The 72,089-nt window shown below is 36.1% G+C and overlaps 2 protein-coding genes and 2 pseudogenes across 2 annotated transcripts; all 4 read left to right on the plus strand.

Annotated features, from left to right (window-relative positions):
* Window positions 1-17,249: 17,249 nt before the first annotated feature.
* LOC18053905 (G-type lectin S-receptor-like serine/threonine-protein kinase At4g27290) lies at window positions 17,250-20,997 on the plus strand. Its single transcript, XM_006451970.2, has 7 exons — window positions 17,250-18,597; window positions 19,149-19,250; window positions 19,353-19,543; window positions 19,614-19,824; window positions 19,914-20,151; window positions 20,268-20,415; window positions 20,599-20,997. Exons 1-7 carry the CDS (start codon window positions 17,325-17,327, stop codon window positions 20,887-20,889), a joined length of 2,454 nt encoding a protein of 817 aa, XP_006452033.1. The 5' UTR covers window positions 17,250-17,324; the 3' UTR covers window positions 20,890-20,997.
* A 700-nt stretch (window positions 20,998-21,697) lies between these two features.
* On the plus strand, window positions 21,698-29,970 carry LOC112095708 (annotated as a pseudogene).
* A 25,090-nt stretch (window positions 29,971-55,060) lies between these two features.
* On the plus strand, window positions 55,061-58,645 carry LOC18053907 (G-type lectin S-receptor-like serine/threonine-protein kinase At4g27290). The gene is made up of 7 exons (XM_024178143.1): window positions 55,061-56,333; window positions 56,907-57,008; window positions 57,108-57,298; window positions 57,369-57,579; window positions 57,669-57,906; window positions 58,023-58,170; window positions 58,355-58,645. The coding sequence occupies exons 1-7, from the start codon at window positions 55,061-55,063 to the stop codon at window positions 58,643-58,645; spliced, it is 2,454 nt and encodes an 817-aa protein (XP_024033911.1).
* Window positions 58,646-61,589: 2,944 nt separating this feature from the next.
* Window positions 61,590-63,654, plus strand: LOC112095709 (annotated as a pseudogene).
* Window positions 63,655-72,089: the final 8,435 nt, after the last annotated feature.

The following is a 72,089-nucleotide window of genomic DNA, read 5'->3' on the forward strand; positions in this document are numbered from 1 at the left end:
TAATGTTCAAAATATTCCATTGATTTTAGAGAATACCGAAATAAAAGAACAACTAAATTCACGTTAATTTAGAATAATATTGTGAATTTAGAGGTTAAGACTCATTGGTTCCGCAGAATACCGAGAATTAACTGCTTAAATACTCACAAAGAGATTTGAAAATTGAAAATATTATTGAAATTAAATCTGTCTTCGAAGGCTATAAGAGGGAGCTATTTATAGTAGTAGTAATTATCCTAAATCACGAAGTAAAAGATAAACAAAATTTTAAATTAAAAAAGAAATTAAAAGTCCTAAACCTTAGTTAATTATGAAACTAATCCTAGCATAATATAGATTCCTAATCTACATCAGGAATCTACAGACGGATCTACTCTTAATGATTCGTCAACTGGAGAAGAAGGAGTTTCACCGATTGCACCAGGAGGAGCGTTGGTCTCAATAACCTCTACGGCAGCAGCTAGAGGAGGATTTCTAGTCTCGGTAACCTCTGTGGCAGCAGCAGGAGGGGGAATGCCCTCACCAGTTGCAGTTGGGATTCCTCATTCCTTATCTCTTTTAGCTTCCTACTCGCTCATGTACTCAATAACACCAGCGGCAATCTCATTGACTTTTAGGCCAAGGTGTTGCCTCTCGAGAATGGCTAGAATACACCGATAGAAGTGTCCAAGCCCCTCGTTGTAGTTGTCATCAATCTCCTTCTCTAGAGCTTCTACTTTATTCAAGTGGTTTGTTCGATGGAACTTTAGCTGAGATTAAAAAGAGGCCTTTTGAGTTGCAAGTTCTTCTTTAATATTGACCAGTTCCCTCCCGATTTCGGCTGCTTTGGCTTTACAAAAAGACATCTATTCCATAAGCTTTAGATTATCAATATTAAGCTCTCTTGATCTCTTTTCAACAATACCTGCTCTGTTGTTAGTAGCTTCGAGGTCATCCTTCGCTTTTTTATCCTAATGGCCAACTTTGGCTTTATAATAAGTGGCTAAAGACCCCAGATGGAATGCACCGAATTAGAGAGCACCTATCAGCTCCCCAAGTGTTCGACCATCGAAATCATCTAGGTTCTTATTTTTTACGAGCCTGCGAAACTCGCTAAGGTAGGGAGCCAGATACTCTGGTAGCTCTTTAAAAGGCTGGAATCTCTGACTAGCTAGAGAAGAAGAAATGACGAGACCCCTGTCACTTGCAGACTTGCTTGTTTCACCTACCTTAAATTGAGAAGGTAGGGAAGACTTCAGAGGGGAAACCCTTCTTGTAACATTAAGGCATTTCTCCTGAGAAGCATCTTTGCGTGACCCTCTATGGGCGCCATTAGATCGACATCTTCTATATCGTGAGCATTTGACACGAGCTGGGAGTCAACTAAACTACGGTTGGACAGCAGGGGCAACCTCAACCTTCTTCAACAGTTTGTTTTGGATGTTATAGGTTACACTCTAAGAAACTGTAACACAAATAAAATCTACATTAGAATTGTACAACTTTACGAAGCAGAAAGAAAGAAAGACTTAAACTAGCAAGCAATCTGGAGTTGAGAAACGGGAAGGAACGTGAATGTTCCCACCATCTGTAGATGCCACCTGACCCCAGTTACCCCTATTAAAAAAGAATTTTCTCTTTCAATTCCCACCCTAGATTGGGAGGCCAATTATGGGTTTCCTGGCCTTAGTACTCGACATTAGATAATACTAACCTGCATCTTTTAGGTTGTGTTGGGTGATTTCTATTGTTATAAATGTCAGTGTGCAAGTATACACAACAAGTAATATACTAATGAGTATTCAGATTGTCTCCACAGAGATTGATATTATCAATTTGCTACAGCAATTTTAACAGTGCGGTTTGTTCTAAATTAAAATAAGAAAATGAAACTATGAAACTAATTAAAATAAAAATACAATAAAGAAACTTCTCACGTCAAACACAATGATGTAATCAATGGGAAAATAGTAGTTGAGTAAACAAACTCACTTAATGGCATTGACTATTTTTTTCAATTACAGTACAACATCTACTACAGCATTAGATAGAATCCCTCATGTATCCTTAACTGTCACTGTTGTGCAAATTTTAATGTACTCGCAAGCGCACGAATCTATTGTAGTATAGATCAATGGTGTTGAGTGTCGATCCCACGAGGAGGTGGATTTTAATTATATATGGAATTAATTTTATAAATGGGTAGTTGGATTTATGGTGGAAATGATTTGGAATATGCTAATACTTAAATTAAAATGGCGAGAATAAATTCTAAAATTAGAATTGCAATAGAGAGAATAAATTGAAGAGAAAATCTATTAAATTGACGTACTTGGGTATCTGGATCCGTATCAACATGCATCATGGGCTAAATAATCCGTATTAATGCCAATTAAATCATGAGGGGGAAATCCACACCTCATGAACCACGCTCTAATCAATATGGTGCTAAGGGCTTATCGTGTCAAATAATAATAACCTTGTACTAGAGGGCCGGTGAAACCAAGGCGGTACTAGACAAGATTAGTATTATTTGTCGACGAGAAGTCAAAACATCCACAAAAACTAGAGGGGAAAAGAAAATAAATTTACCAAATAAAGCCCATGACACATGTTGAGATTTCACCTTCAACCCAAGCTTGAAAGAAAATTAGCCACTCATAATTGAACTAGGGGCAAAATAGAAATTTATTAAAATATGAAGAAAATACAAGATGGAGAGAGAATTACAGAAAATGGATCCCAAAAATGGATTCAGAGATATCAAATTAGGGGGGAGAGGCCCCCTTTTTATAGATACATGGAGTAAATCATGGCCATCGGATTAAAAACAGTTTGGACGCTCAGGATTGCGCCACGTCATCAGTCAACAGTCCACGGTTTGACCACGCAGATGAACAGTAACACGGTTTGACCTGACTTTGAACAGTAACGCGGTTTGACCCGGATGAACAATAACGCGGTTTGGTTGAAAATAATCCTGTGTGATGCATGCACCGTATGCGAGATTTTTCGTCCACTGATATGCTGCCACGTCACCATCAACAGTATATAAGAATTTTAGTCCAACAGGATCGTGACACCTCATCAGTCAATGCCACGTCATCGGTCCGTCTATGTGAACAGTGTCGTGAACAGTAACGTATACAGTACCGTACACGTGAATAGTACCGTACAAGTGAACAGTGTCATTTTTCCTTTTATGCTCCTCCTAAGGTTTTCGACCGTCCTGAGTTCAAAAGTGATGTCTGTTTTGCCATCTGATTTCTCGTTTATTTTATTGTGAAATGACTATGATGCCCCTAAAATACATAAAATACTTAATTAAAATAAAACACATGTAATTAAATCACAAGAAGGTTAAATACATAAAAGTAAGGGTTGTTAGTAAGACTTGAAATGTAAAATGATGGTTTTCTCCTTTATAAATATGCATTTTCTAACACTCAACAGTCACCTGTTGGATATCTTATACCTAATGCAACTTAACAGAGACCAATTATTACGATAACATTAGATATAGCATTAAGCATTCTAGATTCCATTTGCCCTACAAGGTGAATCCCTGTGTCTAGTTCTTTACTAATTTTAGATCAAGTATGACCCTATTCAAATCGAGATTAACTAAACTTGGGAAACTCAATCTAAAATCAAGTATTGTCTTAATTTGATCCACTAAGTCTGACATTTTTTAGGTTTTTTCTTAACTAGTTTCTATTAAATGGGTTGTCACCAGAATTAGGGAATTGAAAGAAGTACAATTACGACAAAATGCTATAGCAACTACAGAGTAACACACATATATTAGTCAAACCTCCATTAAGATTGTTTATCACTTAATCACAACAAAGTTTAGTTCATAATTTACGATAGAACAGCAAATAAAATTGTTTCGGCCATTAAATACATCCCCATAAAAAAAAAGAAAATAAGAAGAAAAACTAAGTTCTGCTTGGTCTTTGTGATTTTCCTTTTGTTTCCTCTTTGAGTCCTCTGTTATGGCCTTCAATCTCTCTTTTAATTTCTATTTTCTTATTGTTTTCTTTTCAGTATTCTCTTTTTAAGTGATAGCTCTCTCTTTTTCTTTTCATGTGTGCTCCTTTTATAACTTAGAATTAAGGCAATCGAAAGTGTGTGGCGCGTATCCTCTTTTTTTGGAAACTTTAGTTCACAATCTTTAAGTTATTGCACATGAAATCCAGTCTGTCATTGCTCTAGGATTGCTACAGCATCTTCACTGTTCCAAACTTGTTTCAATTCCTTTGTAGGCAAGATATTTTGTCGTCTCTGCAAATATATTTTAGCAGCTTTCCATCTCTAAAACTTGAGTTTTTCAGTCACCTACAATTATGCATATAATATAAGCACAAAGTAATCTAAAACAAGCTCAATTTATTAAAAATAAACTACAATGGATGTTCATGCCAAATGTAACTAAAATGCAATAAAAATACATCATTTACTCTCTAAGTAATATTGATTTAAGTTTAAAAGTGTCATAATAACTCTCATTTTATAAAGTTATTAGGTTGCTCTTTAGTCGGTAAAGGTGTTTGATTTCATCAACTATAGGTTCACTCTCCCCAAACTTGTTCCATAAAATGAATTGTCTAGAAAGCACTCTCCACCCATTGGGGTTTACCTGACCGGGAGCTATATGTAATCTCCTAAGTATGTGAATGAAGTAGGGTTGCAAAGGCAATCTCATCCCAAGTTTAAAACACTCAAGGAATAGAGTAAAATACCCTCTTGGGGGGCGGTTGGGAGTGTTCTAAGATCTATGTCATCAGGAATGTCGTAAACTTCTTTAAGCCTATTTAATTCATTTATAGTGGCGGTGGATTCTATATAATCAATAGGGCAGTGATCGACCAGAGCCCTGTGCCTTAATTTTCTTTTCTTTCCTGGTCGAATTTCTCCTAGTGGGGACCCCCATCTCCACTTTCACAAGAACTCCTCCCTTTACTATCGCTTGTGGTCTGCTCTATGTTAAAGGCCCCCTAAATGTCTGTGCTATTTAAGTCACTATCACTAGATGAGGTCGAAGCCTTAGGCGTCATCCTCCTAGGCTCATCCTTAGCACTAGATGGACCTACGCTCTCTAAAAAGATCTGAGGATCAAATATGGGTCCTTTAAGCATATTAGGTAAAAACTTTAGTTCGTCACCACTATCAATCTCGATAACCTTTTCCTTCCGCTTAGACATTGCAGAAATCGAAAACAAAATCCCTAGAACCAGCAAGAAAGAGCGACACAATCCTAATCAACAAACAATCAAGGATGAGTTCAGAAAATTGTACCTGGAGCAACTCAGAATTAGTAAAATGTCTATGGCAGTAATAACAATAGCAAAGAAAAGCCTTGCCTGAAATGCTTCTCGCTTTTGAGAGAAAATGAGTGATAAATTTAGAAGAATGAGAAAAAGATGAGATTTAAGGATTTAATTGTTGAAAGAGAGTGAATTGTTTCTAGTAACCAAAAATGCAAACCACTTGTTTTGAATTCAAATGATTGGTCTAAAACATGCCACGTCACTAGAATTAAAAACGACAACAGTCTTTGAATGGATAGATACCAGCAAGCTTGTGAAGTAAAGAGCAAATATTAGCAGCCTTTCGCCAAAATGTCGAGCAGTAAAAAAAGCAACTTGGTCGAGGAGATACCTATTGAGCTTCTAGTCCTGATTCGTTTCACTCTCAACTCTAGAAACTAGGCGGCTGGTGTTAGGGGTGAAAAGCGTGATGACCAAGAACCTATGAGCAAACAGGTGCTTTCATCGACCAAAAGCAACTCATCATGGGAGCTCATTCACGAGGAGCCATCTTTTGGTTGCCCAAGTACTTCACTTGGTTGGGGGTATCTGACGAGAGACTCTGATTAAGTTGGATTAAAGTCTTGGCTAACAGTAGTTATCAGGACATGGGTTTTCTCCTGAGAGTCCGAGCATGAGATCCACTCAAAGGCGGTTGCAACCCCCACTCACCCATGATGGTGTAACTAACCCAGTAACGATCGTGGAGAGGGCGCCAAATACTCCGAATGGGTATAAAAGACACAGAGTCGAAGGTTAAATGGTTGGATAAATTTTTTTTGACTTTATACATTATCATTTTCTGATCTATTTTGGATTCTCTTGTTTTTTCCAATCTTCTTAAATGTTAAGCTTATGATCGACCTCAATAAGGTAATGGCCGACCTCAATAAAATTGAAAATTGGGCAACTTAATGTTAAGCCTATGGCCAACCTCAACAAGGCAATGGCCAACCTTAAAAAAAATTAAAAATTGTAGAACTTAAATGTTAAGTTTATGACCGACCTCAACAAGGTAATGACCAACTTTAACAAAATTGAACATTGTAAAATGTAAATGTTAAGGCTATGGCCAAACTCCACGAGGCAATGGCCAACCTCAATAAATAGAAAATTATAGAACTTAGCTTATAGCTGACCTCAATAAGGCAATGGCCGACCTCAACAAAATTGAACATTGTAGAACGTAAATGTTAAGGCTATGGCCAAACTCCACGAGTCAATGGCAAACCTAAATAAATAAAAAATTATAGAACTTATCTTATAGCTGACCTAAATAAGGCAATGGCCGACCTCAACAAAATTGAACATTGTAGAACGTAAATGTTAAGGCTATGTCCAAACTCCACGAGGCAATGGCCAACCTCAATAAATAGAAAATTGTAGAACTTAGCTTATGGCCGACCTCATTAAGGCAATGACTGACCTCAACAAAATCGGACATTGTAGAACGTAAATGTTAAGGCTATGGCCAAACTCCACGAGGCAATGGAAAACCTCAATAAATAAAAAATTGTAGAACTTATCTTATAGCTGACCTAAATAAGGCAATGGCCGACCTAAACAAAATTGAACATTGTAGAACGTAAATGTTAAGGCTATGTCCAAACTCCACGAGGCAATGGCCAACCTCAATAAATAGAAAATTGTAGAACTTAGCTTATGGCCGACCTCATTAAGGCAATGACTGACCTCAACAAAATCGAACATTGTAGAATGTAAATGTTAAGGCTATGGCCAAACTCCACGAGGCAATGGCCAACCTCAGCAAATAGAAAATTGTAGAACTTAGCTTTTGGCTGACCTCAATAAGGCAATGGCCGACCTCAATAAAATTGAACATTGTAGAACGTAAATGTTAAGGCTATGTCCAAACTCTACGAGGCAATGGCCAACCTCAATAAATAGAAAATTGTAGAAATTAGCTTATGGCCGATCTCAATAAGGAAATGGTCGACCTAAATAAGGTAAAGACCAATTTCGATAAAATTGAAAAATGTAGATCTCAACAAAATAAAAGTTAAGGCTGTCTAACCATAAGGTAATAGATGTCCTCAATCTCAACAAGGTCGAATTACAATTAGACCTCAACAAGGTCAAAATGACAACCTCAATCTCAATAAGATTTGATAAATGTTTTAGGTAGGACCTCAACAAGGCTGCAATGTCGATCTCAATCTCAATAAGATTGGATAATTTTTTCAGGTAGGACCTCAACAAGGTCGCAATGTCAATCTCAATCTCAATAAGATTGGATGATTTTTTTCACGTTGGACCTCAATACGGTCTAAAAATGTCGATATCAATCTCAATAAGATTGGATAAATTTTTTGACGTTGGATCTCGATAAGGTCCAAAAATGTCGATCTCAATCTGAATAAGATTGGAAAAAAAAATTTTCACGTCAGACCTCAATAAGGTCTAAAAATGTCGATCTAAATCTCAATAAGATTGGATAAATTTTTTCACGTTGGACCTTAACAAGGCCGCCATGTCGATCTCAATCTCAATAAGATTGGATAACGTTTTCACGTTGACCTGAACAAGGTCGCAATGTCGATATCAATCTTAATAAGATTGGATAAATCTTTTCACATTGGACCTCAATACGGTCCAAAAATGCCGATCTCAATCTCAACATGATTGGATAACTCTTTCACGTTGGACCTCAACAAGGTCGCAATGTCGATATCAATCTTAATAAGATTGGATAAATCTTTTCACGTTGGACCTCAATACGGTCCGAAAATGTCGATCTCAATCTCAATAAGATTGGGTAACTTTTTCACGTTGGACCTCAACAAAGTCGCAATGTCGATATCAATCTCAATAAGATTGGATAATGTTTTTCATGTTAGACCTTAATAAGGTCCAAAAATGCGAATCTCAATCTCAATAAGACTGGATAAATTTTTTTTTCACATTGGACCTTAATAAGGTCCAAGTGTCGATCTCGATCTCAAATGACCGATCACTGTTAGCCTAAGGGGCTATATATAATGTAATTTTGATGATAACAAACATATGTATTAGGTGATTTAATAAATATTATATTTCACATTTTCACTTGTTTTTGAAGGGTAATATTTATGCAAGTGAATCAAGTGAAATCAAGCTCAAGACTATGGCGAAATCAAGAACAAAGTTTAGAGCTCAACGGACAAATTAGTGCGATAAATTCTTGTAAAGTCGGTATGATTTAATTGATGCATGATTTAGCATTTGAGAAGCTCAAGAGGTTAATTTAATTAATTACTTTTCATAAACTAAAAGGTTTTATTTTTATTAGGTAAAGTATTTTGTGGATTTGAGTAATTTGGACTTAAATGTAAAGTTTTGATATCTTTGATTTTAATAAGTATTATTATTGAATTTCGTAGTTGGACCCTTTTACAAACAATTGAAATGTTTTGGGCCATACTATAATTTATGAACATTTTGGACTAAAGTGAAAGGTTTTGAGAACTTTGAAAACTATGGGTATTATGTTGAAAAGGACCTTTTTGTGAAATAATAATATCTTTGGGGCCATATGATAATTTTAGAAAGTTTTGAAAAGACAACTATTTTTGGGAAATTCTGAAATTGGACCTATTTGTAAAGTTTTATGACGTTTTGGGCTGTAGTATAATTATAGAAAGTTTTGGGCCACAAGTGTAATTTTAGTGAACAATGTTACTGTAGTAAATTCAAAAATAACGGTAATATCACTGTTCATGAGCAGCTAGCCGGATAAATCAAGCGGCTAACCGCTTGGTTGCGGGAATTTACCTATAACGGTTAGTTTTAGGGCTTTAACTATAAAAACTCAACTCAAACTTCATTTTATGAATTAATGCAAGAAAATATAAGATCATACAACATATATTGAGCTTCCAAAACACAAATTATCATATATTGAATCATTGTTGAGCTATTATTTGCATATCCACTCTTAAAGAGAGTTTTTGTTGTAATTTTCATTTTTTATCAAATTGTGAGTGTGTAAGTGAGAAACACTTGGGGTGAAGAGATTGGGGAGATAATCTCTTGATTGTAAAGGTTCATTGACACCTTGGAAGTCAATTGTAAGAACTTGAAGCCTTGGGAGGCTTGGATAGTGAAATCCTCGAGCTTGGTTGGCTTGGAGGCATGGACGTAGGCGGGGATTGCTGAACCACGTAAACATTTGGGTGTTTGTTTTTCTCTTCCCTTACTCTTTTATTTTTATGGTTGTTTGAATTTATTGTTTTCTATTTCATTAAGGTGTTAGATTAATTTGTTGTGCGAATTGTATTTCATAATTTTTAAAAACCTAATTCACCCCCCTCTTGGGTTGCGTAACTTGCATTTCATTTGGTATCAGAGCATGGTTCTCTTGTTAGGACTTAACTATCTAGAGTAAAAGATCTATGGCAACCCAAAATGATTCAACCTTTAGGGAAGGACAATCCACAACTAGGCCACCATTCTTTGACGGAAATGACTACCCGTATTGGAAAACTAAGATGAGAATTTATTTACAAGCACTAGATTATGAAATTTGGGAAGTTGTATGTGATGGTCCATTTATGCCTTTGACTAAAAATGATGTCGGGGAAGACATTCCAAAACCTTAACGGGAATGGAATGAATTGGAAAAGAGAAAAGCTTCTCTAAATTCCAAAGCCATGAATGCCTTGTTTTATGCAGTCGATAAGAAAGAGTTTCATAGAGTGTCTAGTTGTGAAAGTGCTAATGAAATTAGGGCACAAACTTGAAGTTGTTTATGAAGGCACAAATCAAGTGAAAGAGTATAAAATTAGTAGGTACACTCGGCAATATGAATTGTTTTAAATGGAACAAAATGAGAGTGTGTATTCTATGTATACTAGATTTACGGACATAGCAAACACTCTAGGAGTCCTAGGAAAGACCTTTTCAAATAACAAGAAAGTTAAAAAAATCATTAGGTCGTTACCTAAGGAATGGAGACCAAAAAGAACTATCATTGAGGAAGCTAAAGATTTGAATATCTTACCTATTGATGATTTAATTGGTTATCTTATTTCTTATGAGGAAGATTTGGCAGCCGAAAGAGGAAATGAGGAAAAGAAGAAAAACATTACTCTCAAAGCCACAAAATATGAGAGTGATGGGGAAAGTGAGCTGGATGATGAGGAGTTGGCCATGCTAACAAGGAGGTTCAGAAAATTTTTCAAGAAAACTGGTGACCGAAGAAAATTTAGAAACTTCAAAAACCAAAAGGAGAAGAAAGAGGTAATCATATGCTATGAATGCAAAAAGTCCGGCCATATAAGATCAGAATGCCCACTTCTCAACAAACTCAAGAAGAAAACTATGGTTGCTACTTGGGATGATAGCGATGAAGATTCAAGTGATGAAGAAGAGTTGCAAGAAGTATCAAACCTAACACTTATGGCGATTGGAGATGATGACGATCTCAATGAGGGCTTGAAGAAAAAGAAAAATAAATGGTACTTGGATAGCGGATGTTCTAGGTATATGACCGAAAACTATGCATGGTTCTCAAGTTTCACCAAAATCGAAAATGGTGGAGATGTATCCTTTAGAGATAACTCAAAAGGAAAAATTCTTGGAATTGGTAATGTTGGTAAAGTTTCTTCAACTCTAATTGAAAATGTGTGTTTGGTTCAAAATTTGAAACACAATTTGATTAGCATTAGTCAACTATGTGACAAAGGTTATAAAGTTGCTTTTGATAAATCAAGATGTGTTATTGAGAATGCATGTGATGGGAAACTATGGGAAATAGATGTGGCAATGTTTACACGATTGATATAGAGTGTGCATCTACTCATGATAAATGTTTTTTGGCATTGCATGATGATGGTTGGTCATGGCATAGAAGACTAGGACATGCAAGCATGGATTTAATTTCAAAAATTTCGAAAAATGATTTAGTTAAAGGTCTTCCAAAAATTGGTTTTCAAAAGGATAGGATTTGTGAAGCTTGTCAATTTGGAAAACAAATCAAAACCTCTTTAAAAAATAAGAATCATATCTCTACTTCAAAACATCTTCAATTACTTCACATAGATTTGTTTGGACCTTCTAGATATGCTAGTTTAAGTGGCAAATTTTATGCATTTGTAATTGTAGATGATTATTCTAGATACACATGGGTATTATTCTTAGCTAATAAGGATGATGCCATTGATGCATTTAGAATATTTTGTAAAAAGGTTCAAAATGAAAAAGGGTTATTCTATTACTTGTATTAGAAGTGATCATGGTGGAGAGTTTGAAAATCATGTATTTGAAAATTTTTGTAATGATTTTGGCATTGAGCATCAATTTTCATCACCTAGGACTCCACAACAAAATGGAGTTGTTGAGAGAAAGAATAGATCTATTCAAGAAATGGCTAGGACCATGTTACATGAAAATGCATTACCAAAATATTTTTGGGCTGAAGCCGTCAACACCGCTTGTTATGTTTTAAATCGGGTGTTGATTAGAACTCATCTCAATAAAACTCCCTATGAGCTTTGGAAAGATAGAAAACCCAACATTGGTTATTTCAAAATTTTTGGATGCAAATATTTTATTTTAAACACAAAAGATAATCTTGGTAAATTTGATCCAAAATCTGATGTTGGCATCTTTCTCGGGTATTCAAACTCAAGCAAAGGCTATAGAGTTTATAACAAAAGAACTTTAGTTGTGGAAGAATCCATGCATGTTACGTTTGATGAATCTAACCCCTCCTCTGCGGAGAAAGAAGTTGTTAATGATGATGCAGATGGAGAGTTATAAGAAGAATCATCAAAAGAAAATTAAGAGAATGCACCACAAGAAAATCAAGAGGATAGAAAAGAAGAACAAACAAATATGGAGCAACAAGAAGGTATTTCTCAAAAACTCCCCAAGGAGTAGATGTATGTTTCCTCTCATCCTAAGGACTTAATTTTAGGTGATCCTTCAAAAGGTATTACAACTAGATCATCACTTAGAAACACATGTGAGCATGCTACATTTATTTCTCAAATTCAACCAAAATCTTTTACGGATGCGGAAAATGATGAGTCTTGGATTATGGCAATGTAAGAGGAGTTAAATCAATTTGAGAGAAATAAAGTGTGGGAATTGGTTCCAAAACCAAAACATCAATCCATTATAGGCACTAAATGGGTATTTAGAAATAAAATAGATGAATCCGGTGTGGTTGTAAGAAATAAAGGTAGATTAGTGGCTCAGGGATACAACCAAGAAGAAGGAATCGATTTTGATGAAACATTTGCACCTGTAGCTAGATTGGAATCCATTAGGATGTTGTTAGCATTTGCATGACATAAAGATTTTATTTTATTTCAAATGGATGTGAAGAGTGCTTTCCTAAATAGTTATATTATGGAGGAAGTTTATGTGAAACAACCCCTTGGTTTTGAAAATGAAAAATTTCCAAATCATGTTTATAAGTTATCAAAAGCATTGTATGGATTAAAACAAACACCTAGAGCATGGTATGATAGGCTTAAAAATTTCTTGTTGGATAACGGTTTTTCGATGGGAAAAGCGGATACTACCCTTTTTATTAAGAATAAAAATCAAGATATACTTGTTGTTCAAATTTATGTTGATGATATTATTTTTGGTTCTACTAATGAATCTTTGTGCAAAGAGTTTTCCTCTTGTATGAGTAAGGAATTTGAGATGAGCATGATGGGAGAATTGAAGTATTTCCTTGGACTTCAAATCAAACAAAACAATGAGGGGATCTTCATCAACCAAGCCAAGTATGTCAAATACTTGCTCAAGAGATTTGACATTGATGAATCAAATACCAAGAGTACTCCAATGAGCACAATAATCAAGCTTGATAAAGATGAAAAAGGTAAAGAGGTTGATATTAAAAAGTATCGAGGTATGATCAGTTTTTTACTTTACTTAACCGCAAGTAGACCCGATATAATGTTTAGTGTATGTTTGTGTGCAAGATTTCAATCATGTCCCAATGAATCTCATTTTCTTGCTGTTAAAAGAATTTTTTGTTATTTGAGTAGAACCATAGATATTGGTCTTTGGTATCCTAGAGGAACTCATATATATTTAACTTGTTATTCGGATGCCGATTTTGCCGGTTACAAGGTCGATAGAAAAAGTACTAGTGGAACTTACCATTTTCTTGGTCATTTACTTGTTTCACGGTTTAGTAAGAAACAAAATTCGGTGGCACTCTCAACTACTGAGGCGGAATATATTGCCACAGGTAGTTGTTGTGCACAAGCACTTTGGATGAAACAAACACTTAGGGACTATGGTATTAATCTTGAACAAATTTCTATCAAGTGTGATAATACTAGCGCCATAAATCTTTCAAAGAATCCCATTCAGCACTCTAGAAGCAAACATATAGAGATTAGACATCATTTCTTGAGAGATCATGTACAAAAGGGTGATATTGCATTAGAATTTATCTCTACGAAAAAACAACTTGCCGATATTTTTACAAAACCCCTTTGCGAAGAACAATTTTCAAAAATTCGGCATGAACTTGAGATGATGAAATTTTTGCATTGATATCTCTATTTATGTTATTGAATCTATTAAAATTGTTTGCTTGATGATTGTTGATGTTTATGAAGTGTTTGAGCATGTTAGATATATGAGGTGTTTGATTTATTAATTTTTGAATGTTTATGTGCTTCATGAATATATGCTTGTTGGATGGATTATTTGTTTGAATTAATCATCTTTTGAATGTTTAAAATCATTATTCATGCATTAAATTGGCTCTTGAGATGTTTTGGGATCACGAAATTGATCAAAATTAGCAGGAAATCAACTAGAGTGCAGATGGACAGCAACCAGGCAGCTAGCCGCCTGTTCCAAGCGGCTAGCCGCTTGGTCACAGGTTTGATGTATTTTTTTTTTTTTTTTGCTTCTTCTTCTTCCTTCGTTATTTTTCTGCACTTGTTTTTTCTCTCACCCAAACCGTGAAACCTCTCCATTTTCACTTCCAATTTCTTCCATTTTCATCCATTTTTATGCCCAAATCAACCATTCAAACTAATACCCATGCATTTCATCTTCATTAAACACTTCTCCATCATCATTTCTTCATTTGTTTTTCATCATTTCATTATCATCTCACTCACGCGTGAATAATGCTTCTTCATTTTCTTTCTCAAATCTCTTCATCTTTCACTCATTTTCTTGTTAAAATCAATCACTCAAATCATTATTCATCCTTTACTCCTTCAATTTTCACTCTCAAAACAACATTTCATCAACTCTCCACTTAAAACCCAAAATCAAATCGCATAAATTCTAATTTTTTCATAAACATAAATTCTCAACACAATTGTAGCTTGAAAAGGATTAATAAGACCTCTTTTCTGCGCAAACAAATTACATCATTCTATGGGGTGTGGCAAGTTTTTAACTTCTTTTGCAATAATTTATTGGTCGTGCTTTGAAAATTAATTGAGTTTTATTTCTGTTATTGGGAAAGTTACTCTAACTATGTGAAGTTCATCATGATTTCATTCATACATTCTTCTGAATCATTGTATTTTGGTCTTCGAGGTTCTTTATGTTATACTACCGGCATGTCTTTTATTAGATTTTTTTTCCCTAGGGTGAAGTCTTTTATAGCAACTCTTTTAACAAAAATAGTTGTATGTTGCTTTAATTAACCATATTTGTGATAAAAAAAAATTTATCTACACAAAAAAATAAATAAAATAAATAAGCTATTGTACTAAAATCGATCCCATACTACTAAAAATTTTGATATACTTGTTGATGCCGAAAAATGATCTCAACAGCTGAATTTGTTTCTTTTGGGGAATTATAGTGTGAATCCAAGCTTAAACGCAAGTTTGATCGCAACTTTCTATATCTACCAACCAGAAAACACGGTTAGGATACGCCGGTGGGGTTCCAGTGTAGACCCTCCGATGATTAAGTCAGAAATTATGTATAAAAGCAAAAAATGAAAATGAGGAATTATAAATGAGTTAAAGTCAAGTAATTTTCCGGTAGAGGGGTTGAACATCTTGTAGAAGCTTTGGTTGATTTTGCTAACCCCTTCACCTGATGCACTCTTTAGTTTAAATAGACTATTCGTTGTGTACGGTTACCTCTTAACTTCAGCCTGCTTTCTTCAACAGTTGCAAGCGGTTGTCAGTTGGAGGTGATTTAAATAGATCGTGGCACATAACTTCCCTATAAATTAGGCCACGTTCTTTTAACTAGCAATTTTCGATATCAAGCTAATTCTCAGGTCGGACAAGAGAATTTCAAGGTCAGATTACTTCACTTTCAAATCAGACAGATGAATTTCTCAGTCGCTCATATAGCGTTGAGGTTGTATTCTTAAACTAGGTCATTCACATAGATCTTAGATCGTACTTGTAAACCAGGTCGCCAACATAGGCTTCAGGTTGTACTTATGAGGTCAGCTCGACAACAATAAGTTCTGAGTAGATTAGGATCGACTATATTTTGAGACACTACCAGAAAAATCCAACCCAAACACCAATCCCCTAGTTTTCAATACCAGAAAGTCATTGCTGGTGTTGGAAACTAATAGAAAAATTTTCTCAAAACCCAACAATACTGTATATGTTAATTTGACTGCAGTCGTGTTGTATAGACAAATAATCACCTTCAAAAAGAAAAATATTCTGATCAATTCCATAATAATATCTTAGATATAAAAAGTCGCCCCATCATAGAATTTTTGAAAATTTCCAGTAGAAATTTGCTTAAACGTGCAACAATCCTATTCTGTGTAGAAGTCTGTCTGCATATAAAAAGCATCCTACAATCCAATTATTGAGTGACACATAAGATGCCACATCAGTTCAACAAATAAATTTTCTCATCTCTGTCACTCTCTCTATATAGATAAAGCAATCTTTGGAATCTCAATTAGTCAGATCCTGGTAGCAACATCGATTGTAGTTAAAAGCATGCTACATCACTGGTTGTTTGGTTTAGTTTAAATTTCTTGACAGTTTGAAAATGATGAAAAAGCATCACAATTGGGATAGAATAAGTTCACTGCATGATACAAGTCTTCATCACATCTTTGCTGCGGCACTGGAATGGCCGTTATCCCAGCTTCAGTTCCATTAGTGTAGGAAACTAATAATTGATCCTAGAAAGCTGCCAGATGTGAGCACATTTGCGAGGGAAGATTGTATTTTTCACCATATAGAAACAATAGCGCTATTCTTTTTCATTTTTTTTCTTCTTTTTGGTGGTTATATTTTGTTCGCCAAATAGGAAACAATAATATTACATAATTCCGGCTTTTTTAATTTTTAACAAATAAAATGATAAGAAGGGCTGTGGGAGTCATTTATGTAATACTTAAGAGTTTGATCGTCAATATTGTCAAACTTTAGTGGTTAAATGTATTTTTGTGCTTCCAAATATGAAGCAATTATGGGCCCTTGACTGAAAATCTTGACTAAACAGATTGATAAAGAAATAATCAAGGGCTGCTAAAATGAGTTTAAGTTGTTTCTAACTCTCTGGGAAGTCAGAAAGTGTCAAGTGTTTTCATTAACGGTTCAACTCCTCCATTTGTTAATTTAAGCTTTTTCGGTTGATTTTATCTATCGCGATACCTGTAAAATTTATCCACGACCATATCATGTATGATGTATCTACAATGGGGACTTGGAAAGCTGAACAGAAATTGAAGCTGTCCCTGTTTTCTTAATTTCCAAATCAATAATTTGTGAAGAGCCACCATTGAAAACGATATGGCACCTTGTTTTCACTTTGTTTGACAGTCTGCTCCGCAATATTTTTGTCGACAAATTCAAACTGAAAACACAGCTGGCGGCGCCTTCTTTGAATGTAAGCGTTGACTCTTCAATAAAATAATCAGCCACTGATAGCTTTTTCAAAATCGGCGTTCCATTTATTCATTTATTTATGTGCATATATGCGATAAAGCAGGTACGTAGTCATGAAACATAACTTTTGCCAGTGGTATACCAGTTTTTCGCATTCATAAAATTTATTTGCCCCTCCCACAAAATTGACTCATCCTTTTTTCCGTTCTTACGAATGGAAATCAATCTTCTTCACATCTATATCTTTAGTTCTTTGATCTTCTTGCTGCGCATGGAGTTGTCACTGGCAGCTGATACAATAACTCCCGAAACATTCATCCGTGATGGTGAGAAGTTGGTTTCATCATCTCAAAGGTTTGAGCTTGGCTTCTTCTCCCCTAGAAACTCAAAGAACAGGTACCTGGGAGTATGGTACAAGAAGATCCCTGACACTGTTGTCTGGGTTGCTAATAGAAATAGTCCAATTTTCAATCCAAACACGGCGTTGACCTTTAGCAATAACGGAAACCTTGTTCTTCTCAGCCAAAGAAATGGCATTATCTGGTCATCGAACATGTCTAGAAAAGCAGAAAATCCGATAGCGCAACTTTTAGACACTGGAAACCTCGTTATTAGGGATAACTCCAGTGGTCATACTACTGAAAGCTACTTGTGGCAGAGCTTCGACTACCCTACAGACACTCTGTTAGAAGGCATGAAGTTGGGCTGGGACTTGAAGAATGGTCTTGAACGATATTTATCATCATGGGAAAGTACTGACGATCCATCCCCTGGAAATTTTACTTTCAGACTTGTCATTCAAGTGATACCTAAACTATGCGCTTACAATGGATCTGTAGAATATACCTGTACTGGACCATGGAATGGAGTTGCCTTTGGAGCTGCTCCTACATATACAAGCTTTCTTTATGAACAGGTTTTGGTGCAAAGTAAAGATGAAATTTCTTTCTGGTATGAGTCTTACAACAGTCCGAACATTATGATTTTAAAAGTCAACCCCTCGGGTTTGATCCAGCGTCTAATATGGAACGAGAGGAGCACTGCATGGGATGTTCTGTTCTCAGCTCCAGATGGTTTGTGCTCTGATTATGGGTATTGTGGTGCTAATGCGATTTGCAGCGCCGACAAGACACCTAATTGTGAGTGCTTGAATGGATTCAAACTCAAATCACAAGACAACCAGACATGGCCTAGAAAATGCGAGAGCAGTCATTCATCAGATTGCAAAAGTGGAGGCCAGTTTATAAAGCTTGATGACATTAAAGCACCTGCCTTGCTAGAGGTTTCACTAAATGAGAGTATGAATCTGAAGCAATGCGAGGCTGAGTGCTTGAAGAACTGTACATGTAGAGCTTACACTGATTCCAAATTAACAGGACGAGACAGTGGCTGTTTAATGTGGTTTGGGGACCTGATTGATATGAGAAAGACAATTAGAAACTTCACCGGGCAGTCAGTCTACATACGAGTACCTGCTCCGGAACCAGGTACAATTATTTCCGTAGTAATTGTCTAATTGATAGTGCAAAAGGTCCACATCTTTGTTACAGCGAGGCTTGGGCTAGTTGTTTCAGGAGTTGAATTGAAGACTCAACTTTTAGTTATCTTACAGTTCAACATGTGTCTATCGGTTATCGAACTACTGCTAAGAGTCTAGTACCTGGCTTTACATAGGAAACTATTTATGAATAGCCATCGAATTTTGAGTCATGGTTGTCTCAGTTGATATATCAAGCTGGCCTACTTTTGCTATACAATTTGTTAATAAAAAAAATAAGTATCAAATAACCTGAGTGTTGGTAGTAGGGATTAAAGAAATAATTATATTACAAGGATTATGTGACAGCATGTATGGCCATGTGAAGTGAAATTGATGTCTATATTGGGCACTCTTCAACTGCTACGCTCGTCGATGTGGGAAAAGACTGCAATTTCACATTGATATATGGCTCTTTCCCACCTTTTTTTCAAAATCAAGGTAGATTTTTGCATTCTTTTGATTGACTTGCTTTGATAACGTATATACTTTTGGGTCCAGGAAAAAGGAAGCTACTATGGACAACTACAATAGTTGTTCTTCCCGTGGTACTTCTTGCTGTTTATGTTTTTGGTCGAAGGAGGAGAAAACTCAAGGACAAAGGTGACCTTCTTTTAGATCACTCTCATATGTTTTCTGTTCCCACGAGTGTACTAGTGCATAGGAGAAAACTGTACGCTCACTTTCCTTAAAGCTGTCTTGCAGAAAGAAGGAAAACTGAAATAAGCCAGGATATGCTGTTATTCGACAAAAATATGGTCAATACGGCAGGAGCAAAAAATAAGAGTACGGAATCTTGGTTCCCATTTTTCAGCTTGGCAAGCATAACTGCAGCTACCGATAACTTCTGTGAAGAAAATAAGTTAGGAGAAGGTGGCTTTGGACCTGTGTATAAGGTACCATTCTTGTCATATTAACTACAAAAACAGAGTGAAGAGTGATGTGTTGAAATATGAAATTGATCAGGGAAAACTACTTAATGGAGAGGAAGTCGCAGTTAAAAGGCTTTCAAGTCAGTCAGGACAAGGACTAGAAGAGTTTAAAAATGAGATGATGCTTATAGCAAAACTTCAACACAGAAACCTTGTAAGACTTTTTGGTTGCTGTATAGAACAAGGTGAAAAGATTTTGATTTATGAGCACATGCCTAACAAAAGCTTGGATTATTTTCTTTTTGGTATGTGATTTTTATCATTTATTAGAAAAACGACCTGTATCATTTACGATTATAGGTGTTCCTCATGTAATGGTTTGATATTGTAACAGATCCCACCAAAAAAGGGCTTTTATGTTGGGGAACACGAGTTAGAATCATTGAAGGAATTGCTCAAGGACTTCTATATCTTCACCAATATTCTAGATTGAGGGTTATTCACAGAGATCTCAAAGCAAGTAATATTCTCTTAGATAAAGACATGAACCCCAAAATATCAGATTTTGGTATGGCAAGAATGTTTGGTGGAGATGAATTGCAGTCAAACACGAAAAGGATAGTTGGAACTTAGTAAGTATACTAGAATTGCGGTTATTATTTAAATCCTCATTCAAATATTACTTGCTTGCCTGTGTTTGTAAATCCTTTTTAGATGCTTAAATATGTGATGAAGCTTTGAATTTTAGTGGTTATATGTCACCTGAGTATGCCCTGCGAGGCCTATTCTCTATCAAATCTGATGTGTTCAGCTTTGGAGTATTGCTGCTGGAAACATTGAGTAGCAAGAAGAATACTCACTTTTACAATACTGATTCGCTTACCCTTCTTGGCCATGTAAGTGACAATATTTCCCACCATTTTCGGGCTCTTTGAATATATTAAGATGAATCTTGTAATTATCCTAATGAAGATAGATATAATCATTGAACTCGAGAAGAGAAAAGTTTCCTGGCTATGTCAGTAAACAATATGAGAGTTGGCTTATCATTTAGCATTTGAATTTCTCTTATTCTTCAGGCATGGAATCTGTGGAATGATGGTAGAACCTGGGAACTGATGGATCCCATATCGCAGAATGGAGCATCATATCCGATCCTGAAGAGATACATTAACGTAGCCCTTCTCTGTGTTCAAGAAAAAGCAGCAGATAGACCAGCCATGTCAGAAGTGGTCTCAATGCTTTCAAATGAGTTTGTTAATTTACCTGCTCCCCAACAACCTGCTTTTTCATGTGTAAATTCCACAAATATGCAGTCTGATGCTTTTTCAGTGAATTGCGTAACACATTCAGTGATCGATGCTCGATAGCTGAATGCGCCCTGCTTTATGTGTTTTTTCCTTGTTGAGAAACTGATCTGAATTTTCTTTTCTTGTAGACAATAAATAAAAGTCTAATACATCACTATTTATACAATCTGTGCACGCAAAAATTAAAACAAATCTAATCTTGCAAGTTGCATACCAAATGGCGTGAGTTAAGAATTGTACATTGTGCTTGTAGCCAGTGACTTAACTTTTTTGACGTGCTGATAATTGTTCTGAGAGCTTGGCTTTGAAGTAGAAAGACCAGTATCGTGAGCTTCCTTTCCACTCAAGCTGAAGCCCTGAGGATGTACATTGTGCTTGGCTTTGAAGTAATTGAAGGTAGTGAAAGAAATGGCTTCGTCAAGACATTAACAATTTGCCATGGTACTATAAAATCTTCTGTTTTCCATATTTTTCTCTTATCACCGCCTTCCTAGCTAGCCATGGACTTTTGCCTGAGTGAGTCTCTTCCGGGGACTGATACCTGTTAGGTCCAGTTCTTTCTAGTCTTTGTGCTCCAAACTTGGAACTATAACCTCAAACCTTCCTGGTGAACTTTATTTCTGGAAGGTCACATCTTTTCAGCATTCAATATTTAGTATTCTTAGTCTTTGCAAGTTTATGGTCAAGTTAAATTAAAATCCAATCAGCCGTCATCATGTTTCTCATCAATTTACATTAGTCGGTATTTGATGAATAAAAACTAAGTGTCATTATGATATTGTCTGATCGATCTCATTTAATTTACGTCCGTGCGTGCAAGGAGGGGTTTTCTTTCATTTTTACATATTTGGTTTTGGAGAATAAATATATGGTAACAACTTTGGCTGATTACTTCTCATTACTAGTTTTCATAAAGTCGCTGAACTATGATCCAGTCTTTCTCTACATGTATTTGATTTTCAGATCAAAATTTGTTAAGGGAGTAACCACAGAAGTAGAAGAGGACGAGGCCAAGACGAAGGCACAATTTTCCGGCTTGAACATTCTGGTTGTTAAGATTTCTTGTCCACTGTAAGTTCATTTGATCATTATAAATTCAGGATCTATCTATTTTCTGTATGGTCTTGTTGCAGTCTGGATGAAAATTTATGTAACAATATACATTAAATGCATGAATATATATGTCCGTATATTATTTTTATCTCATAAATGAATATGCTGCTGGAACAATTAATACATGATTAGTGGAGGGCAAGTATAATAATTCTAAATTCCTGGATTATCTTCAGTATTTTCTTATATCCTGGGGAGTTATGAATGTTGTTGATTACATATATTTCTTTGCTGAACTAGATTGGCCATTATCCTGATATCTTTATTCCAATTTTTTCTTAACTAGAGGTTTGAGCAAAGCACATACTAATCTCCTGCTTTCTATCTCCCTAGAATTCGAACTTGGATGGCTACGCAAATAAAGTTGCTTGAAAACCATTTGGTTAATGTAACACCCCAAGCCCCGAGGTTCTAGATAACTGAGACATTACGAAATATTCCTTAAACCTCAAAAACAATAAATAACAAAAACCATAATATGAGCAAGACATCGGACCCATGACCAAATTTGTAACACCGGCTGTTTTTGTTTTATTATTATTATATATCTATATTATAGAATATAATATCTAGGGCTAATGTATTTAAGGGTATTTTATTTTTATTTTATTTTTTTAAAATCTCAAACCACTTAACCTTTTTCCTATTTATTAAATAACTTATTTAAAAAGGAAATAAATTTCTCGATGGTTAATTTAAAAAAGGCTTGGTCTATAAAAACTCATCTATGTTATTTTGTTTCTCAAAAACCCTAAAGGCTAATAAAGAGGAAAATACAATAGCAAACACAACAAGAAACTCACGGTTTTTAGTAAGAGAAGGGGAAGATTCTGATTGTGTTTCTATTTTCCATTAAAGAAGTTCTTGAACTTTGATTTTTTTTGTCTTGAAGGGGAAGAATTTATAAGCCTTTGAACTTCTTATTTTATTTGTGGTTCTATTGATTGGCTGAATGATTTTGCATGTGTTATATACATAATTGTAGGTAACTGTATTGACTTATGTTGTTATTCAGTGGAAGTAGTGCTATTATGTTATTCTAAAAACTGTAAATAGTACATATTAAAAGTCATATATAACTGTTGTTTTCATTGAGTTTCACATATAAAATTTATAGATTATTAAACTAGATATCTTTATCTTTCTATCTATATGTTTACTATTCAAAAACTTATTCTATATTAATTGTTTTGATTTTCGAAGTTGGAATACTGGTATTGGAAAATTCTGATTTTCAGCAGCAATTCTCACTTGTATAATTTATTTCATAACACAAACAACTTCTGAAAATTTTGGGAATTTTTAATTTCATAATTTTTGGCTTTATATAAAAATCATAGTGTTGGATTGGAAACTATCTTCCAGAATTGCGAGGGCTGATAGTTAGGTCAGTTTGGGCTAGTTGTTTATCAGTAAATGTCTTATAAATTTTAATTTTGATTCCTTATTTTCCTCTATTTGGCAAAGCCGAAATCGCTATTTTTGGACATATGTAACTAAAGTTATGAATTTTTGAAGCAACAATTATCTGTTTATATTGTTATTGGACAATTTGGATGATTTTGTGGAAAAATCAGTTTTCAAGGGATGTTTTTAAACTCTAATCAATTATTTGAAACTTTGTATTGAATGCCAATATGTTTACAGTAGCATTATATGATATTTGTGATATTTCTGACATATTTATAGCTTATTAGAAAAAAGCTTATGTAAGATGGTTAAGGATAATTTAGTGAATTGATGTGCTTAAATAAGAGTTAATAGTTTAACAATTTTTGGGTTTTTTTATGAAGGTCAGAATTGAATAAGATATCGATAAGAATTTTGTCTTGATAATTATCGGCCAAGATTGAGCTTGAGTAATTGGGGTTGTTATTTTTTAAAAAAATTACTTCAGATCGAGGTAAGTGAATTCATGCATAATATTTATAATAAATATATATATAAATATTTATAAATAGAATCATGTTGTTCAAATGGATTGGCTGGTTATGGTTTTGAAGTTATTTTAAAACGTTTTCTTAGATTTGTTTTAAAAATAACTTTAAAATACTTGTTTTTCCATAAAATGTTTTCCTTAAATATATTTATAAAACTTTGCTAATTCAATGTCTTATAAGCGTTTTATCTAAATATTACTGAATGATTGATATTGAAAAATTGGAAACTATTTTAAGGTTTTGGTTCATTGTCTGTAGTTACCGTTATTAATATTATTGAACAGTTAGCTGTATTGTACACACCTATTGATGATTCTTGAGGGGTAAAGTACCATGATTAAACTATTGGTCAAGTCACCGGGATTATAGGTGACATATTAAACTATTGGCCGGTCACCGGGATTATAGGTGATATATTGAACTATTGACTAGGTCATTGGGAATACAGGTGACACTATGTGGCATGAGCAAATTGAACGAAAGAAAGGTTTTATTGATAAAAGATTTCTTACTCGATTATTTATTGAAAATGATTATTATGTTATGACTTAACTAATTATGAATTTCACCGCACACATATGATTATAAAATGATTAATGTTTTTTGACATATAATACTTCATAATAATGATTATATGTTTTTTAGTATTAGTAACCTTATGCATGAGTTTGCTTACCGATTTGACAGCGCACCCCTCATCTCCAACATTTTGCTAATTGATTTTAGAGATATGGACTTTTGGTCTAGCGGAGATGACTTGTTAATTGAAAAACTTTGACATTTTCTAGATGAATTAATTATAGTTACTTTGATTATTGCTTAGAGCTGGATTTTAATTTTAGAGGATTTTTGAGTTATTTATTATTTTAGAGAATATGCTTTGTCTATGGACAACATCGACTTTATTTAGAATTAGTACTAAAATTAATGTTATGAGATTTCATTTCAAAATCCTCTTGAGATTCTTGGGTGAAATTGGGGTGTTACAAAATTTGAGAAAAATTTTTGTTTATCATTTACATGGAAACTTATTCAAAGTACCTAGCACAACAAGATATTGAAGCCTCCAACAAAAATATCTATCTCGACACTCAATCTACAACAAGTTAAAAAGGAGGGGTGAGCCATCAACTTGGCAATTAACCCATGCATAACATTATCCTATATTTATCTACTGTAAATCACCATTTGTTAAAGCACTTTGATATGTAAACAATGAGCATTTAAGTCTTTTGGACGTTAAAACAATTGAGCAATTTGGAATCATATATCAAAGTACAAATTGATAGGATATCATATTGAACACCTATAATAACATACAACCATATAAACCAACAATTACATAATAATCATTATAAAGAACCATAAAATTGGAAACCAGTAATCATTTTACAATCTGTTATATATGTATGATAAAGCTCATAATAAGTTAAGCCATAACGTAATAACCATTTTCAATATATAATCATGAAAGAAATCAATTTACAATAAAATCTTCCATTCATTCAATTGCTAGCCAAAAATCATTTAAACATATAACCATTTATTCAATAAAATATTTTTAAAAAAATAATTAATAATGTCACTTATACTATTGGTGAACCCCGCCAGTCAATATATCACATGTAATCTCAATGACCCAACCAATAAACATATCATTTATAATCCTGGTGACTTGGCAAATTATTCAATTAGGGTACTGTACCCTACAATAAATGCCAAAAGGTGCACATAATAGAGCTAGTTGTTCAGTCATATCAGCAACGGTAATTACAGATAATAAGCCAAATCATTAAATACAGTTTCAATCTTTCAATATTAATCATTTGATAATATATTAGTAAAAAAACTCTTATAAGACATTTAATTGACAAACCTTTACAAATATTTTTTAAGGAAAACTTTTTGTGGAAAGACAAGTATTTTAAAGGAATTTTGAAAAAAATTAGGAAAATATTTTAAATAAGCTTTTAACCAAAATGTAACTCATTATCATAAACTATAGTGGTAAAATAACTTAAAAACCGTAAGATGGCAATCCATATGAAATCTTTTCACACATGTTTATATATAGGCATATAAAAAAGTATTATGGATGAATTCACGTATCTCGATCCGTAAAAAGCAATCAATACCTCAATTGTGACATGAGCTCACATGTGCCCTAAAATCATCACAATAACATTCATATCAATATTGTCATCAATTCCTATCTTAACATTGTTCCTCAATACCTCAACCTTCTTAGATATGAAAGTAACAAACCAACTAATTGATTAAAAATTCCAATCACTCTATACATTCTAAAATTAATCCAATAATATGTATGATAACTCTATAAAATGAGAGTTATCATGGCGCTTTTAAACTTAAATAAGTAATACTTAGAGAGTAAATGATGTGTTTTTATTGTATTTTAGTTATATTTTGCATGAACATCAATCTTAGTTAATTTTTAATAAATTAAATTGTTTTAGAATAATTTATGCTTAGATTATATACATAATTGTAGGTAACCGAAAGCTCAAGTTTTAAGGAAGTAATGCTACTGCAACAGACTTGTAGAGATAATGAAAGAACTTGGCTACAAAAGAATTGAAATAAGTCTAAAATAGTGAAGATGTTGTAGCCGTTGCTGTAGCAGTCGTGGAGTAATGACAAACTGGATTTCGCAAGCAACAATTAAAAGATTACGATTTAAAGTTTTCAAAAATGGAGGATACACGTCAAACACTCTCGATTGCCCTAATTTTGAGTTATAAAAGGAGCACGCATGAAAAGAAAAAAAAAAAGGGAGCCATCACTCAAGGAAAAATCACAGAGAAAAGAAAAATAGAAAATAAGAGGGATTTAAAGGCTGCGACAGAGGAATCACAGTGAACAAGAAAGAGAGATCTCAAGATTAAGCGGACTTCAACTCTTTATCTTGTTTTCTTGTCTTCCATTTATTCATGGGAATATATTTGATGGCTGAAAATATTTTATTTACTATTCTATCACAAATTATAAACTGTGTTTGATTGTAGTTGAGTAATAAACGATTTTAATGGAAGTTTGACTGACATATGTGTATTGCTCTATATTTGCTATAGTATTTTGTCTTAATTGTATTTATTTCAATTCCTTCTTTTGGCCGACCACCCATTTAGTGAATACTATCTAAGAAAGAGCCTAAAAAGAGTCTGACTTAATGGATCAAATTAAGACAATACTTGGTTTTAGATTGGGTTTTCCAAGTTGAGTAAATCTCAATTTGAGTAGGGTCATGCTTAATCTAAAATTAATGAAGAACTATACATAGGAATTCACCTTGTAGAGTAAATGGAACCTAAAATATTTATTGCTATATTTAATATTGGCATAATAATTAGTCACTGTTAAGTTGAATTAGGTATAAGATATCCAATAGGCAACAACTTAAGATGCATGAAGGATTCTGCCTAGTGTTGTAGTAGATGTTGTAGCAACAATACTGTAATTGAAAGATAGTCAATGCCACTAAGTGAGTTTATTCACTCAATTACTCAATTCCCATTGGTTACATCCTTGTGTTTGATGTGAGAATTTTCTTTATTGCATTTTTATTTTTATTAGTTTATTAGTTTCATAAATTGTCTTATTTTAATTTAGAACAAAACTACACTGTTAAGGTTGTTGTAGCAAATCTGATAACATCAATCCTTGTGGAGACGATTTGAATACTCATCAATATATTACTTATTGTGTACACTTGCATATTAACACTCATAGCAATAGAAAAAAATCCAACAATGTCACTCCTAGAATTCTAAGACTTTACAATGATTCTACTCAAACACTAAGAATAACTAACACAATTTTTACCATTCACATATCAAAAAATCAAGGCACAGTAAAATAAAAAAAATCCCAAAATCGTGTATTAGTTGAATAAAAATAAAAGAAGTTAGTAAACCTACCTAAATTCAATAAAAAGAACCAAATTAATTGCTTACTAAATTCACATATAAGTAGAGAATATGTAGTAATTATTAATTATTAACCTAATGCTCACCTTACTCAATCACCATGCCCAGATCTATCACCGCTTTACCCAAGCGGCACTACTAGAAAAATGGTCTTTACTGACTTTAGAATAGTGTCAGAAATTATTTTCACAGGCACTTGTTAATTGTGTCAGTAATCTGAGAGTTAAAAAATAGTGACACTTGTAAGTGGTGTCAGTGATTACTATTACTACAGTATCACCGATATTATGACACCATAGTATTAGTAGTTATTGATATTTTATTAGTGTCTATGATTACTGTTACCATGGCATCACTAGTTAATTTATTTTAAAAAATTGAATTGGACCATTGCCTATTGATTTATTGGTAAAATTAAAAGGCACCATAAAATAACAAAAAGAAATTGATTTATATCACAAAATCTTTCATTTCACATTTAAATATTATTAGTATATATTACAAATTCCAAAACTTCAATAACAAAAATATGAGATATCCTACTCTCATAACTAAATAATCCAAATTCAATACACAAAAATTTCTACCATCCAATCAAATGCCTACTACTTGTGGCTAAATTTAATAAATCTAGAAGCTAAATTGAGAAGGATGACTGCCTTTCACTCTTTGAATATGAGTAGTATAATTGCGTTATCACACCAGCAGCTTCTCCATTCAATAGACTGTATGGGTTAGGATATAAGTGAAGTTGAGGAATAAACACTTCAAACACATTGATCAAATCTGCATATGAATACATGAAAAAGAAAAAAAAAATTAGCTGCCAATATCCAGCCATTAGAGAAACATTAATTAACAGAAATAAAATTATTTTGTTCAAAAGAAAAAAATATTCATAAGCTATTTATAAATAAACTCAATTATTCTCTTTTGGTAAAGGTTATATATATAGCAAACTATAGCAGACAAGAAGTTTTCAATGTAATATCTACTTTCAGCACAAGCATGTTACTTTATCTACATATACCAAATGATTTTTGTGCATAGTTAAAAGCTATCACAAATGCTTTATTATAAATAAATCACCACTCATTTCCTCAATTTATTCATTCTAAAAGCTTATTTAATAAGGCAAAAAATAAGTCCTTAAACTGCAATTTCCTTAAACTGAGCATAAAATAACTATAAATCTCCATATTTATATTAGGCATAATAAAGGTTGGACATAAAATATTTCAATAATTTGAGAGTTCTATCCAAAATTATTACTACTAAAAGAAATAATATTTGCAAACTTAGTTAAGCCTTTATAAAGTGAGTATGAGATTTATTATACTACTTAAATCTATTCATGTGAACCATTTAAAGAATATCACCCTAAATTGTAATTAAGTATTCATTAATTTTGCCTAATTATAAAACTTTAAGAAAATAAAAAAAAGTAGAATAAAAATATAATCATTATATATTTCCACTCACAAGTAATGTTGCTTTAACTTGGTTGACATCATAACCGAAAATCACTTTAAACATTTTTCCTAAACCTAGAAAGGGAAAAAAAACAAACTTCAAAATATAATTATTATATATTAAGACATGCATATATAACATACCTATTTACTAGAATATTCATGGAATAATCCACAGTTCTTAAAATTAATATGCTACACTAAGTATATATTTGATACAGTAAATTAATTTTCAAACTATTACTCATATGCTCATCATCCAAAATCATTTCTTGGAAGCCTTCAAAGTCTTAAACTAGGATGTCAAACTCAAACCAACACAAAACAAGAATGTCAAACTCAAATCAATCGCAAACCATAGAAATCAATAATCGGGCTAATATTTAAGTTAAATTAGTTCAATTAAAAAGAATAGCTAACAAGCTCCTAGCTTTCTGGAACCACCCAACTGGTCCTATAACCGTTCATTTTTGGGCTCCAACATTCAAATGGGGCATCAGCATAGCAAACATTGCAGACTTTTCAAACTAAAATATAAAAAATTGGAACCTTTTTAGTGTCAATTTTGCAATGGCTAAGACGGGCTTGTATCAACTATCACGCAAAATCAAGCAAGATTACTTCTCCGAGAGCATCGAGATAGAGGCAGCTGCAATGCAAGAATCATGATGCAAATTTCCTAAAGCCTAAACTAGTATCATTTTTCCTTTTTCTTTTTGCTATTGTCAAAAACTGAATGCATTTCAAAAATGTTATCTTCATTTGTTGTTGAATTGGTTGGTGCGAGTTGTCTAACAATGCCAAATTGATTGTAATTAAAATTAAAAAGAATATGATTACCTTAAATAAAAAAGAAAAAAAGGAAAAGGGAAAAGACTAACCTTTAAGAATAGTCCCAAATATAATGAAAAAAGATTTATGCCTTTGCTACTTTCTTCTCCCATTGTAATTCACAGTGTTGACACATTTTTTTCCCTGAAAATTACTGCAAGTTAGTAGATTTATCACTAATAAGATTTAATAGGAAACATTGACAGCTTGAATTTAAGATTTTCTTTAATTTAATTTGGAATGCTATGAAACTTACAAAACATAATTAGATATGTCAATGCACCACAAATCAAATTTCCAAGTCATTTGGACAACTCTACATTTGCTTCTCACATGATAAAACTATATAAGTTAAAATTGCATATGAAACTATAAAAGTAGCAGCACGTGTTTGAATATATATTAAATTTAAAATACTAAATATATCAGAATGATACTTTCCAGATTTTAAGCGGACATATAAGTCAACAACATATTAAAATTTGAGGCTATTCCGATATCATTAGGCTAGTGTTTGATAGGATCAAAGATTAATGAACAGTTCTGTCAAAATTGCATATGAAACTGTAAAAGTACCAACAGTTGTTTGAATATATATTAAATTTAAAATACTAAATATATCAGAATGATACTTTCCAGATTTTAAGTGGGCATATAAGTCAACAACATATTAAAATTTGAGGCTATTCTGATATCATTAGGCTGGTGTTTGATAGGATTAAATATTAATGAACAGTTCTGTCAAAATTGCATATGAAACTGTAAAAGTACCAGCAGGTGTTTGAATATATATTAAATTTAAAATACTAAATATATCATAATGATACTTTCCAGATTTTAAGTGGACATATAAGTCAACAACATATTAAAATTTGAGGCTATTCCGATATCATTAGGCTAGTGTTTGATAGGATCAAAGATTAATGAACAGTTCTGTCAAAATTGCATATGAAACTGTAAAAGTAGCAACAGGTGTTTGAATATATATTAAGTTTAAAATACTAAATATATCAGAATGATACTTTCCAGATTTTAAGTGGACATATAAGTCAACAACATATTAAAATTTGAGGCTATTCCGATATCATTAGGCTGGTGTTTGATAGGATCAAAGATCAATGAACAATTCTGTCAAAAGAAGTTACTGCAGAGACAACAGATTTTGAAAAATCATTAAAAATAAATTACAAGTTCAATCAAAATAAAATTTTCCAGATTAGATGTATGCAAATAGAAGTGTAGTTTATCCGAATTTCAGCTTATTCTAACTCTGTTAGACTATACGTTTGCAATATCAAACATGGTACATATGTAATTTCTAATAAAATTGGACAACAACCAACTATATTGAGAAATCCATTCAAAATCAAATATAAACCCAATTCATTCCAAAATTTTCAGAATTAAAATGTTCTCATTTAAACTTAGTTTAATCAAACTTTCAAATCAATTAAAAGTCATTTAGTCAAGTTTGGAAACAACCCAGTTCACAACAACAGTCTATCAATCCTCAAATTTTCAGCATAATTTCGTAAACTATTAATTAATCTTTCACCTCAAAATCAAGTGTCCAGCAACTCGAATATCATCAATCCCCATGTTTAAAGTAAAATTAGACATAAAAGCAAACAATAACCTTACTTTTCACAATAACCAGCTAACTAATGAGCTTTGAAAGATTGATACGGCGGTTTCATAATAATTTTTGGGTTGTTAGCTAGAAAGAGGGGAGAGAGAGAGAGAGAGAGAGAGAGATGGGCTTATAGGTCGTGAGGGAGAATGGAGATTTATACTTAAGAAAATTTTAGGTTTGGGTTTTCATACACACCATTAAACGAAATATATAATACATACTAAACCCATGATTGTTGATTGCCATTATTCTTTTAATTAACAAATTGCATTCAACCTAAATCCATAATCACCTATTGTAATCACTCTTTCACTTAATAAATTGAATTCCACTCATAATAAAGTTGCGTTTTATTTATTTTATTAAACAATAAATTAGATTATAAGCAACAAAAACCCTAGATGGCTAGATTTCTAAACAAGTGCAAGTTCTCATTTGCACTCAATAAACATCAATCAATTAATAGATAAATACTTAAACAATGAGAATAGAGAATGAGACAAAGAGTTACCACAACACTGATTCGGACTTTCAAACCTTAGCTTTGCCCAAATTCTTCACAGCACTTTCTGGGTTCTTTTCAGGGATATTTTAGCTTAAGGACGACGGGTTTCAAGGTGTTGACAGAGGCGGCTTTCAAGGTAGATCATTGTTAGAGAGAGAAAGAGAGCGAGAGAGAGGGAAGGAGAGAGAAGGAAGAAAGCTTCGGCGGCTGTGAGATAGATTTTTGACTTAACAAAAATTTTTAGGTTTTAGGTTTCACACAAACCATACATGAAAGATTTCTAGGTTTTAGGTTTTAAGTTTTAATATTTATTAATTTATAAGTTCAAAAATGCAATTTGTGGCAGAGTGATATAGCGGTTAAAATCAAAAGGTTATGGCTTAGGGGTCTTCGGTTCGATTATTACTAGATACAAAATTAAAATTTTATTTTTTTAACTACTAATACTTTAGTGTCACGAATCTGTGATATTTAATTTACTGACACCGTAGTATTAGTAATTTGTGATACTTATCTGTTAAACACGGAAAATGCCCCAAATACATGTAATTACTGATACTTTATAATGAAGTGTCGAAGACAAATGTCACAAAAGACCATTTTTCTAGTAGTGCGGTAGTTCTGTTTCTTCTTCTTTAAACAACCTCCATCAATGCGCTTTAACTTTGACCAAGGCATTTGTCCACGATCTTGGGGCCAACTTACACCCCTCAATGATGAGGAAGATTGGCGTTAGGTTAAAAAGTGGCAAGAATTTCGCGATCATGTGAGATTATGTTGGATTGTAATAGAAAAAGTTAGGTTAGGGATTGAAAAAAGGTGAGATTGAGAGGGAAAACTTGAGTTAGATAGTAAGAGGTTGTGCTGGATTGTAAGAGAAAGATGAGAGAGAAGTGGCTGAGAGAAGAGTTACAGTTGATTAGACGACATAGCTAGGTTAGCATTTTGTGAATTTGGTAAGGTTAGGGTTTTTTAAATTTGGGGAGTTTAGGAGCGAACAAGAAAAATTAAAAATCTTGCCTAAATAAAACAAACAAGTGAAAAATGTTTGGATTTGTGGTTTCTTTTTTTTCTTTTGAACTAAAAAATTAGAGATTTGGAGGTCTTGGGTTCAAGTTCAGAAAACTAGAATAGTTTTTTTTTTTTTTTCTATTGATACCTTAGTATCAAGGATCACTGATTTTTAATTTATTGACACTATGATATTGCTAATTTGTAATATTTATCTATTAAAAACAGAAAATACTCCACATGTATGCATATACTGACGCTTTTTAATAAAGTATCATTAGTCAAGTGTCAATAAAAACTATTTTTGTGTCAATAAAAACTATTTTTCTAGTAGTAATACAATCCATTTTAGTTTAAATTTATAAAATCTGAACGTCCACACACGACCACCATAACCATTGTATACGTTAATTGCAATACAAAATAATATCCTATGCTTATCAGTGAAGTTTTATCATGGTAAAATTTGCTATTCAAGTATTCTCAATTTTTCACTGGGTAAAATGAAAAAGAAAAAATAAAATATATGGTGACTCCTGCAACTACGACAACCCCAGTGGTAAAATATCATTATACAGGATTCAATTTTAAACTTTTTTCTCATAATACAAGCTTTTCTCGTGGGTCTCATATGGATTTAAAATCTCTGTTGACTTTACCATTCTTTAGTTACACTTTCATGGTCTTTGTCATTACTCAGGTGACTGAGGTATTTTGGAATATTAAGATAAATGGCAACTGAGATAAAGGTTACTTATTAGTTTAACCTTTTAGTTTTCTATAATGGCCATAAGGAGAAAAAATAATTTCTCTTCAAATTCTATTTATGTCTAGGGCTAGCTAAAAGGTTTGGGAAATGACACAAATGAGCTTGACTTAAAAAAAAATTAAAATTAGGTTTAATGACATCTTAACCCAAATTAAGCTAAATCCAAATACTAATACCATACCAAAACTAATATTAACATTATCTATAGAAATAGTTGATGACGATGATGATGACGATGTTGAATAGAAAAACACATGCATACGTTCAAAGTTAATTGGTCGGTGCATGCAATTGAAAAACCATGTATTCAAATTGAAAAACACAAATTTGCATGCATTCAAAATTGGGCGCCTAATTTTGTTGACAAATTGTTGGAGTTGGTACAATAGTGCAACCAATTTTCCCTATAAATAGAAGCCTCATCATTCATTCCAAGAGCATTCAAATTGTGAAAATTAAAAGAGCATTGCAAGTGAGCTCTTTAAGAAGGTACTGAGAGCATTTCCTTAAGTGCTAAGGGGATCTATTTGGGTGTATTGGGTTATTAGGTTTTGAGAGTAGTTCCCAATTTTGTAAGTTCACATTTATTAGTAAAATTATCTTTCAACCTTTACCCGTAGACATAGGCTTTAAGTCGAACCACGTAAATTATTGTACTCTTTTCTTTACATTTGTTTATCACCAATTTTATATTTTCCAAAATTCGCAGTCACTAGAATATTAATAATTACTCAGACTGTGCTTTGGCAACAGACAACGACAACTACAATAATAATAATAATAATAACAACAACAACAACAACTACTCATGGGTATTATAAATTTGAAGAACGTATGGATCTAACTTAAGGTCTAGATTCATATCTATATACAATTAGAAATTTTTCAATATCATTTTATTTTCAAAAATGTTTAGGCATTTACATATTATTTTTTTAACAATAAAATTAACCTCAACTTACTAAAACCAAAGCCACACTTCTCAGTTACAATATTTATTATTTTTATATGAAATTCAAAGTTTGTGTAAACTTTATTTTAATTTTTAAGATGGAATACATGTTTCAGTTGATACCAATGCAATTTAATCTTTAATTGTTTTTGAGTTTTTCTAAAGAATTTCTTGTTCTTTCATCTAGATTGTAGGGTTTTGGAGTTTAAAAAAGATTAAATTCGTTGATTTTCTCATATAATCTATAAAAATGTTATTTTGTTTAACAATGTGCTCTGCCATCATCTTCTGGAAAAAGTCAAACAGAAAACACTATTGGCAGCTGAAACATATCAAACAACTTGTAGTTCTGAGTATTGGGAAGCGAGCTTACAAGTGGAGATCCGAAGAAAGAATTATGTTACAAGCACTAGCGATAGCATGTATGGCCATGTGAAGTGGAATTGATGTCCATATTGGTCGCTCTTCTGCTGCTACATCCGTCAGCATGGGAAAAGACTGCAATTTTCACATTTGAAATTTGGCTCTCTCCCAGATTTTTTTGCAAAATCAAGCTGGACTTTTTGTTTTCCTTTGATTGACTTAAGTACTATTTGGTATTGTGGTGTTGTATTTTTTAAACTAGAGCTACTATAAAAAAAAGTTGTAATTATAAAATAAAAATTAATAGTATATTGTAAATATAATTTTGACAAAATCCGTAAAGATATAATAGAATTTTTTAACATACAAGTGTAATATTAAATTAACTCATCTTTCAAGTTATAGCAGTTAGTATTTATCAAACACTTACTATTATAACGTCAAAACTACAGCCGCCCAACTTTAGTCCCAAACAAGGCCTTACTTTGATAACATATGTTATTTTGGATCTAAGGAATAAGAAGCTCAAGCTACTATTGTAGAGATTGGCAAGTTATACAATCAACTTGAGCAACCTCTCCCAAGATCCCCAGATCAGAATTACAAGATGAATTAAAGATGATCCGAAAATTACAATGATCAGAAACAACTCTTTACAGCACCACGAATTAACAGTAAACAATCAAAGAAAACTAAAAGAAACCAAGAATGAACCCAGACACAACAAGTAACGTAGTTCAGTCAATTAAACATTGACCTACATCCACGGAGGAACAAATTAACTAGCTTTATTTATTTAACCAAGTCTCGTTTATAATAAGATTTACAGAGCCCTAATCAAGGAACAAGAGACCTCTGTTTTCACAAGCTCTCTCTCTCCAGAATCCTCTGAAACCCCCTCTGTTTGTTACACCAGAATCAGCTTCAACTGCTGAGTTTATAACAACCCAGAAGCATTCCCAGTTAAGCACATGAGCAGCAGATGACTCTAACGGCTTTTAACATCCTTCACACGTCATTTAAAATGTCACGTGTGTTGCTCATGATTCTTATAACCAAAACGATAAAACCATAGCTTGTTTTGCGAAAATACATAAAAGTAGCATTAAACGCAGATTACTGTGTCGTTTTGCTTTGTTATTTGCGGAGCCAAAACGCCAAGCTTCCTGTCGTTTCCTTAACCTTTTTGATTTGTTTCATTTTGGTCCAACATAACTCCACCTTGAAGCAAATCAACCCTGATCAATTTTCTCCTCATCCATATGTATCCTCAGAGGCTATCAATACCAGCCATGTTCAAGCAAGCTTTGAACTTGGCTGTAGGAACAACTTTAGTAAGTATATCTGCTGGATTATCATCCATGTGAACCTTTACCATCTTGATTACTCCTTTGGACACTTAATTTCTTATAAAATGTAGTTTGACATCAATATGCTTGGTTCTTTCATGATAAGCTGGGGTTTTACTTAAGTAAATGGCACTTGAGCTATCACAGTGGACTGCAACTGTTTTCTGGCTCACCCCAAATTCTTCGATCATCCCTTTAAGCCACAGAGCTTCTTTAACAGCCTCTGTGGCTGCTGTGTATTCAGCCTCTGTGGTTGATAAGGCAACCACATGTTGGAGGCTTGCCTTCCAGCTGATGATGCATCCATTTAGCATAAACAAGTACCCTATTAATGATCTCCTTCTGTCATTGTCTCCAGTAAAATCTGAGTCTACATAACCCCACAGACCACCACTTCTTCTTTCTGATCTTCCATACAGCAGTCCAAGTTTCTTAGTACCATTTAGATACCTTAATATCCACTTGACTGCTTGCCAGTGCTCTTTCCCAGGTGTTGCCATGTATCTGTTGACTATGCTCAAAGCATAAGAAATATCAAGTCTTGTTAAGACCATGGCATACATCATACACCCTACAACATTAGCATATGGAAACTTTGTCATTTCATGTCTCTCATCATCTGTCTTAGCACATTGCAGATTGGAGAGCTTGAAATGGGAGGCCAGTGGTGTCATTACAAACTTACAGGTTGACATGCCAAATGTCTTAACTATCTTCTTCACAAAGCTCCCTTGTGACAGAGACATAGTGCCTTCCTTCTTGTTCCTCCTTATATCCATGCCTAAGATCTTCTTGGCATGTCCTAGATCCTTCATATCAAATTCTAAACTCAACAACTCTTTCAATGCTTTAATATCATCATTTATCTTACAAGCAATTAACATATCATCTACATACAACAACAAGTATATGTAGTGATGTGTCTTAAGCAGCTTGTAATAGACACAACAATCGAAACTGCATCTTTTGAATCCATTTGTTGTAATAAACTCATCAAACCTGAGGTACCATTGCCTTGGGGATTGTTTTAAGCCATACAGTGATTTCTTAAGTAAACACACATGTGCTGGTCTCTCTGGATCCACATACCCCTCTGGCTGAACCATTAGAATTTTTTCTTGTAATATTCCATGAAGGAATATAGTTTTGACATCGAGTTGATCAAGCTCCATGTCATAAACTACAGTCATAGCTAGCAACACTTTGATTGAAGTATGTCTAACTACTGGTGAAAAAACTTCTTTAAAGTCAACCCCTTCCTTTTGAGTATAGCCCTTAGCCACTAACCTAGCTTTAAATCACCTAGGTTCTGAAGCTGTCAGGCCATCCTTAATTCTGTAGATCCATTTACAACCAATGAGTTTTTTTTTTTTAGGTTTGATTACCAGCTCCCATGTGTTACTTTTATAGAGAGATGACATTTCTTCATCCATTGTCTGCTGCCAGTCAGTTTTGTATGAGCTTTGTATTGCTTCTTTATAGCTCATTGGTTCTTCTTCATCAATATCTCGTGAAGTGGCAAGTGCATATGCAATAAGATCTGCATAGCCAAATCTCTTTGGGGGTCTTATTACTCTCTTTTCTCTGTCTTTAGCTAAATGATAATCTTCTGTATGGGGCCTTGGGTATTCTGAGCTTGTATCCCCATCACCAACAACTTTTTCATCTGAATTTGAAGCATCTCCAAACATTTTCATTGTTGGATGCTCCACCTCAAACTGTATAACATCATCAGTTTTGTTTTGAGGTTCAGCATTCTCAACAGGTTTCTTCTCACTATGCACCATCTGCTCATTAAACACCACATCTCTGCTGACTATACATTTTGGAGGGGACAAGTCTGTGCACCAAATTGTATCGCCTTTTACTCCTTTTGGATAACCTATAAACAGCCCCTTTAGAGCTCTTGGTGCTAGCTTTCCTTGGTTTGCATGTGCATAGGCAGTGCAGTCAAACACTTTCAGCTTATTGTAGTCTGCTGGTTTGCCACACCACTTCTCATATGGTATTTTGAAGTCTAAGGCTGAGGAAGGGCTCAAATTAACTAGCATGCAAGCTGTCAGCAGTGTTTCTGCCTGTAGCCTTTTAGGTAGCTCTGATTGTATCATCATACATCTGACCTTCTCCATCAAAGTCCTGTTCATTCTTCTAGCCAAGCCATTCTGTTGTGGTGTTAGCCTCACTATTCTGTGTCTAGCAATGCCTTCTTTTGAGCAAAATTCATCAAACATCTTATTACAGTACTCTAGTTCATTATCAGTTCTAAGAACTTTCAGCTTCTTCCCTGTTTGGTTTTCAACAAGTGTTTTCCACTCTTTAAATCTCTTAAACACCTGATCTTTGGTTCTAAGTACATACACCCAAACCTTCCTAGAATAATCATCTATTATGGACATAAAGAATCGATTCCCACCCAAAGATGGAACCTGTGAAGGTCCCCACAGATTGCACATAGTCCAGGATACTTTTGGTCTTATAGACAGATTCCTTAAAGCTAGCTCGAGTGGATTTCCCTCGAACACAATCCTCACAGAAATCTAGTTCCTCAATCTTGTCAGCCCTAAAAACACTCTGTTTTTCTAATTCTTTAAGACCCTTTAGGCTTATGTGTCCCAACCTCAAATGCCAAAGTCTGGTGTTATCAGCATTAGCCTTTACAGACACACTGGATTCACCTGTTACTACTTCCACATCCAAGACATAAACCCCATTCTTCCTTTTGCCTTTCATAATCAGTGTTGAGCCATTTAGGATTCTTAGTTTCCCACACTCTAATTTTATACTACATCCAATTTGATCAAGCATCCCTAGAGAGGTTAAATTCCTCTTAAGGTCTGGTACATGCCTGACCTGTTTTATTAGCCTCACAGTCCCATCATGTAGTTTTAGATGTATGTTTCCCATCCAGTGACCTTACACACTGTATTATTTTCCATCATTACCCTTCCCCCATCATATTCATGGTAATAAAAAAAATAACGTTTTACAGGACTCATATGAAAGGTGCAGCCAGAATCAAGGATCCACTTACCTCTCTGTACTTCATTAGTTGCCACACACACTCCAGCTGATTCATATCCCTCATCTTCAACTATTGCTACATCTCTATTCTGTTTTTTCTTCTTTTGTTTCTTCTCAGGGCAGTCTTTCTTGAAGTGTCTCTCCTTGTGGCACTGGAAACACTTCAAATTCTTATTTTTATTCTTTCCCTTTCCCTGCTTCTTTTTCTTTCCCTCATTTCTGTCATTTCTACCTCTCACAGTCAAACCCTCTCTACTCTCCATGTTAACTTGCTTTTCTTGTAGACCTCTGGTATTCAATGCAGCCTTAACCTCATCCAGAGACAAGGTTTGTCTGCCATACATCAAAGCATCCACAAAGTTGGAGTATGACTGTGGTAATGAGTTTATTAGAAGTAGAGCTTTACCTTCATCATTCAGACCCTCATCAATGGTCTCCAAAGTGTCATACACTTTGTTGAACTCATCGATATGTTCCTCAAGAGAGGATCCCTCAGCCATCTTTAATGAAAACATCATCTTCTTGATATAGAGCATGTTTGCCAATGACTTTGTCATGTACAAATTCTCAAGCTTAGCCCATAGCTCTGCCATTGTTCTCTCTTTAGCCACTTCTCTGATAACCGAGTCACTCAAACTAAGAATAATTGTGCTTCTTGCATTCTTGTCGATCTCAGCAGTTATTTCTGGAGATTTTGATGAAGGCCCCTCGTACCCTTCTTTCTTGGTTATTGGTTCTATGGCTTCACCCAGGCCTTGTGTAATTAACAATGCCTCCATTTTCACCTTCAACATATTAAAGTCATTCTTCCCATTAAAATTTTCAAGATCAACTTTAGGAGCAGTCATACTTGTATCTGATCAAGAAATCTAGCTTTGATACCAATTGTAGAGATTGGCAAGTTATACAATCAAGTTGAGCAACTTCTCCCAAGATCTCCATATCAGAATTACAAGATGAATTAAATATGATTCGAAAATTACAATGATCATAAACAACTCTTTACAGCACCACGAATTAACAGTAAACAATCAAAGAAAACTAAAAAAAACCAAGAATGAACCCAGACACAGCAAGTAACGTGGTTCAGTCAATTCAACATTGACCTACATCCACGGAGGAACAAATTAACCAGCTTTATTGATTTAACCAAGTCTCCTTTACAATAAAGTTTACAGAACCCTAATCAAGGAACAAGAGACCTATGTTTTCACAAGCTCTCTCTCTCCAGAATCCTCTGAAACCCCTTTTGTTTGTTACACCAGAATTAGCTTCAGCTGCTGAGTTTATAACAACCCAGAAGCATTCCCAGCTAAGCACGTGAGCAGCAGATGACTCTAACGGCTTTTAACAGCCTTCACACGTCATTTAAAATGTCATGTACGTTGCTCGTGATTCTTATAACCAAAACAATAGAACCATAGGTCGTTTTGCAAAGATACATAAAGGTAGCATGAAACGCATATTACTGTGTCATTTTGCTTGTTATTTGCGGAGCCAAAACGCCACGCTTCCTGTCATTTCCTTAACCTTTTTTATTTGTTTCATTTTGGTCCAACATCTATTATGGATAACTACAATAGTTATTCTTCCAGTGGTAGTGCTTATTATTATTATTATTATTATTATTTTGTCAATGGAGAAGAGAATTCAAAGAGAAAGGTGACCTTTGTTTAGATCACTCTCATAGTCTGATATGTTCTTTTGTTCGAGTAAGTGTACTAGTTCATTAGAGAAAAATGTATGCTCATTTTTCTTAAAGCAGTCTTGCAGAAACAAGGAAAATTGAAATAAGCCATAATATGTTTTTCAACATAAATATTGGCAATACGGAAAGACCAAAAGGTAAGAGTAAAGAATGTTGGGTTCCATTTTTTAGCTTGGTGAGCATAACTGCAGCTATAGATAACTTCTGAGAGAAAATAATTTAGAAGAAGGTAGCTTTGTACCTGTTTACAAGGTACAATTCTTGTCATCTTAAATAAAAAAACAGATTGAAGTGCGATGTGTTAAAATTTGAAATTGAAACCAGGAAAAACTAATTAATTGAGAGGAAGTTGCAGTTATAATGATTTCAAGTAAGTCAAGACGAGGACATGAACAGTTAAAAAACGAGAGGGTGCTTATAGCAAAATTCAACACAAACCTTGTCAGACTCTATGGTTGCTATATTGAACAAGGCGAAAAGGTTTTGTTATATAAGTACATGCCTAACAAAAGCTTGGACTTTTTCCCTTTTGGTGTGTGCTTTTATTTATTTATAATCATTTCAGAAAAAAAAAACATTTTCACTACCTTTAACATGTATCACTTCAGATTATAGATATTCCTCAAGGTTTAATATTATAATAAAAATCCTACCTGGAATGGTCTATTGGATTGGGGAACACTATTAGAATCATTGAATGTATTGTCCAAATACTTCTATATATTTACCAGTATTTCACATTGAGAGTTATTCTTAGAGATCTCAAAGCAAGTGCTATTCTCTTTGATAAATATAGGAACTCCAAAATATCGTATTTTGGCAAGGCAAAAATGTTTTCTGGTGATGAGTTGCAGTCTAATACGAAACGGATAGTTGGAACCTAATATGTATATTTGAATAACTATCCTAATATGTATATTTGAATTGCACAAGTTATTTAAATCCTCATGCAATTCTCACTTGCTTGCTCTTGCTCGTAAACGTTTTCAAGATGGTTAAATATGTGGTCAAACAATAAATTTTAGTGGTTATATGTCACCTAACTATGCTCAACAAGGGCATTTTTTGTATCAAATCTGATGTGTTTAGCTTTAGAGTATCAGTTTTAGAAATAATTAGTAGCAAGTGGAATATCATAATCTTCAATATTGATTTCTTCACACTTCTTGGTCGTGTAAGTAAAGATTTCTCACTTTATTTTTATTTTTTTTAATCCTAATTATTTTTTTAAACATATTAGATGAATTTAGTAATAATACTAGATGAACTAAGTCCGGTAATAATCCTAAATGAACTAAGTTTACTTTTAATCATTGTATTGGACAAGCATTTGAATATTATTTTTTTGTGTTCTCCAGTCTTGGGATGTGTGGAAAGATGATAGAGCTTGGGAATTCACGGATCGATATTGAAGAGATACATTTATGTGGCCATTCTTTGCAGAGGTGTTCGCGGATTGGATTTTGCAGATTGGATATCAATCCATATACGATCCACGATTTTGCGAATTATAAATTTTTAATTCAATCCAGTCTAATCCACAGATTGAAAAAATTCAATTTAAATTCAATACATACGTCTGCTGATCGGATGTGGATTTGACCCAATCCATATCCATATCCACCATTTTGTGGATTGGTTTGCGGGCTAAAAATTTTGAATCATGTCCTATCCACGAACTAACTAAATAAAAAAATTAATATAAAAATGATTTTACTACTGATCGAATTCAAAATTAAATAAAATTTAAATAAATTTATTGTTTAAATAAAACTAAAAAATACTTTCAAATTTTCAAAATATAACACAAAAAAAAAATCTCATTTGTTTAGATCAGTACATGAAAATTAACTACTTAGGAAGCTATATTTTTTTATTTGATTATTTTATTTTATATTATTATTGAATAAGATATAATAAGGTGTTAATGTAACTATATTTTAACTTATTTATTTATTAGTAAGTATAATGTCATATTTACAAGTTTAATTTTTATTAAATAAATATATATATATATATATATATATTTTGTAGATTCATGGATTTTTGCGGATTTACAAAAGTGAATCCATATCCAATCCACCGACTGTGGATTTTCAAATTTTCAATCCAATCCAATCCACCAATTCATGGATCAGATTTCTACGAATCAGACAGATTGAGCGGATAAAATTGAATTCTGAAAACCCCTAATTCTTTGTGTTCAAGAGAAAGCAGTACATGTTAGAGATTGAGTTGGTATTTTAAAATACTGATATCTTACATTGCTTAGATAAGAGAGCATAAGTTGATTTGTATATAGAAACCAAATATGATATGATAAGAAGCCCATAAAGAGGAGGCCTACGAGCATGAAACTAAGTCCAAAAGAGGAGCCCATTTTGGGAATTTATTAATTGGCCGCTCATGGACAATAAATCCCACCCCTTAACTATTTTTTTGTTTGTTTTTTCATTTCAGTCCAGTTTTCTATCCAAACTTTCACTGTTTTCCCTCTTAATTTTCCAACAGTACATAGGCCAACAATGTCAGAAGCCGTGTCAATGCTTACTAATGAGATTGTTAATATACCTCTCCCCATCAGCCTGCTTTTCAAGCCTAAAGCATTCAGTTGAGATTGAAGTTTATTCAATGAATTGATTAACACTTTCAGTGATGGATGGTCGATTAGCTAAACAACTCAACTCTAATTCATATTTGTAAAATTCATAGATTTGTACATGAGCGCCATTCTGTGTGTGAATATATATTAATTGTGATATTTGGTGTTCTGACTATTCTCTGCTTTTCAATAGTTTGAACTTTGAATGCAAGAAAGAGGCTTTATACGATAGCTCTTACAACGGTGATAACCCCAATGTTAAAATCACTATACAGGATTTAGTAATAGAATTTCTTTTGGTGGAAATAGTTTTAAATTAAAAAAAAAAAAGAACCCAAGAAAATAATTGAGCGTCAATCGCCGACATCGTCCTTGTTAACGGTGACAATCCACTGCGGGAGGTAGCATTATCGTAAGTAAGTACTCCTTGGCTAAAATCATGTGGATTAACTAATTCAAATTTGAAATATGGTTTTTTCCTCTTTACTCGAGGCTGATACTTGAATTTTCAAAAAGGGATTATTTTGAAAATTGCTTTTACATGGAAACCAAAGGAACATTGATTATAGAGATGGTTTATTTTTAACTTGTGCCCAAGGTTTTTGACTTGAAACATACATGCAACATTGAAGAACTTTTGATTACATTACTTTTCGCTTGAGTTGGCTTGAGTTTAGCTGCTTAATTGCCAATTAGGGACCAGTGCGACAGTGTAATCGGTGTACAATGTAATCGGTGTAACTGAGCTTTAATTGTATCTATGCTTCTCGGTTTTATGTGAATCAATAGGTCCTATTATTTCAGAATCAGGCCTTCGAATAACTAGCTCCCATTTGCTAATCAATTATGGCCTTGTAGGTGATAGTAGGTTTCAATCATTAATGTTTGGATTTTATGATGACTATGGGGGTTTGATGTTGAATTTGGGATCAATTGTTGCGTATGGTCGTGATCTCTGGGTTTCATATGGCTTCGCGATTAGGATTTTAAAATTCTCTATTGACTTTAGGATTCTTGAGTTCTACTACTGTTTCGTGTCCTTTGTCATGTGATTGTTTGCAATTTTTGGAATATAATGAAATGAGATGAATGGAAAATGAGATAAATGTTAATATTCACCTTTTAGTTTGACCTAGGTTGATGAAAGATGACTGTATAGGATAGGTAGAGTATTTTTCTTGGGACATAACCTTAGCCACAAATGTCTTTTTGGGATATATAACATACTTTTTCGAAGCTTGCAATTAAACAAATCTAATCTAATGCCATTATGCCGTATTGGTCCCTAAAATTCCATTTATTTTAGGGTGGTTTTGCAAGTTTTAGTTATTTTTCTATTTTTGTTATTGCTTTTAGGATTTATATATTTTTAACTAAATATTGGATTTGAGTACCATTCGTTTTATTTTCATTATTCCATTATTAGAATTTTAAAATGTAATTATAGTTTGGGTTTGTCTATTTTGATAAATTTTGTGTTATTTAGGGTTGTATAAAAGGGTCTTAAAACCTATTTTTGTCATTCACACTTTTATCAATAATATCCAAACTTTCATAAACTTATGTTTCTCTATCTTTTCTATCTTTATACTTCCCTTTCATCGTTGATGATTCAATGTGAATTGGCTTACTTGCAGTTATACAGGAAGGGAATTGCATAGAGAATAAAAAAGCTCTTTATGAACTTGTACATAAATGTTAATTTGTAACTGTTAGCTAAATTCACGATAGATGATATGCTGATTTTTCATTAAATTTTCTCAATTATGTAAGTTTAGCTATAGTTTGTTATAGTTCTATAAACTACTCTTCATAGTTTCTCAAACATATGTGATGTTTGAGGAAATGCTCAAGTGAGGGATTGAAGTTGATAATTTGGCATTGTCATCCATATTCTACGAGCTTTTGGCAAGTGGTAGAGTGCGAACAACTTACAAGGTTTTGGAAAACATTAAAAACCAAATGTATGTTAGCATCATGGATTGACAAAGGGGCTTTTAAGGTTGAGAAGGGTAGGGGAAGCAACAAAAATTCACAAAGATAATAAATAGAAGAAAGTAATTGATCCACATGTAAAATTTGACACCATGTTTGCAGGAAAGTCATTAGAAGTAGAGATGGCCAATGGGCCGGGAGGCATGTGTCATGCACGTGGTCGTACAACACGGCATGATACAAGCACATTTTGGTAGTGCATATTGCACGACACAGCATGCATGCCGGCTAGATTGGGCTGAGAATTTTAGACAAGTGGCCTTAAAAAACACGACACAATTAAAGATGGGCTAAAGAACGGCACGTGAAATGCCTGGAATAAGTACATTTCACTGGTGGGTTAGCACGCGGCTCATGGGTCATTAGTAGCATGTAGGCCGAAGTATTAAAATAAAACTTAAGAGTAAACTTAAAATTTTATGATTTTACAAATAACTTGAAATTGAATCGTTTAATGTATTTTATTGGTGTAAGTTTTATAAATTCATTTAATTTTTAGTTTCAAATGCAAAACTCTAATTGTTTTATGTTTATAATTTATTAAATGAATAGATGATATCATGATTTTAATAAATAAAATTATAAATATCATGATTTTATAAATATATGCAATAATATAGTTATGGACTATGATCTGTGAATTTATATAAGTTCAAGTTAACAATTAAGTTAATCCTGAAGAAAAATTTATTATTATAGTTGTTGTTATTGTTACCAAGTATTAAAAAAGAATTTTAATACCGTAGGATCTAACTTAGTAGTTAACATTACATTTTCTTATTATCATTAGTTTTATTATTATTGAATATGGATATGAGTTTTGAATTTTTGATTTTATTGAATTTGACTAAAGGTATGTGAACCAAAAAAAAAAAATTTTACATGGGCTTAGGGAAAGCACACCAACAGCTTGACATGCCCTTTTAAAAAATAAGAAAAAAATGTGTTGCGCTTTTTTCTTTGGCGCGACCTATGGTACATCTCGACGTGAAGCATGTGGGCTTGGCACGTGTGCCAAGCTGGGCTTAAGCCAAAAAAAGAAGCACGACAAGAAGCATGTGGTGGGCCATTTTGTGTCGGCCCATGGGCCTTTCTTTGGCAACCGGCATAGCCTGTTGGCCATCTCTAACTAGAAGCTACTATGTGGTGCGAGTGATAAACAAAAAAGCTGAGGTACCTAGATTTGATTACAGTAAATTTTTGGAATTTATTCCAATAAGGATGGTGTGGTTATGTTCGAGGAAATGGCAAAGAAATTATTGGAGGTTGGATTGGTGTGATATGGCTAATATATTTCGAAGTTATGCGGAGAAAATGGCTACTAGAGAGAGAAGAAAAAGTAGAAGGATTAAACCATGAGATGAGTTTTTTTACCGATGTATCACGCCTTCCAGACTTATTTTTCTTCAAGTTTGTTGGGGATTAGTAAATAGCTTTTAAATACAACCAATTTTACCTATACTGTAAAGAAGTAGCATCCTAAATGAGGATTGGTGGATTAGTATTGCCAGGTGTCTTTCGAGATGAACCATCTTAACTACTCCTTTGAGGTAATTTCGCAGTTTGATAATGACATAAAACTATCCATGCTCTTAAGGCTACATCTGATTATAAGCTATCAAAATATTTCATCAATGTGATCCAAATATTTCAACTGTTGAGACTTTTGTATCTATGTCAACCCTACTTTCAAATGATTCATGTGATTTAGTTGTTACTGTAGGTAGGGCAAAAGTTAATCAGAGTGTTAAAGCCAAACTATCTACATGTTTTATTCAACTAATGGTAATTACATATAGACAAATTTTTTTACAAACAAAAGCTCTCAACAAACAACAATAGCTTGGAAAGGATTAATAAGTGTTGATGCCGAAATCCCCTTGACTCGATCAGCAGCTTGATACCAAACCCCTACATCGGCATTAAATTTGTTTATTAAGGAAGTGACTTACTAATAGTCAAGGATACCTATGACCAGTAGTGGATAATCTACGAACACATGAAATCATAGAGAACGGTAATAGGCATCAGAAAAAACCCTCTAATGCTCAAGTCAGTGTATGGGTTTACATGAAAGATATAAAATAAATAATTTTTGGTTTTTTATATTAGGAAAATGTAAAAAAAAATAAAAATTGAAAAGAACTAAACCTCCCTCTTTATTAATTCTAGTAGGGATTTTTTAGAGGTTAAAGTTTTATCCCTAGTATGTTTGTGATCCGAAGATGGGATTAAGGAGTTTTTTTTTTGCTCCCAATTCCCCTTACCATAAAAGACTCATCTTAATCATAAAAGAGTCCCTCCTGGATAGTTGCCCTTTTTTCCTATTTGTCCTCCTCCACTACTGGAAGTTAATAATGAGATTAAAAACTAAAAGTAATCCCTCCACTTTCCTTTTTCTCCTTTTTTTTTTCACCAAACACTAATCCCCCAGTTTCTAGTATTAATAGTGAAATGAATCAAAACTAGAAACTATATATAGTTTAAAGTGACCTCAAGGTAACTTCCCCTAGTTGCTCAAGGTTGTTGAAATTAACCTTGCCATGGGCAAATATGTTGAACAAGTTTCAAGTTTTATACCTCATTTCAAGGAGCTTTTGAGATTATAACATTTGTTGCTAACTTAAGCAATGTTAAGCAACTCTTGTCAGTTTAACGTTTTTTGCTTTATTTGGAGCAAATTGCAAGGCTTTTAACTTTTTACTAACTTAAGCAATTTTAAGCAACTTTTATCGGTTTAAGGGTTTATGCCTTATCTAAAATAGGTTTCAAGGCTTTTAACATTTTACTGACTTAAGCAACTTTAAATAACTCTTATCAGTTTAAAGTCTTATGCCTTACTTAGAGCATATTTCAAGGCTTTTAACTTTTATTGACTCTCTTTGCTTTTTCTTGTGCTTTATAAAATATTAATAAATTTCATCTATACTCTTTGCTTGGCTTCTCCATGCTACCCTAGCTCTCTTTTCATAAATCGTTCTCATGTTACATATTGCGCAAGTTTCAGGAAATCAAGTTGATTGTGTTATACCATTAGCCCTTATATGAGCGCAATCAATTTAATAAGTTAAGCTATCCTCATTTTGCATATTAGGACTTAGAGAAATATTTAAATTTTCATGGAAAAATTGCATGTAAATCAAAATATAAATTCTGACTTGTTTTAACTCCTGCAAACGTCTGCCCTCAGAGTAAACTCATATGAGGTTTTTGCTTCAAACCCTTAAATATAGATTTGTTCTATAAAAGAATTTGAAAGCGATCTGAGCCAAACCTGACTTGGCCATAGTACTAGAAACTACCCACTCCATGATCATTAAAAAATCGATGCACTCATAAGTATGATTTCTTAGTTTAATTCCCATGTAAAATCAAGGATTAAACACTCAAGAAAACATGTGAACTCCCCAATTAATAAAACATCTAACTGTACATCTATTTTTTGCATAATTGGCTATGTAATCATGTTGTGAAATCAAGTACTAGTTCTTGACATTCCCATATGACTGCAGATTGTACTTTTGACATTCCAGGATCTTTGTGGAATAAATTCCTAATATTTTGAAATCATCAATTTCATAGCTATCAATCTATAATTACATGCCTCCACTAGAGATTTATGTTCACGCATGCATTATTGATGCTAAATATATGTTTGATGATAAAACAATATTCAGCTAAGAATCATTTACTAGTTAAAAAATGCAATGTATTTGTTAACTGATCTGATTAGATTTAACATACACAAAGCAGACAAGTTGTGGTTGTTCAAGATATGCATCTTGAGCAGATGGATTAAAAACAGCCTTCCTGCATGGTGAGTTACAAGAGGAAATTGTAATGCAACAGCTAGAAGGGTATGTGGTTATTGGAAAAGAAGATATTGTCTGCTTACTTAAAAAGTCTCTATATGGGTTAAAGCAATCACCTAGGCAATGGTATCTGAGGTTTGATAACTTCATGATAACACATGCCTTTAATAGGTGCAGCTATGATTGCTGTGTGTACTTCAAAGAGATAAGTGGAGAGGGAATGATATATCTCCTGCTATATGTAGATGACATGCTGATTGCATGTCATGATAGGGAAGAGATTCATCATCCAAAGAAAACTCTTGGGCAGGGAATTTGAAATGAAGAACTTGGGGAAGTTAAGAGGATTCTAGGAATGGATATTATCAGGAACAGGAGCAAGAAGGTTTTGTTCTTAACTCAACAGAGCTACATTAAGAGGGTTCTGGTGAGGTTTGGAATGAATAATGCTAAGCAAGTGCAGACACCATTGGCAAACCATTAATTTCAAGTTGTCTGCTGCTCAGTGCCCTCAAATTGATGCAGAACAATAGAAAATGGCATGTATACCCTACTCAAGTGTAGTAGGTAGCCTCATATACGCCATGGTACTCACCAGACCTGATATCTCACATGTTGTGAGTTTGGTGAGCAAGTTTATGGCAAATCCAGGCTATGAACACTAGAGAGTTGTTCAGTGGATTATGAGGTACCTCAAGAGGACTTTGGAGGTTGGTTTGGTTTATGGTGGAGAATGTAAAAATGGACACACACTAATTGGATATGTAGATGCTGACTTTGATGGTGATCTTAATAAAATGAGGTCGCAAACAGGGTATTTGTTTACTCTGGGGGGCTGCACAGTTAGCTGGAAAGCAACAGTACATAACATAGTGGCTTTGTCCACTACAGAGGCAGAGTATACTGCAGCAGCTGAAGCTTTCAAAGAAGCAATTTGGCTTAAAGGTATGATAACTGAGTTGGGAGCTAAGCAAGAGACTGTAACAGTATATAGTGACAGCCAGAGGGCTATACATCTTAGTAAGAAACAATCTCATCACGAGAAGACAAAACATATCGATGTTAAGTTGCACTTTGTGAGGCTTAAGGTATTAAGGGGGCTATGAAGTTGCTGAAGATTCATACTGAAGAAAATCCAGCTAACATGTTAACCAAGGTTGTGCCCACTGCCAAGTTCATCATTTGCATGAACTTAGCAGGAATCTGCAAGTTTTAAGAAGCTGCAGATAGGGAGAAGACAATCAGAAAGGAGGGAGCTATGAGCGTTGGGTTCAAGGTGGAGATTGTTGAAATGAACTAAAACTCATTAAACAACTTGTCGTTTAAAAATTGGAAAGATGAGTGACATGTCATTTTAACTGATCAAGAATCCAGAACCGACAACTTGGAGATGTCATCCAAATTCAGTAAACACTCACGTGGATAACATATGCCTATTCTAAGCTTAAATGGCATGGCTTGATGTTGTTTGAGGAGGGTGTTAAGTTACGCGTGAGGAGCTCGTGATCAATCTGTTAAAGGTTGTTATTTTTATAGGGAATCTTCTGGATCCAAAAATGCCAGCAATAACTGATATATTTGCTGGTTCTGGTATTTTTTGATGAGATGAAAAAGAGAGTGATAAGGAAGCCTTAGTGAGAGTGAAGCTTTTATGAGTGTTCTCTGTATTGCTAGGTATCACCTCTATAACCTTGAAGCTTAATAAAGTTGCTCCCTGATTTGTTTTCTCCAATAGATGTAGGCACCCTCAAAAGGTGCTGAACCATTTAAGTCTTTGTGTATTCTTGATTCTTTGAGTTGTGTTTCTTTGATCTGGTGTTTGTTTCGATTAGCTTAGGTTTGATTCTTAAATCTTGGAGCCTGAATTAGATCTTGGGGTGTGATTAATCCAATGTCAATAGGGTTAGTTTCACAACAGGTAAGCTGAACAAGACATTTCTGTGATTTGTAACACGTAGAAAATGTGAGTAGAGAAACAACAAAACTCATTTAGACATTCTATCAAATACTTGGTAGGCCTAACGTTATATCGTGACTATGTAATTATCTTCCTTGTGAATTACCCAAAAATTAATCAAAATAACTGAACTAATATAGCTTAAGCAAAAAAGGTGAGGAAGTATTCTCAAGCATAAACATCAACCAAGTAATTAAGGCAAGCATGTTATTTGAAAACTGGATGCGAAGCACACGATAAATTAAATACAAATGATAGGCACATGATCCTGTAAGTTCCGATGTGTATTGCATTTCAAATCTGAACTTCGTTAAAATTCACCTCAGTTCTAATTACTAAAGCTTATTCCTTATTCCATTTCAAGAATTTAGAGCTTATTTAGCAATAAATGAGGCATGCAGTAAAGGAACATTTCATTCTAGATCTTCATGCCATAATGCATGTGAACGGCAATTTAAACAACCTGATTTTTATGATCTAATCATGCATGGCCATAAAAGAAAATTTCCTATATTCAAATTGGATTTATGCTCACGATTACCAAAATTGTGCAATCAAATAAATTGATTTTCATAATTTCATATTGTAAGCCGTGAATTTTTTGGATGAAGTCAAGAATCAAGTTCTTATCAAGCTAGTAGGTGAATTGAAGTCAAAAGCCATATCGATAACTTACAGATTGGATAAGCAAATTTCTTCAATACCTAGATTTGGTCATTGGCCTTTCGACAGTGTTTAATAGAGCTTCACTCCCATCAATTAAATTTGCTAAACAATTATGCTTCGGCTATATCCAAATTGGTAGAGACAACAATGACTTTTTGTATCATTCCCCACAGACGGCGTCAAAAAGTTGATGAAGAAATCTCGTCGAAGTTGATGCGACTAAGCATCTACGTCAACACTTAAATTTGTTTTATTACGAGGATGCTTAACACTATTGCTTTCTACTCGAGCAGATAAAGTCGACCCCGAACTTATCTTACTCAATCCTTTACACTTACAAAAACTCGGTAAGAGGGTGCCGAATATTTTCCCGACGAGAATCCTCCGTTACTCAAGTCAGTAATCGTGCCTTTAGGAAACAACTTTTACCACAACTCAAGTGGCTTAATTTTGTTTGCTTTTTAATAAGAAAGCCTTTTAGTTAATCTCTGAAACAAATTAAAGGTGAGAGAATGAATTGAGAGAGAGAAGAAGAAGAAGATCTTATTTACCTAGATAAGGCTTTTATAGGTCGCCAAAACTACCCCCCCAGTATTGACACGCACTCGTTAGTGGGTGCACTGCATGAGTGTTAGTGTTATAAAAACCCTAGAAAATCACTCTACGGGGGATTATCTTTCTCTCTTTTTCTTCAACTAGCAACTCATTGGATATTTTTCTCTCTCTACCACTGGGAAACTTCTCTTTCTATCATAATTTCTTTTTCTTTAAAACTGACTATTTTTTGTTCTTTTTCCTAAAATTTACTTACAAGCTTTTTGTTTAAAGCAATCATAATTAAGCCACATGAATTGTGACTTAAATTTTTTCCAAGTGAGCCCAGATCGTTGACTTGAGCATTAGAAGATTCACATCAGAAAAACTTCTGGCGCTTCTTACTATCCTTTGTGATTTCAGGTGCTTGCAGATCATCAACTCATGGATTATTTGCTCATGGATTATCTGTTCATGGTCACTGGATGTTCTTGGAGATTAACACACCGCTTCCCCACCAAACAAATTTTATGCTAGCGCAAGGTCTGGTATCTAGTCGTTAATCAACTCAATAAGATTTCAGCGTCAACAATACTATATATGTTAATTTGATTGCAGTCGTGTTGTATAGATAAATAATCACATTAAAAAAATATTCCGATCAATTCAATAATAATATCTTAGATATAAAAATTCATCGCATCATAGAAGTTTTTATGATTTCCCAGTAGAAATTTACTAAAACGTGCAAAAATCCTATTTTGTGTAGAACTCTGTTTGCATTGAGTGACATATAAGATGCCACATCAGTTCAACTGTGTAAATCCAGCATTACTCATCTCTGTCACTCTCTCTATATACATGTAGCAGTCTTTGGAACCTCAATAGCCAGATCCTGGTAGCAACACCAATTGTATTTAAAAGCATAGTGCATCAGTGGTTGCTTTGTTTAGTTTAAATTTCTTGATAGTTTAAAAATGCTGAAAAATCATTACAATTTGGGTAGAATAAGTTCACAGCATGATACAAGTCTTCATCACATCTTCGCCGCGGCACTGGAATGGCCGTTATCCCAACTCCATTTCCATTGTGCATGAAACTAATACTTGATCGTAGAAAGCTGCCAGACGTGAGCACATTTGTGGGGGAAGATTGTATTTTTCACCATATAGAAACAATAACGCTATTCTTTTCCATTTTTCTTCTTTTTGGTGGTTATATTTTGTTCACCAAATAGGAAACGATAATGTTACATAGTTCCGGCCTTTTTAATTTTTAATAAATAATATGAAGATAAGGGCTGCGGGAGTCAATTATGTAATTCTTTGAGAGTTGGAGGGTCAATATTGTCAAACTCTTTTGGTTAAATGTATTTTTGTGTTTCCAATTATGAAGCAATTATGGACCCCTGACTGAAAATCTTGAGTAAACAGATTGATAGAGAAATAATCAAGGGCTGCTAAAATGAGTCAAGTTGTCTCCAATTCTCTGGGAAGTGAGAAAGTGTCAAGATCTTTATAGAGGGTCCCATTTTGTTTTTATTAACGGTTCAACTCCTTCATTTGTTAATTCAAGCTTTATTGGTTGATTTTATTTATCATGATACCCGTAAAATTTATCCGCTACCATGTCATTTATGATGTATCTACTATAGGGGCTTGGAAAGCTGAACAGAAATTGAAGCTGTCGCTGTTTTCTTAGTTTCCAAATCAATAATTAGTGAAGAGCCACCATTGAAAACGGTATGGCACCTTGTTTACATTTTGTTTGACAGTCTGCTCCGCAATATTTTTGTCGACAAATTCAAACTGAAAACACAGCTGGCGGCGCCTTCTTTGAATGTAAACGTTGACTCTTCAATAAAATAACAAGCCAGTGATAGCTTTTTCAAAATAGGCGTTCCATTTATTCATTTGTTTATGTGCAAAAATGCGACGACGCACGTACGTAGTCATGAAACAGAACTTGTGCAAGTGCTATGCCGGTTTTTTGTATACATAAAATTTGTACCCTCCCACGAAATTTGCTCATCATTTTTTCCATTTTTACGAATGGAAATCAATCTTCTTTACATCTATATCTTTAGTTCTTTGATCTTCTTGCTGCACATGGAGTTGTCACTGGCAGCTGATACAATAACTCCCGAAACATTCATCCGTGATGGTGAGAAGTTGGTTTCATCATCTCAAAGGTTTGAGCTTGGCTTCTTCTCCCCTAGAAACTCAAAGAAGAGGTACCTGGGTGTATGGTACAAGAAGATCCCCGACACTGTTGTCTGGGTTGCTAATAGAAATAGTCCAATTTTCAATCCAAACACAGCGTTGACCTTTAGCAATAACGGATACCTTGTTCTTCTCAGCCAAAGAAATGGCATTATCTGGTCGTCGAACATGTCTAGAAAAGCAGAAAATCCGATAGCGCAACTTTTAGACACTGGAAACCTCGTTATTAGGGATAACTCCAGTGGTCATACTACTGAAAGCTACTTGTGGCAGAGCTTCGACTACCCCACAGACACTCTGTTAGAAGGCATGAAGTTGGGCTGGGACTTGAAGAATGGTCTTGAACGATATTTATCATCATGGGAAAGTACTGACGATCCATCCCCTGGAAAGTTTACTTTCAGACTTGTCATTCAAGCGATACCTAAAATATGCGCTTACAATGGATCTGTAGAATATACCTGTACTGGACCATGGAATGGAGTTGCCTTTGGAGCTGCTCCTACATTTACAAGCTTTCTTTATGAACAAGTTTTGGTGCAAGGAAAAGATGAAATTTCTTTCTGGTATGAGTCTTACAACAGTCTGAACATAATGATTTTAAAAGTCAACCCCTCGGGTTTGATCCAGCGTCTAATATGGAACGAGAGGAGCACTGCATGGGATGTTCTGTTCTCAGCTCCAGATGGTTTTTGCGATGATTATGGGTATTGTGGTGCTAATGCGATTTGCAGTGACGACAAGACACCTAGTTGTGAGTGCTTGAATGGATTCAAACTCAAATCACAGGACAACCAGACATGGCCTAGAAAATGTGAGAGCAGTCATTCATCAGATTGCAAAAGTGGAAGCCAGTTTATAAAGCTTGATGACATTAAAGCACCTGCCTTGCTAGAGGTTTCACTAAATGAGAGTATGAATCTGAAGCAATGCGAGGCTGAGTGCTTGAAGAACTGTACATGTAGAGCTTACACTGATTCCAAATTAACAGGACGAGACAGTGGCTGTTTAATGTGGTTTGGGGACCTGATTGATATGAGAAAGACAATTAGAAACTTCACCGGGCAGTCAGTCTACATACGAGTACCTGCTCCGGAACCAGGTACAATTATTTCCGGAGTAATTGTCTAATTGATAGTGCAAAAGTTCCACTTCTTTGTTACAGCGAGGCTTGGGCTACTTGTTTCAGGAGTTAAATTGAAGACTCAAATTTTAGTTTTCTTACAGTTCAACATGTGTCTATTGGTTATCGAACTACCCTGCTAAGAGTCTAGTACCTGGCTTTACATAGGATATTATTTATGTATAGCCATCGAATTTTGAGTCATGGTTGTCTCAGTTGATATATCAAGCTGGCCAACTTTTGCTAAACAATTTGTTAATCAATTAGATTAATATCAAACGACATGAGTTCTGAGTGTTGGTAAGTAAGCTCACTAGTGGAGATTAAAGAAATAATTATATTACAAGGATTATTTGACAGCATGTACGGCCATGTAAAGTGAAATTGATCTCTATATTGGTCACTCTTCAACTGCTATGCCCGTCGGTGTGTTAAAAGGCTGCAATTTCACATTGATATTTGGCTCTTTCCCACATTTTTTGCAAAATTAAGCTAGATTTTTGCATTCTTTTGATTGACTTACTTTGATAACGTATATACTTTTGGGTCCAGGAAACAAGAAGCTACTATGGACAACTATAATAATTGTTCTTCCGGTGGTACTTGTTGCTGTTTATGTTTTTTGTCGAAAGAGGAGAAAACTCAAGGACAAAGGTGACCTTTTAGATCACTCTCATATGTTTTCTGTTCCCATGAGTATACTAGTGCATAGGAGAAAACTGTACGCTCACTTTCCTTAAAGCTGTCTTGCAGAAAGAACGAAAACTGAAATAAGCCAGGATATGCTGTTATTCGACAAAAATATGGTCAATGCGGCAGGAGCAAAAAATAAGAGTACGGAATCTTGGTTCCCATTTTTCAGCTTGGCAAGCATAACTGCAGCTACCGATAACTTCTGTGAAGAAAATAAGTTAGGAGAAGGTGGCTTTGGACCTGTGTATAAGGTACCATTCTTGTCATATTAACTACAAAAACAGAGTGAAGAGTGATGTGTTGAAATATGAAATTGATCAGGGAAAACTACTTAATGGAGAGGAAGTCGCAGTTAAAAGGCTTTCAAGTCAGTCAGGACAAGGACTAGAAGAGTTTAAAAATGAGATGATGCTTATAGCAAAACTTCAACACAGAAACCTTGTAAGACTTTTTGGTTGCTGTATAGAACAAGGTGAAAAGATTTTGATTTATGAGCACATGCCTAACAAAAGCTTGGATTATTTTCTTTTTGGTATGTAATTTTTATCATTTATTCAAAAAACGACCTGTATCATTTACGATTATAGATGTTCCTCATGTAACGGTTTGATATTGTAACAGATCCCACCAAAAAAGGGCTTTTATGTTGGGGAACACGAATTAGAATCATTGAAGGAATTGCTCAAGGACTTCTATATCTTCACCAATATTCTAGATTAAGGGTTATTCACAGAGATCTCAAGACAAGTAATATTCTCTTAGATAAAGACATGAACCCCAAAATATCAGATTTTGGTATGGCAAGAATGTTTGGTGGAGATGAATTGCAGTCAAACACGAAAAGGATAGTTGGAACTTAGTATGTATACTAGAATTGCGGTTATTATTTAAATCCTCATTCAAATATTACCTGCTTGCCTGTGTTTGTAAATCCTTTTTAGATGCTTAAATATGTGATGGAACTATGAATTTCAGTGGTTATATGTCACCTGAGTATGCGCTGCGCGGCTTATTCTCTATCAAATCTGATGTATTCAGCTTTGGAGTATTGTTGTTGGAAACACTGAGTAGCAAGAAAAATAGCCACTTCTATAATACTGATTCGCTTACCCTTCTTGGCCATGTAAGTGGCAATATTTCCCACTTTTTTTGGGCTCTTTGAATATATTAAGACGAATCTCATAATTGTTCTAAATGAAGAAAGCTACAATCATTGAACTGGAAAAGTAAAAAGTTTCCTAGCTATTGCAGTAAACAATATGAGAGTTAGCTTATCATTTAGCATTTGAATTTCTGTTATTCTTCAGGCATGGAATCTGTGGAATGATGGTAGAACCTGCGAACTGATGGATCCCATATTGCAGAATGAAGCATCATATCCGATCCTGAAGAGATACGTTAACGTAGCCCTTCTCTGTGTTCAAGAAAATGCAGCAGATAGACCAACCATGTCAGAAGTTGTCTCAATGCTTTCAAATGAAATTGTTAATTTACCTTCTCCCCAACAACCTGCTTTTTCATGTGTAAATTCCGCAAATATGCAGCCAGATGCTTTTTCAGTGAATTGCGTAACACATTCGGTGATGGATGCTCGATAGCTGAACGCGTCTTGCTTTATGTGTTTTTATCTGAATTTTCTTTTCTTGTAGACAATAAATAAAAGTCTATTACTTCACTATTTATACAATCAGTGCACGCAAAGATTAAAATAAAATCTAATCTTGCAGGTTGCATATCAAATCGCGTGAGTTAAGAATTGTACATCGTGCTTTTACCGACTTAACTTTTTTGACATGCTGATATTTGTCCTGAGAGCTTGGCTTTGAAGTAGAAAGACCAGTGTCGTGAGCTTCCTTTCCACTCAAGCTGAAGCCGCGAGGATGTATATTGTGCTTGGCTTTGAAGTAGCGGAAGATAATGAAAAAAGTGGCTTCGTCAAGACATTAATAACTTGTCATGGTACATAAAATCTTCTGTTTTCCATATTTTTCTCTCATCAAAACCTTCCCAACTAGAGTCTGTCCCAGGGACTAATACCTGTTATCGAGTTCTTTCTAGTCTTTGTGCCCCAAACTTGGAACTATAATCTCAAACCTTCCTGATGAACTTTATTTCTGGAAGATCGCATCTTTTCAGCATGCAATATTTAGTGATCTTAGTCTTTGCAAAGTTTATGGTTAAGTATATTAAAATCAAATCAGCCGTCATCATGTTTCTCATCAATTTACATTAGTCAGTATTTGATGTAAACTAGGTGTCATCATGATATAGTCAGATCCATCTCATTTAATTTACGTCCGTGGGTGCTGGGAGGAGTTGTCTTTCATTTTTACGTGTTTGGTTTTAGAGAATAAATATATGGTAACAACTGAGGTCGAATACTGAACTATGATCCGGTCTTTCTCTATTATGTATTTGATTTTCAGATCAAAAGTGTCGAAACCAAATCAGTAAAGAAACCAATTTGGACTCCCCCAAGATCCACTCTAGGGCACTTAATCTCTGGTTATGATCTCAATAAACTAAACTTAATGTGATCCTTATTAGTTAACTGAAACTAATCAAGGAATTGAAGCAAAATCAGAATCAGATCTCACAAACACTGCACAAAGGTTTATAGTGTTCGGTCACTTTCTTGCCTACATCCACTGTGAAAAAAGAAGCAAACTTTCACTAATTTTAGAGCTTACAAGATACAATGCTTAGGAGTAGAAATAACTGAATGATGATAATAAAGTAACAGACCATAAGACTTTATAAATTACAAGAAAATCATCTAGAACTGTCCCTTCTTGACCACCTCACGTTTCTGGGTTTATTTGCAAACAAACCCCGCAGCAACCTGCGTGTATAACAGATTTTTACGGCCATTTGAACTGCTGATCGACACAGGCCAAAGGCTCACTCAATCTGTTACTTAAACGCAAATATGGCTGCCGTCTTGATTATGTGAAACACGTAATGATTTATGTGTATTACTAATCCACCCAGCTGACATTACATCTCTGTCATACAGCTCCCTGAAATGCCATGTCCGACTTGTCGTATATACATGAACATATATTCGACATGTCAGACGCAATCTCATGCCCAGATACGAGGCCAAGACGTACAATTTTCCGGCTTGAACGTGCTGGTTGCTAAGATTTCTTGTCCGGTTGTCCACTGTAACTTTATTTGATCATTATAAATTCGGGTTGGCCTAAGTGTTGATGCTGAAATCGGCTCGCATTTACCCGATCAGATTTTTACACCAACGTTCACATTATCAATAATGAAGATATTAATTCTTTCTTGCTTCAGCGACTGCTCCAGCCACTGGCGTTGGAATTGTCCCTCTTTTTCTCACTAAGCATGCGTTCACAAAAGTGGATCAGAGACGCCGGTGGTTTTGCCGGCGTAAATCCTCCAATGCCTAAGTTAGTACAAGGTGTTTACGGAAAAACGGTGCAATTAAGGTTCAAATAATTGCTTAGAATTGGCTCACTCTCGGTATTGACAAAGTATCTGGATACAATTTGGCAGAGTTTTCCCTTCTCTCAGTTTTTCTATCCCTTTCTTCATCGATTTCTTCTTCTTTTATAGTCGTTGTCTCACGTTCCCGTTTAGCCTTCATCCCTCCTTTTTCGGGTGGTGGCAGCCCCTCATGGGACTCTAACTGCTATAATATGGGCAAACGTGGGATCTCGCGTCTCCCGCAACGATTCTGGGAAAAGCGCAACTACCATGATTCTGTGGGATCGTGTTCCCGCTTTTTCGGGGGATGGGTATCGTCTCGGTATATACCTCTGGTCGGTATACTCCCCTGGTTGGTACTTGTCTCTGGTCGGCTCATATTTGTCCCCGTGTTCTGCTCGTACCATTTGGCTGAGGTGATCCATGCCAGGGCGGAAATAGTAGCATGGCCAACCTAGTGCTTTTATTTACTTAACACCAGTCCCCCAGTTTCTGGTCTTGCGAGTGAAATGAGTTAAGAGTAGAAACTGATAGTCCAATCTTACCGACCTGGGGGCTTCTCATCTGGTCTTCTGTTTACCGGGACGGACCTGAGGTGCCATTTTTCTTCTGGGGAGGTTCCAACCTGAGCATGGGCCTTAATGAGCATGTCCATTGCATATCTGGGCTTGCATCTAGCCTGGCCTCTCGTAACGGTTAGTGACGTGGCATCTCCAGACTCTTCGTATTTGAATTTTGAAACGACGGGCTATTCGTCCTCGATATACAGTAAGTGAGCTGGCATCCCTATCACTTAAATGCTTTCATTTCCTCCTTTTCGTTTCAAATCCCTAGACTTACATCATCATCGTTTTGTTATTCGTCCCTCCGGCGTTAACCTACCCCCTCTTTGAACTTTACTCACACTTCCTGTGTCCGGAGCATCTACTTGCTGGGCTTTTTCTCTGTCACGGCAGCGCTATCAGGGCCAGTTCATTCCATGTATTGCTTTTAATCTCTTCTCTGGTTGTTGTTGATTGGGTTCTGTGTTGCCCCCTTTTGTATCCGTATACTCGAGTTTTCTTTGTTTTCTTTTGGGATTCCGATATGTCAAATCAGAAAAGGAAGTTAATTGTTGATGAGAGTGATGAAGAAATAGGGGATTCAGACCCTAACGTGTCAATACCCACCGATTTCTTAGGTCCCTCCAATAGTGTAGGTCCTTCCCATGGCAGGGATACCCTTGAATACCCACGCCCCCTGACCATTTCGCCTTCCCCTGAATTAGAGATTATGGGGAATAAAGGTGGACCCGCATCCGGCACTAGTGAGGATCACAGTTATGGTGGAGTTGGGGTCCCTGAAGAAGTGGGTGATGGCGAGGGAAGTAGTTCCGAGCCGAGCGGACCCTCTAGGAAAATGAACATTGGTCATAAGGTGGAGGCGGATTCTTACCCTATTGATTTCATAGCTTGTGTCATTACTCCCACTGATCTATTCAAACTCAGGAACCTCTACAACATTCCCGAGGAGGTTCTCCTTGTAGTTCCTGGGAAAGGTAATGTACCTAGTCAGCCTCCGAAGGGGTATGTGACGATGCACTTGGAGAGTTTCAGACTAGGAGCTCGACTGCCCCTTCAACGTTATTTCGCCAAGATATTGGGCGGTATGCACCTGGCTCCAGGTCAGCTACACCCAAACGGGTGGAGGGTTCTCTCGGCTATGTTTGTGCTGTGGGAGAGGTGCGGGTAGGAGGAACCTTCCCTTGTTGAAGTGAAGCATCTGTACCAGCTGCGGAGCAACCCAAAGGAGGCGGGCTGGTACTACTTCATGTCCAGTTTTGCAAAGAGGAAACCGATCACCGGGTTTCCTTCTTCATGTAAGAATTGGAAGAACAAATTCTTCTTTGCTGGAGGAAACTGGTGTCCAGCAGTCCGGTCTCTTGGTGGGGATATTTACCTTCCAATGCATTTTGTCACCCCAGGTCGTTCATTTTTGCTTATATTCTTAATCAAAATTGCCACTTATTAGGTTCTTTAACCTTGTTTGTTTTTTCAGAATCTTGGGGTTTGGTTAAGGACCTTGAAGACCAACCCTTGCTCCAGGTTGAAACTACTCTGGTGAACGTGTCTACCTGTCAAGACTTGCTGTCACCAACAAACTTAGTCGGTTCAGGCTTAGTGGACATTGCTGCCGGGATGGATAACAAGATCCTCAGTGCAATGAGCAGAAAGCGTGGTCGGGCTCTGAGCAACTCCAGCAACCCTCCTCCTCCTCCGAAGAAAGTCAGTGTTGTCCCTTCTAAGGCTTCTGTTCCTGCTCTGTCCCCTCCTCCATCTCGTAAGATTGTCGGGGAGAAAACTACTGACAAGAGTTCTGAGGTCAGCACACGCTCTGGGGACCGATCCTCTCCTCTTCTGGCTCGTGATCAGGGTGACTACCTGACCCCGTATCAGAGGGACTATGGGAAGTTAGTGGGACCGAAGATGGTCCAGGACATTGAGAGCATGAATCTCAATGAATTAGCTGGTTCCGTCCAAAGGGTCTCCTTCAAGTTGGCCACCATAGTATCTTGTTACAAGAATAGGATCACGCGCCAGGAGAGAAAGCTCCAAGCTGAGAACCAGGACTTGAAGAAAAGGGTTGAGTCTGCTAATCGCTCGAAGGAGAAGCTGGCCAAGCTGAACAGGCAGATTACGGAGCTAGAGGAGAAAGTTGCGGTTGCTGAGTCCACTTCCTCCAAACTTGAGGGTGAGTTGGGTGACCTGAAGTCCGATCTTCAGGCTACTCAAAGTGAAAGAGATACTTTGAGGACCGCCCTTGAGGGAGAGATCAAATCCCTGAGTGAGCAGCTGGCTGAGGAGAAAGGCAAATCCGCTGATGTGGACGATCGGCTGGATGCCGAGTATGACTCTGGGTTGCTTTCTCCTATAAGTGCATCATGTCTGTGCTTAAGGAAGAATATCCCGAGCTGGACATGAGCAAGCTGGAGGCTGGAGTGCAGTGGTATATGGCGGAGATCGGCCAGACAGATAAGGAGCAGGGTGAGCAGGATCAGGTGGAGGCTCCTTTAGATGGGGTGCAGGAGGGGGAAGCTGGGGGACGTGCTTTTGAAGTGGGACAAGGGTCCGTACCTCCTCCTCCCGATATTGCTGATCTTCCACCTCCATAAATAGCTGATCCTTCACCTACTGAAGCCGTTGACCCTCCTAATCCTTAGGTCTATTTTTGTATAGACTCTAGATTTTCATTCGTTTTGTAAACATTTAAACATTTATAAATTTTTAGATGCTCTCTATTGGCTTTCTTGTCTAGTTTTTTATCATAGATTGTTTCTGCAAAATAATTGGACAACTTATCTGATTTTGCCTGCTGGTTCCTTAGTGGACCGGCTAGAAGTAGGCATTTACTTGCCTTAGTAAAATTTTCGTAAAATTGATTGCTGGTCTTTTGTTGACCGAGCAGAAGTAGGCACTTACTTGCCTTAGTAGAATTTTTGTAAAATTAGCTGCTGGTCTTTCGTTGACCGAGCAGAATTAGGCACTTACTTGTCTTGGTAAAATTTCCGCAAAATTAGCTGCTGGTCTTTCGTTGACCGAGCAGAAGCAGGCACTTACTTGCCTTAGTAGAATTTTCACAAAATTAGCTGTTGGTCTTTCGTTGATCGAGCAGAAGCAAGCACTTATTGCCTTAGTAGAATTTTCACAAAATTAGCTGCTGGTCTTTTGTTGACCGAGCAGAAGTAGGTACTTACTTGCCTTGGTAAAATTTCTACAAAATTAGCTGCTGGTCTTTCGTTGACCGAGCAGAAGCAGGCACTGACTTGCCTTAGTAGAATTTTTGTAGAATTAGCTGCTGGTCTTTCGTTGACCAAGCAGAAGCAGACACTTACTTGCCTTAGTAGAATTTTCATAGAATTAGCTGCTGGTCTTTCGTTGACTGAGCAGAAGCAGGCGCTTACTTGCCTTAGTAGAATTTTCGTAGGATTAGCTGCTGGTCTTTCGTTGACTGAGCAGAAGTAGACACTTATTTGCCTTAGTAGAATTCGTTAATGGGCTTGTTAGCAGGGGGATTTCATGCTGAATTCATCTTTATTAAAATTTGAATGTGTTACAGAAATACAGAATATATGCATGTGCAACAAGCCATCATGCATTTAACATATATAATTTATCAAAATAAAAATTTAGTAGAGCACTTTACTTACTGGAAATACTTCTTTAAGTGCTCGGCGTTCCACGACCTCTTCACGTCTCGTCCATCCGGGTATGCTAACTTATAAGCTCCTAGTCCAGTCGCTCGTATCACCCTATACGAGCCTTCCCATTTTGGGCCAAGAGCACCATGGTTGGGATCCCTAGTGTTTTAATTCACCTTCCTAAGTACCCAATCCCCTGCTCGGAATTGCCTCATGCGTACGTTTTTGTTGTAATAACGCATGACCCTTTGCTGACACTGGGCCACTTTCTGCAAGGCCCCTTCTCTTTTTTCCTCCAGCAGGTCCAGGCTCAAGCAGATCTGTTCCCCATTTTACTCTTCATTAAAGTATTGCGTCCGGTGTGTTCCTATTCTAATTTCTGCTGGAACTACCGCCTCATGACTAAAAGCTAAAGCAAACGGGGTTTCCCCTGTAGCAGTTTTGTAAGTTGTCCGATAAGCCCACAATACCCCTGGTAGCTCGTCAACCTAAGCTCCCTTCTTCTCTCCCAGTCTAGTCTTCAGGAGTTTCTTTATCACTTTGTTGGCTGCTTCCACTTGTCCATTTTCCTAGGGGTGCGCGGGGGGTGCAGAACTTCAGGTCCACCCCTAAGTTCCAGCAAAATTCTCTGAAATTATTGTTGTCAAATTATCTCCCATTGTCTGTAATGATGACATAGGGGATCCCGTATCTGCAGATGATATTTTTTCAAATAAAATCCGTCGTCTTTCTCTCCGTAATTTGGCTGAGGACTCCCACCTCTACTCACTTAATGAAGTAGTCTATTGCCACAATCGCATGTGTTGCCGCTCCTCGGCCCTTAGGTAATGGACCGATCAGGTCGATTCCCCATTGGGCAAAAGGCTATGGGGATGTCATTGTGGTCAGTTTTTCTGGGGGTTGTGTAGGAACCTCAGAGAAGCTTTGGCATGTTTTACAGTTCTTTGCCATCCTTTTTGCATCCTGGTGCATGGTTGGCTAGAAGTATCCTTGCCGGAGTGCATTGAAGGCTAAAGTTCTTGCTTCCAAGTGATTGCCACATATTCCTTCATGAATCTCCCTTAGTACATAATCTGCCTCCTCATCATTCAAACATCGCAAAAGAGGTAAAGTGAATCATCGGCGGTATAGCACCCTATCGAGTAGTGCGTACCTCGCTGCTCGGCATTTTAACTTTCTTGCTTGCCTTTTGTCCTCCGGTAAAATGTCATCGCGGATGTATGCAAGAATCGGGTCCATCCAGGATTCTCAGTGCTTACTCTCATTACCTCTACTTCCTCCCTTATACTCGGCGAGGTTCTTACCTCTAGTGGAACTGACTTAGGTAATTTAGGATCTACAGTTGCAGCCATCCTAGCCAACATGTCAGCTCGATAATTTTTATTCCAGGATATCTGCTTCACCTCTACCTTATTGAAGAATTCAACCATTTGCTTCGCCTTCTTTAAATAAAGCCCCAATTTCTTTTCCCTTACTTGGAATTGATCGCTAAGCTGCTTACATACTAGCTGGGAATCTGCTCGGATTTCTACTCTTTCTGTCCGTAGTGCATGTGCAAGACCGAGCCCAGTAATGAAGGCCTCATATTCTGCTTGGTTGTTCGTAAGCTGGAACTAGAACTTTACAGCATAGGATACCTCGACACCTTCTGGGCTTCGTATTATAACTCCTGCCCCGAATCCATGTTCACTACGTGACCCATCAACCATTAACAGCCATACCCCCTTTTGATCCTCCTGCTCTGCTGCTTGTTCCTCTTAGACCTTTTCCCCTGGTTCAACATAGTCAACCATAAAATCAGCCAGGGCTTGGGCCTTGATTGCTCCTCGGGGCTTGTAGGATAGGTCGAATTCGCTCAACTCCACGGACCACTTCACTAACCGCCCTGATGCATCTGGTTTTTGGAGCATTTGCCGAAGAGGCTGGTCAGTCATCATAATTATCGGGTGGGCCTGAAAATATGGTCGCAGTTTTCGTGCTGCTGTTATTAAAGTCAGTGCCCATTTCTCCATCAATGGGTACCTAGTTTCTGCGTCTATCAGGGCTTTACTAGTGTAATACACGGGGTGTTGCTTCCCTTCTTCTTTTCGGACTAACACTGAGCTGGTAGCCCATTTTGAGATTGCCAAGTACAAAAACAGCTGGTCAACTTCTCTCGGAGTTGATAGTAACGGGGCATGGGCCAGATACTCCTTCAGCTGCCTAAACGCCTCCTCACATTCTGATGTCCACTCCATCTTCCTCCCTTTCTTTATGGTTTGGAAGAATGGGTGGCATTTATCTGTGGCCTGCCAGATGAATCGGTTCAATGCTGCCAATTTCCATATAAGGCTCTGCACCTCCTTAACTGTTCGTGGGGATCTCATTTCTGTTACCGCCCGTATTTTCTTCGGGTTGGCCTCGATCCCTCGGTGGCTTACTAGGAATCCCAAAAATTTGCCCGAGCTGACCCTAAATACACATTTCTTCGGGTTAGCTTCATTTCATACTTCCTCAGCAATTCAAAGGTTTCCTCCAAGTGTTTCACGTGATCCCTCGGTTCTCTGGACTTTGTGATCATATCGTCCACATATACCTCCATAGTATGACCGATCAAGGGTTTGAAGATCTTGTTCACCAACCTTTGATAGGTAACTCCTGCATTTTTCAGGCCAAAAGGCATCACCCTGTAGCAAAACAAACTCATGTTAGTTATAAAGGTGGTGTTTTCCTCATCCTGCTCGTCCATGGGTATCTGGTTGTATCCTGAAAAAACATCCATGAAGATGAGCAGACTGTGACCTGCTGTTGAGTCAACCAATTGATTTATCTTTGGTAGGAGAAAACTGTCCTTCGGGCATGCCTTATTAAAATTTGTGAAATCCACACACATTCTTCATTTTCCATTGGCCTTCTTTACCAGTAATACATTGGAAATCCACTCCGGGTGCCTGGCCTCCCTTATAAACCCTGCTTTCAACAGCTTCTCCACCTCGGCGTTTATGGCCTCGTACCTTTCCTGGTTAAAGCATCTCTTTTTCTGCCTCACCGGCCTCGCCCCCTTCTTGATTGCCAACTTGTGGCAAGCTATCCCGCGATCAATTCCTAGCATGTCCTCGTGAGACCAGGTGAATATATCTGCATGAGACTGTAGGCACTTTACCAGCTCGCCTTTTACTGCCCCAACCAATCCTGATCCGATCTTAACCACTCTGCTCGGGTTGCTTTTGCTTACCGCAACTTTTTCCAATTTCTCAACAGGTTCTTGGTGGCCCTTTTTAGACTCTCCTCGGTTATCTAGAAAAGTAACCTGCAGTGTCTCCTTGGCCGCGGTAGCATAACAACTCCTTGCCATCCTCTGGTCGCCTTTTACTACGCCAACCACTCCATTTACTTTGTATTTTAGTGCTAGATAATGCGTAAATACAACGCATTGGCTTATCCTCATGAAGGGTCTTCCCAGTATCATTTAGTAAGGGCTTCTTTCCTCTACCACGACAAAATCCAGTACCATCGTTCTTTCAAACGACTTTGTCCCCACAGTAATTGGGAGTTCGATGATCCCCATGGGAGTTAACCGTCCCCCTCCAAATCCCTTTAAGGATGTATTCGTCCGTTCCAATTTCAAGTCTGCAATTCCCATATCATCTAGGGCCGACTTAAACAAGATGTCAACTGAGCTGCCCGTGTCTACCAGTATTCGTCACAATTCTATACCAGCCACCATTGCCTTAATCACCAGTGCATCCTCATGAGGATATAAGATATCCTCTTCATCGTCATCTACCCACATAATGGGAACTTACCGCACTTTTGCCTTCTTAGCTGCTGGCAAATTGAAAAGTACTTCTTTGCTAGTCATGGCGTATCTCCCATAGTTCTTCTGTGCCCTGTTCGAATCCCCAGCCAAGATTGGCCCTCCTGCTATCACACGGATAGTCGGCTGTTCCCGTTCCAGGCCCCTCTCACCTCCTTCATCCCGCGTGTACTGTGATTCAATGACGGGGGACACCTCATCTACATATTCATCCAAATAACGGTTTCTCACCAAATTCTCCACCTGAATCTTTAAGTCACGACATTGGCTGATGGTGTGACCGTGAGTGTCGTGGAATTTGCAAAATCTGCTCTTATCCCGTCGGTGAGCAGGTTTTGTTATAGGGGCTGGAGGGTACAACAGGCCTCATCCCTCGATTCTCTCATACAACTCAAAGGCGAGCCGATTTCAGCATCAACATTTTAGCGCCGTCTGTGGGGAGCTGGATAAAAAGTTACCACCGAATTAGACATGGATATGCCAAGGAATGACGCTTTGAGGGAGAATAACTAAGCTGGGGAGACAATCACTCTTCAGAAAATTACAAATAAAGCCCGGGAGAGGGTGATGCAAGATCAATTGGAGCGGATGGAGAAACAAATAGAGACTCTCGCGACCATACTGTATGAGCTGAGGGATGAGCGGAGAAGGGATTGTGAAACCCCCGTGGGGAGAGATGATGTTGGAGCAGAACCCAGCCTCCGGAAGCGTAGAGTGGAGGAAATCCCTCCGCTGGCAGACCAACCTAATGGGGTGCATCCCCACAGAAGCACTGGTCGGGTTCCAGGAGAACGAGTAGATGAAGGGAGGGACCAACCTCGCCCCGGACGGGTACTGGAAGTTGATGGCCGAGGGGCCAGTGTTGATGAAGGAGTGCTCAAACAGCGGTTGCAGAATACCGAGCAGGAGCAAGATCAGATAGCTGCGCGTGATCCTGACCGTGTTGTAGAATTGAAGGGAGAGGTGCGTAGATTAGCGCAAGTGATAGAGGCGATACAGGGTAAGAGGAAGCCCCCGAGCTGGAGGATAATGCTAGATGAAGAATCTCCACTATCAACTGAGATCATGGGTACTGTAATCCCAGGAGATTTCTGCTTCCCCGACCTCAAATACTCCGAGCGAAGTTATCCACTGGTGCATATTGAACGTTTCAACGACATGACGGGTGTTCAGGGGTTAACACCAGTTCAGAGGTGTAGGGTGTTCCCATTGACACTAGAAGGACGAGCCCAAGAATGGTACCGCAAGCTGTTATGAGGAAGTATCAGAGGGTACGAGCAGATGTGCCAAGAGTTGGCCGAACAGTTCCGAGGAGCAGTGGCCCCAGAGGATGATATGATGGAACTAATGGGGATGAAGCAGGAGGAACAAGAACCCCTTCGAGATTTTGTAAAGCGATACCACCGAGCTGTGCTTGATTTGGGAGCTTTCAATCACCCGCAGGCGTTGAGGGGATTAAAGGAGGGCGTGAGGATATGCCGGCTATGGTATAACCTGAGAAGTCCCCTGGTGCAGAATTATTCAGCTGGGTATGAGCAGGCGAAGAAAGACATTGAAATCGAAGAAGAAAAATCGGTAAGGATAAAGAGTGAACAACTGGAGGAGCTGAGACGAAAGGAAAGGAGAACCCCAAGTGGGAGCGGGTCGGGAAAGCGAGCTGGGGAGTCCTCAATGATGGGTGCAGTATCAGCTCGGTCTCGCCCTTACCCTACGGCTCAGAGACCGCAGCAGGTCCAACACAATCGGGCTCAGCCCCCACGCCCCCCATTCTTGGAGCGGCAACGAGAATTCTGGCAGTTGGCTAACCATCCTTATCACAACGCTCCTAGAGCACTACATACAGCCAACTCCAGAACGGGACGATCAGGTCAGCTACCTTCAATATCCGCTCGGGATGATATTCATGATAGCCGAGCAGTCCAGCTGATTGACCAGAACCCAGCGTACAGACAATACACCCCGCTAAAAGTCCCTATGGAGGAGTTGTATGAGAGAATCGAGGGACGAGACTTGTTGTACCCTCCAGCCCCTATAACAAAACCTGCTCACCGACGGGATAAGAGCAGATTCTGCAAATTCCACGACACTCACGGTCACACCATAAGCCAATGTCGTGACTTAAAGATTCAGGTGGAGGATTTGGTGAGAAACCATTATTTGGATGAATATGTAGATGGGGTGTCCACCGTCATTGAATCACAGTACACGCGGGATAAAGGAGGTGAGAGGGGCCTGGAACGTGAACAGCCGACTATCCGTGTGATAGCAGCAGGGCCAACCTTGGCTGGGGATTCGAACAGGGCACGGAAGAACTATGGGAGATACGCCATGACTAGCAAAGAAATACTTTTCAATTTGCCAGCAGCCAAGAAGGCAAAAGTGCGGCAAGTTCCCATTATGTGGGCAGATGATGATGAAGAGGGTATCTTATATCCTCATGAAGATGCACTGGTGATTAAGGCAATGGTGGCTGGTACAGTATTGCGACGAATACTGGTAGACACGGGCAACTCGGTTGACATCTTGTTTAAGTCGGCCCTAGATGATATGGGAATTGCAGACTTGAAATTGGAACGGACGAATACATCCTTAAAGGGATTTGGAGGGGGACGGTTAACTCCCATGGGGATCATCGAACTCCCAATTACTGTGGGGACAAAGCCGTTTGAAAGAACGATGATGCTGGATTTTGTTGTGGTAGAGGAAAGAAGCCCTTACCAGATGATATTGGGGAGACCCTTCATGAGGATAAAACAATGCGTTGTATCTATGCATTATCTGGCACTAAAATACAGAGTAAATGGAGTGGTTGGCGTAGTAAAAGGCAACCAGAGGATGGCAAGGAGTTGTTATGCTACAGCGGCCAAGGAGACATTGCAGGTTACTTCTCTAAATAACCGAGGAGAGTATACAAAGGGCCGCCAAGAACCTGTTGAGAAACTGGAAGAAGTTGCGGTAAGCAAAAGCAACCCGAGCAGAGTGGTTAAGATCGGATCAGGATTGGTTGGGGCAGTAAAAGGCGAGCCGATTTCAGCATCAACACTAAGTGAACAAGATCTGTCTATTTTCTGTATGGCCTGGTTGTAGTCTGGATGATATAAAACGTATGTAACAATATACATTATATGCATGAATGTATATATCCACGTATGTTATTTTTTCTCTCATAAATGAAAATGCTAGTCAGACTATTAACACATGATTACTGACAGAGGGCAAGTGTAATAATACTAAATTCCTGGATGATCTTCAGTATTTTCTTGTTTCCTGGGGAGTTATGGAAGTTGTTGATTACATATATTTCTTTGCAGAACTAGACTAGCCATTATCCTGATTTCCTAATTCCATTTTTTTCTTAACTAGAGGTTTGAGCAAAGCACAAATTAATCTTTTACTTTTTATTTCCTTATTTGAACTTGAGTGGCTAGGTAAATAGTTGCTTGAAAACCATTCAGTTAGTATAACATCCCAGGCCCCTGAGGTTGTAGGGAACTCAGACATTACGAATCATTCCTTAAACCTCAAAAACAATAAATAACAAAAACCATAATTTGAGCTTGACATCCAACCAATGACCAAATCTTAGAAAAATTTTCATTTATCGTATACATCG

The sequence above is a fragment of the Citrus clementina genome, unplaced genomic scaffold (assembly GCF_000493195.1).
Source record: "Citrus clementina cultivar Clemenules unplaced genomic scaffold, Citrus_clementina_v1.0 scaffold_1, whole genome shotgun sequence".
In the NCBI taxonomy this organism is placed as follows: Eukaryota; Viridiplantae; Streptophyta; class Magnoliopsida; order Sapindales; family Rutaceae; genus Citrus; species Citrus x clementina.

Excerpts from the sequence above, each read along its gene's own strand:
- LOC18053905 (XM_006451970.2), top strand. The coding sequence starts at position 17,325 with ATGGAAATCAATCTTCTTCACATCTATATCTTTAGTTCTTTGATCTTC. Across the intron at positions 18,598-19,148 it reads AGTACCTGCTCCGGAACCAG|GAAAAAGGAAGCTACTATGG; the intron begins GTACAATTATTT and ends TTTTGGGTCCAG. Across the intron at positions 20,416-20,598 it reads CGCTTACCCTTCTTGGCCAT|GCATGGAATCTGTGGAATGA; the intron begins GTAAGTGACAAT and ends CTTATTCTTCAG.
- LOC18053907 (XM_024178143.1), top strand. The coding sequence starts at position 55,061 with ATGGAAATCAATCTTCTTTACATCTATATCTTTAGTTCTTTGATCTTC. Across the intron at positions 57,907-58,022 it reads AAAAGGATAGTTGGAACTTA|TGGTTATATGTCACCTGAGT; the intron begins GTATGTATACTA and ends TATGAATTTCAG. Across the intron at positions 58,171-58,354 it reads CGCTTACCCTTCTTGGCCAT|GCATGGAATCTGTGGAATGA; the intron begins GTAAGTGGCAAT and ends GTTATTCTTCAG.